This window comes from Carettochelys insculpta, chromosome 1 (genome assembly GCF_033958435.1).
Source record: "Carettochelys insculpta isolate YL-2023 chromosome 1, ASM3395843v1, whole genome shotgun sequence".
NCBI lineage: Eukaryota > Metazoa > Chordata > Testudines > Carettochelyidae > Carettochelys > Carettochelys insculpta.
The window spans coordinates 5,023,665-5,084,612 of NC_134137.1; the positions used below are offsets into that span (position 1 = coordinate 5,023,665).

A 60,948-nucleotide genomic window follows, 5' to 3' on the forward strand; every position below is an offset into this window, starting at 1 on the left:
GGCAATTACAGACCAGCAAGTCTAATGTCAGTACCATGCAAAACCATACTAAAACCATACTAAAACCATACTAAAACCATACTAAAGAATTAGTAACAGAGAGAAAGCTGTGCTATTCTACATACTATCAAAACAAAAAAGCAGTAAAGCAGCACTTTAAAGACTAAGAAAATAACTGATGAGGTGATGAGCTTTCATGGGACAGACCCACTTCTTCAGACCACAGCCAAACCAGAACAGACTCAATATTTAAGGCACAGAGCATCAAAAATAGTAACCAAGGCTGACAAATCAGGAAAAAAATGATCAAGGTGAGCAAATCAGAGAGTAGAGGGGCAGGCGGAGGAGGGGGGTCAAGAATTAGATAAAGCCAAGTATGCAGAAGATCCCCTATAATGACCCATAAAATTTGCATCCCGGTTCAAATCATGTGCTAATTTGTCAAATTTGAATATAAAAGAGAGTTCAGCAGCCTCTCTTTCCAAAGTAGTGTGAAAATCATGTCTTCCTAATCTATAAGAGTTCTTTGAAGGGTCAACAACCATGTGGAAAAGAAGGATCCAGTGAATATAGTGTCCTTGGATTTCCAGAAAGCCTTTGACAAGGTACCTGTAATGGGGCAGGATGGCCACCTGTGACAGAGTCGGGGGGGGTGTGGCAGAGAGTCATGTGTGTCTGACAGGCAGAGCTGCTCACAGCGGCTAAGGATGACCCCCTGGGGCTGTAACCTAGGCTGGCAGGTAACACCTCTGAGCTGAACACAGAGCTGGGTTTTGAATCAGAGGCGGCAGTTGGAAGCTGCAGAGAGAGAGGGAGGGCAGCCAGCCTGTGCTGAGGGGGAAGCTAGACCCCAGCTGGGGCACCCCTTGGGCTCCTCTCCCCAGGATGTATGGGAATGACTGTCTCTGCCTGCTGTACTGACACCTCTGTGCTGAGCTGGGCCTCTGTCGCCTGGAAAACTTCCTGTTCTACCTGCTGAGTGAGAGTCACTCCTGCCTGCAGAAGGGGCGCAGTGCTTGGGGACCCCTGAAGGCTCTCACACAAATTAAGTTGTCCTGGGATAAGAGGGAAAATCCTTTCATGGACTGAGAGCTGGTTACAAGACAGGAAAGAAAGGGTATGAATAAATGGCAACTTTTCAGAGTGGAGAGGGATAACTAGCGGCGTTCCAGGGTCAATCGTAGGACCAATCCTATTCAACTTATTCATAAATGATCTGGAGAAAGGGTGAGGTGGAAAAGTTTGCAGACGATACTAAACTGCTCAGGATATCTTATTGCCCTTGTATGAAACCACCTCTTGAATACTGTGTGCAAATGTGGTCACCGCATCTCAAAAAAGACATAGTGGCATTAGAAAAGGTTCAGAAAAGGGCAACTAAAATGACTAGAGGTTGGAACAGGTCCCCTATGAACAGTCTGTCACCTTGTCATGGTGAGCGGGCTTGTGTGGTTCAGTGAACCTGAGAGCGATGCCAGAGGGAATCTCGTGCTCCCCGCGGGGTCACCCGTGGCGACCAGATCAAGGTGGATGTATCAAACAAAGGATGACCTTAAAAAGTCCTCAGCAGCAGAACAGGCGGAGGATAGCCAGGGCAATGCTCCAACAGCTGTGAAGGCAGAAGAAGGCTGCAGTGGACAGGAGACGCCCGGCTGTCTGGGATTCCATGCCATTGGTCTTGAGTTTTCTATCCATCAAGAGCCGTGTGGGACCACAGAGCAACAGCCCCCCCCACGCTGAAAGAAATCCTGCACAGGAGTCTTCTCTGTGTACTGCTCTCCTAAACTTGAGCCCTACGGCGACTGGCAAATGGTGCTGGGAGCAGGATGGTGAAAGCTGGACGCTTTTAGTCATGGACTAGCATGTAGCTGGTGGATGTATGTATTCGCTGTTTTGTTTCGAGGACTGAGGTGGTAGAATGGTCCGGCTGCTGCATCCACAACTCAGCAGCCCTATTTAGGATCCACTCTGCTCGCCCCACGTGGGGAGGGGCTAGACAAGGTGCCCTAAGCATAGTCCACCTCAATGCCCCTGACTGGAGAACCACTTCCAGTGGATTCACCTCCATGTGGTAGAAATCAAACAGTAGACCCTGGCACATGGAATATTTAGACTCTAATGGACAACCCAGGTGAGCAACCCGAAAGATGCACAGCAATTATCTCCGGCAAGCTGTAATGATTCAAAATGGATATCTCTGCCCCAGCAGAAACATATAGACCAGGAGAAGGACAGCCAAGAGAAGAAGGTGGGGGGTATGGATTTTTTTGGAAAGGAGTCCCAAAGAAAGAAATATGAATTCATGGGGTAGAATTTGCCATCAAGAATCAACTGACAAAGCTGCTATCTGAAGTTCCTCTCAGCATCAACGACCATCTCATGACTCTCGGCTTGAAGCTTGCAAAAACGAACAGGCAACTGTCATCAGTGATTATACACCAACTCTAGACACCGAAGGCCATGCGAAGGAGAAGTTCTCTACCCTACTGGACACAGTGCTGAAAGACACACACAACGCAGGCAAGATTATTCTCTTAGGGGATTTCAATGCCAGGGTCAGAAGAGAATTGGATCTCTGGCAGACTACCACTGGGAAAGAAGGAGTCAGCAACAACTCCAATGGAATGCTCCTTACAAAATGTGCGGAGCACAAGCTAGTCCCCACGAACACCCCGTTCCGCCAGAAAGCAAATTTAAGACCTCAGGGCAACATCCTCTATGGGAGCACTCAGAGACTATGTCATTGTCTGTGCACAGGATTGGGGAGGTGTCCTTCTCCCACATGCAATGGCTAGTGCTGACGACTGCTAGACTGATCACCGCCTTATTCAATCCACAGTGGTGATTACGATTGTCACCAAACGGAGAAGTCAGAGGAAACAGATCCGGCTGAATAGTTCCGTCATTTCGAAATAGGGGCTTTGTAGACAGAGACTCCAGCCCGTTTTGAAATAAGCCATAGCATGTCCACTGGCCCTGTTTTGAAATAAGCTCTGTATTGCGTGTAGATGCTGTATTCCAAAATAGCTATCCCAGAATAAGCTCTTGCAGAATAGCTCATTTCCAATTAAGACTTACTGAAGCAGGAGTGAGGGACAAATATCTCCTCCCAGCATTCCTCTCTAGCATGGCCGGATCTTCTTTGTTCTCCAAGCTAGAGTCTTTGAGCAGTTTCTGGCCCATTTCTTGAGCCTAAAGGAGTCCTAAATCAACTGCATTAATGACACCACTGAGGAGATTCTGCACTCAAAGATTTTGGGGTCGTTAGCAGCACTCCTTAGATTTCCCACTGAAAGACAGCAGAGCTGCGAAACAGCATAGGGGCATTTGTTGTTTTTGTGGGTGATCTTTTTGTATATGGCGCCTCAGTGGAAGACCTGGAGAAAACACTGTGAAAAGCCAATCGGTCAATGACACAGCAAGGAGATCAACAAAGCCGCTTCATGCTGGCCTATATCCTCAGCTATAGTGCCTCCTAGAACGGCCTCTTGGTGAGGACCACTTCCGTGTGGTGGCACTGCCATACCGTGGGTCAGCCACGTGGCTTCACTGCCGTGTGGGGCTGAACCTCAGAGCCTTCAGACCGTGAGTGCCTTCAGCCAGTCCACCTGGTCTGGGCACTTGGGAAATGCCCCAAGGGAGCCATAGGCCTCCAGCCTCAGCACAGGCAGTGACTTTTAGCCGGCACTGTGGAAAGCAGGCGGGTTTCTCAGCTGTCTGGGACTCAGCACAGAAAGTCCTTAGGGGAAGCGCAAACAGCAGCAACTTACAGCAGGGGCCATTTTGGTCAACCCAGAGCCCTCGGACTCCTCCTCAGCCCCAGTCTAGGAGAGTCTGCTGCTTCCAGCAGCTCACCCCTGGCTCCTCCTCAGTGCTTTGTTCTCCAGCTGATCAAACAGGGCTGGCTTCCTGCTGGGGGTCGAGGGGGGGACATCATTTGCATTAGTTGCTAGCTATGAAGTGATCAGGCAACTGGAGAGACGATTATCTTCTTAGTCACATGGACCTGGGGTCCAGGCCTCAGGCTGCAGAGCATACACCTTTTGCTGCCGCCTAGTTAAGGTGCGGCAAATAGGGGAAACTGAGGCACACACATGCTCAAATAGAATTCTGACAGAAAATTTCCACACGGCCACACACGTGATCACCACAGAACTAACAGACCAGCACAACACAAAACCTCAACTAACAACACCTCTCCTAGACACTCTCTGAAAGACGCTAGCAGCAGACTCTTGCAAAGTCAGAGGACCTCATGACCTAGTTGCAATGGATTATCTTTCTAGACTTACACTGAAATGGTACATTTGAAAAGACAGAGTATGTTGCAGAGTTATCAAGAAATCAAAGAGCCCGTTCACTCATGTTGGTATTCCAGAATAACCATTTGTGGTCAACGGACCACAATTCCCTGCAGCTGAAGGTAAGTCTTTCCCAACCAGATATGATTTTGAACAAACTAGCAGCTTGCATTACCCACAAGCCACTGTAGAGCCAGAGACAGCTCTACAAACAGGAAGATCATGGAACTATAGAATCTCAGGGTTGAAAGAGAACTGAGGAGGCCATCGAGCCAACCCTAATTAAACCATCCCAGCAAGGCCTTGGTCAGGCCAGGACATACAAACATCTAGGGAAGGAGCTTCTACCGCCCCTCTAGGTAATGCATTCCAGTGCTTCACCACCCTCCTGGTGAAATACTTTTTCTTAATATACAACGTGCTCCTCTCCCTCTGTAACTTCAGACCATTGCTCCTTGTTCTGCCGTCTGTCACCACTGAGAACAGCCTCTCTCCGTCCTCTTCAGAACCTCCCCACCCTTTCAGGAAGTTAATGGTGCTATTAAATCACCTCTCAATCTTCTCTCCCGCAAATTAAATAAGCCCAAATCCCTCACCTTCTCCTCACAGGTCATGTGCTCCAGACTCCTAAGCATTTTTGTTGCCCTCTGCTGAACCTGCTCCAATCCGTCCACATCCTTTGGGTACTAAGGGGCGTAGAGCTGGACTCAATACTCCAGATGTGGCCTCGCCAGTGCTGAGTAAAGGAGATTCCCTCCCTTGCTCTCCTGAGCGACACATTACCACGGTTAGCAGTTTCCAGCTATCGTGCAGCTCAGCTCCTGATGCAAAGGCAACTCGGGGCATCGGCAGCGCTGGAAATGAATCGAGGTGGATTTGGGAAGAACAATCAGAGCCGATCGGGAGGGGCCTACAAAACCTTTTCCTTCCCATGCCATGCAGGGAAGTGCCTGAGCTGGGGTCTGGCGCCTGTGGTCGTGTCCCAGCGGGTGGATGTAAAACTCCAACCTCCAACCATTGGAAAGACAAAAAATGCAACTTTTTCTCCCACATTGTGTTACGTGGCGGTGCTGCCACCCCTCTGGCTTCCTCCTGGCAGGGTCACTAGGGCAGCAGGAAGGAGTGACCCCACTCAATTGCCGGGGAGACGGCGACTCACAGGCCATAAGACTCACTGGTGAGGTGGGACGGGAGGTACCTCCAACAGCCGGGGGTAAAACACTCTTCTCAGGTCACGCGGACCGTAGCCAACAAGCGGCCAATGGGTGCTCCATGGCTGCCTGTCTTTGCAGGGGTCCCATGTGCGCACACCACCTTCTGTGCAGGGCTGGGGGCGCAGCTGACTGCAGGGCATGACCTGCTCAGTCCCTGGGGCCGGGGCACATGCAGAGTGATGGACACTTCTCCCCACACACGCATGCTAGCAGCCCGGGGTCATGTCTCCCCCTCTGCCAGGGCCGGAGCTGGCCAGAGCCCTGCAGTGCCAGAGCCACGCTGGCGCGAGCTCTCGCCAAGCTGGTGCCATGTAGGGCCTGTGCAAGGGGAGGCGGCAGGGGAACGGGAGCTGGAGGCTTCAGTGCCGCTGTGAGCAGGGCCTAGGAATGCGGGCACCACGGCGCACAGGCAGGCAGGCAGGCCGAGGGGTCCTGTGACTCTCTGCTGGGCCCCCGGGCAGTGTCCTGCCCTCGCACAGAGCCGGGGTGGCTGCCCAAGGAGCCCAGTGGCCATGCAGGCTGGGAAGGAAGGACACCATGAGGACCTGCCGGCGAGGGATTAGCCCCAGGGAGGTTTGCTCAGGGCCTGGGCTGAGGGCAGCCAGCGGCTGCTTCACAGCTGCGCCCCTGGGATGGGGGCACAGGAGCATTCACCGGCATCAGCTGAGCTCGCTTTGAGCCAGGAAATGAGGCCTGGGACTTCTCACACGGCTCAGCCCTCGGTGGCATCCTGTGAGCCAAACCCCTACATAGCAACGGGCCGGCCAGCGCCTCCCCCGGCGCGAACAGCCAGCGCCTCACTGCCACTGACCCTCTCAGGACTGGGCCGCGGCGAAGCTCCATCTGGCCTGTGGCTCCCACAGGGCATTTGGCCCTCTGCTGCTGGCTGGATGCTGAGCTGTGACGGGCGCAGCACCACGAGCCGTGCGGAGTCACTCCTCATTTACACCAGCGTGCGAGAGCAGGAGACGCTTTGTCAAAGGCAGTTAGGAGCTGGTCAGCATTGTGAGGCCAAAGGGATGTAGGGCCCTAGGGATTTAGGCACTGACAACCTAAATGACCTCCCCGTCACTGAGATGTCAGCTCCTAAATCAGTTAGGCATTGCAATCCTGAGCGCAGCAATGCCTCACTGCCTTTCCAAAGCCGAAACTCAGCCTGCTCCCACGCCCTCGCCACAGTCCTTCCTTTCTGGTGCAACAAGGAGATTCAAGGAGCCTCCGCAGCAGCCGCCAGCAGGGGGAAGCAGCCGAGGGCACAAGAGGCAATCTGGAGCTTTCAGCAGCAGCCGCCTAGGAGGGCTAACTCGGGGCTCTGCTGGGCACCCTGCCTTGCCCTGTGCTCACAGCAGCCCCCCTGCACTGGCGTGGTACCTCTCTGGGCAGGCCATGCATGGGGTGGGACAACAACCTCTGCCCTCCTGGGAAACGGGGCCACCCCCAAACAGCTGCTAGGAGGTGGTGGGGAGCCCCATGAGGGCCAGGCTGTAGGCTCGTAGTGGGGTCACGGCCGGCCTGAGCACTGTCTTTCCAGGTGTCCCCGTGATGTGTGGGGTTGGGGGGCTGCGACGCCCCTTCTGAATGGGGGCCGTGGGCTGTGCATGGAGGGGACGGATCAGTCCAGCCACCACGCTGCTGAGTACCGCAGGGCTCCGGCTGCTTCGCTCTCCTCCCATCCCGGCACTTGAACTTGCAGGCCCTGCCCACCGGGCCCCAGTACCAGCACCGCATGGCAGAGTGCCTTGAGCGCAGGCCTGGGGTCAGCACCGTGGGGCGCTCCTGGGGCTCATGCCATGGTGAACATTAGTAACTGACACAGCAAGCCCAGAGTGCCGGGCTCGGATCTGCCAAGCCTGGAGGTGCCAGTGGGCTGAACTCTCCGCCCCAGCACTGCCGGGCACTGACCTGCCAGGCCCCTGGGCAAGCAGCCAGAGCTGAGCAGCAGGGTCTATGTTCGGGCCTAGCTGGGCACTTGTGACTCGCTCCCCAGGCTGCGCTGGTGGGCACCTGGGTGGCGCAGGGAAAGCTGCACCCAGGCGGGTGAGGGACTCAGAGAAGAGGTCTCTCAACGTGGAGCTGCTCTGTTCTGCAAACCCACTCAGGGCCAAGCTGCTGCTGCTCGCCCAAGCCACCTCCGACAGCCCTTGCACCCTGCCTGTCAGTTCAGCCTCCACCAGTCCATGCAGGGCAGCCCCGGCCTGTCTCTGGTCCTGCATCGGCCTCTGCACAGGAGGCGCTCAGCCCAGGGCCAGTGTCCGTTTGCAGCTCCCGGCCCAGAAGGGTTCGAACGGGGGTGCCTGGTTTCCAGGGCAGCAGCTGGGAGGCTGAGCCCCTGAGTCCCCAGCTGGCACACACCGAGGCAGGGTGATCACAGACCGGGACAGCAGGTTCCTGCCAAACTCCGAGAAGCTGCTGCAGCTCTCCCATCCCACTGCAAACTCACGCACACGCTCGCCTCCCGCACCCCAGCCCTGTCCGGCCAGGCACCGCGTGGCCCCCGGCTCTGCACAGACACAGGGTGTGGGTATGACCATCCCTAACTTGAATACGCTTCATGCGAAGCAGGGCAAGTAACCCACCCTGCGAGGGGTAGCAGCGGTGGTGGCTGGGGACCCGGGGCACTTTAAATCTCTGGGTCCTGGGACAGCTGCCCCCTTGGCCCACCCCTGACAGTGGCCTTACTCCCAACCCCGCCCCCGATGCCCCTCTCCACACAGGGGAGTCCGGGTCCTCTGAGCCCCTGGCTCTGGGGAGCAGCAGAGTCAGAGACTGGCAGCGCACGCCGGGAGCATTCAGGGGCATCTGCCCCAGCAGCTTACCCCCAGGGCTAATTCCCAGCTAAGTCCCTCCAGGCCGGGCTCTCCAGCCCGCTCTAAGGCTGGCCCGGCCCGGCCCAGAGAGCCGAGGGAGACGGAAGGGAGATGCAGGGAGGGAAGGAAGGAAGAGACTGGGAAAGGGCCCTGCGCATCCTGGTGGGCGGCCAGAGCCCAGCAGAGTGTGGAAAGGGGACTCGGCCCCTGGAGAAGCAGCAGGTGGCTCACAGGATGGGTCCCCAGGTGGGGAGGAGCAGGGGGAGAATTAGGGACCCACCACTCAGCCAGGGGGAAAGTGGGAGTCAGCCCAGGCATCTGCAAGCTGTGCAGGCAAATCCCTCGGGCTTCGGTGGTTCTCGGGCCCGGCAGGCAGGGCAGGGCTGTGCGGTGCCCACAGGTGCTCTGCCGCCTGGCTGGGGAAAGGGCCTGGCACAGCCACCTCGGGCCATGGCCCTGGCCCGGGCCCTGCTTTCCAGTGCTGGTGCCCCGCCTGCGACACATGTTTTACCCCACAGCAGCCTGAACCCTCCAGCCTCCATCCAGGGGCCAGCGCTGGCGGAAGCAAAGCTGCCGGGAGAGCAGGGGGCTCTTGCATGCAAGCTGAGCCGTTACCCCGCACGGAAACACAGTCCGCGCTGCCCCTTCAGGCACACCCAGCTCCTCGGGCGCTGGCGAGCGCTCAGCGCAGCCAAAGGAAGGGCACGTCCCAGTCTGGGGCCCCCTCGGCAGCGGGCCAGGGCTCTGGCACAAGTGCCTACGCTGCCAGGGGTCCGAGGAGGGCCTGGGGTCTGTGATGACGGCTGGGGAAATGAGGATATGGCAGTTGGGCTCCCCTTCCCCAGGCCACGCCCTGGGCTGGGCCCTGGCTGGAGGGTACTGCAGGAACAGGAGGCCCGGGTGGCTGGCTAGGCTTGCATGGGGGCAGCCCTGCAGTGGAGAAGGGTCTGGGTCCCTGTGGTTGTTCACACCTGGGCAGGAAGTGTTTGCATGGAGAGTTTCTGTCACTTCCCTCGGACGGGGGCAAAGGACAGCGGAGGGAACCAGGCAGGCCATCATTATGCTTCAGAGTTAATGCCTCCAGGTGAGATGCGAAGAGCCGGCCCCACCTCCAAGCTCAGTGTGCCCCCGAAGTGTGTTCCCCTCCGCCCTGGTCCCTTGCAGGGTGAGCTCACTGGCACTTGCAGCTCAGCCAGTCACACTTGGAGCTTCTATGACCCCTTCTCTCCACAGATCCCCCCTTGGAGACAGTGCAACCTCGCGGCTAGCGCGGCTGGGGCAGCCGAGAGCAGAGCCTGACGTCCCTGCCAGCCCATGGTGGGATCAGGCCCCAGGCCTCGAAGTGCCTCTGTTTCCCTTGTTGACTGTGTCAGAGCAGGGGCCATGTCTCTCTGTGTTGTGCCCAGCACCATGGGGTCCTGCTCCAGGTGCTACTGTGCGCTAAGGAACAGCGAGTGATACACCAGCTCCCTGTGCCAAGCTCATGCCCTGCCTGTGGGGGCTGTTAGACCCCAAACTTCTCGTGGTGTGCTGCAGACAGGCCCTGGACACAGGCAGTCCTGGTGCCACTAGAGGGGTCTCAGGCTGTACCAGGCATGCCAGAGCAGCCAGGGCTCATAAACAGGGCAGGTTCATTGTACATGCAAATAGCTTCTCCTGAAAGGCCTTTGCCCACACGAGAGTCCGGGAGCAGAGAGCTGCCCGCCTCAGAAAGGCCCCGGGCGGAAGGCACTGGGGCTGGTGGGTCGGCTGCACCACACCCAGTGGGTAGGCAGTACCCAGGCAGGCGGCGCGGTCTATCAGTGAGATTACGTCAGGAGGACTGCAACGGCCTGGCCATCGGGTCACGTGTCTGGTCAGCTGCTTCCCACATTCTGTGCCTCAGTTTCCCCAGCTAAGCTCATGGGCGCTCATGGGCTTACAAAGCTCATGGCCTGGCCAACATGTGATCGGGGGGCTGTGTTTTACCTGTGGCAGTGCAAACCGGGATGGCCCACCGCCCTGCTCGCTTCAGGCGGGGAGGGCTTGTCCCGGCCCCGTAGAACGCAGCTGGGGTGAACCACAGCGATCTGTGAAATGGGTGCAAGTCCAGGGAATTGCCTTTAAAGCCCGCGGGGGAGCGGGGGCAGGGTCACTCCGGCTTACAGCGCTGCAGATGAGAGCAGGATGGGCCCAAGCTGGCATCTGTCAAACTCACCCCCAGGCAGCAGCCCCAGGCAAGGTCTGCCAGCCCTCAATCGGGGCTGGCTAAAGTCGGGCACTGGCCTGGCGCTGGGCTTGGTGCCAGGACCAATCTCACACTGCACAAATTCCCTCCTCCCACCTGTCGTAGCTCCGGGCAAGTCCGCGGCGATCAGTCAGTCTGAGCCGCAGCGGGGCCCTGGCTGGAGCCTGCCCCCACCCCGTTCCTAGGGCAGCGCCGGTACAGCTGCTGGCTGGTCAGCGAGGGAGAATGAAGCCGACCCTGGGAACCGCTCTCCCGGTTCCCACTCACGCCTTCCTCCCCGTCCGAAGCCATTTGCCTTCAGCTTCCTGCCGTTGGAGCGGCTGTAACTTGCCCCTTACTCCGCACTTCTTCCCGGCGGAGGTACCTGGAGGCTGTAACCACCTCACCGCTTCCCCTTCGCTGTGTTCGATCGTATCGACAGGGCTGTCGCTGCCAGGCAGGTTTTCTAACCTGTCGGCCCCTCTCCGGGCTCTGCTCTGACCCGACCTCTCACCAGGCTACCAACATCCTTCTTCAGCTGCGAGCACCAGAACCACCCGGCAGTGGTGGCCCCAGCGCCAGCTGCCAAGGCGAAATGGGCTCTCTGGGCCTAGTGGGCAGCCCCTGTTTATGCACCGCAGGGTCACCGAGCCCTTTGGGCCACAACACGGCACTGGGAGCTCCAGCTTCTTCAGTCGCTGCCTCCCAGGAGCGGGAGTGGCCCCTGTGTGGGTGGCTGCAGGCCTGGCCCCAGCATTTGTGTGCACACATGTTCCTCACAAAGAAGAGGGGCAAGGCCCTGGATAACACGGGGAGAAAATACCAGAGGCTCGAGGCCTTTACCTGTCCCAGAGAAAGGCAGCACCAGAGCCCAGGGCCGGGAGGAGCAGCCAGACGCTTTCCCACCAGAGCTAAGGGCCAAATTCAACAGGGAAGATGCCCAGCCACTGAATCGAACCTGCTGTCCTGCAATCAGCCTGCAGCTGCCGGGGAGCCCAATGCAGGTTCGCGGGGTCAGGGCAGGAGTACGTGGGTGACTGTCCCTGGGGTGCGATTCACAGCAGTGTTAACTATCCCTTCTGGAGAGGAAGCTGATGTCTGTCTGGATCTGAGCGAGTGTTTTCATATTGTTGAGGGATCTCTGTTCCACACAGCTAAATGCAGTGTCCTGCATGTTGAAAACTAACAGAGCTACCTCTCCTCTGTGCCTCGGATGCTGGGAAGTCAGGCCATGGCTGCCCCAGTTCCCAAGTAGCGCAGGATTTTGGGAAATGAAAGAATAACGTTCGCCCTGGGCACAGTGCACAAGAGATCAGAGGCCCCTGGAGGTACAGACGTGTGAGACTCCACTAAGGCCCAGCCTGGGCGAGCGGTTGTACCATGACCTACAGCTGGTGTAGAGGGCATGTCTGTATGAGCCCACAGTTCTGGCTTCTCCTCCCAGGTCTGCCCTGGGTGATGGGGTGAGTTGGTGCCTCTCTGTGTGCCTCGCCTTCCCCATCTGTGAAATGGGGTGATCTCCCACCTGCAGTCCAGGTTAGGGTGGGGAGTTCCTCTCCCCAGGGCTCTTTGCAGTGGCTGGGAGGCCTGCAGCAAGCACACAATGCAGGCGAGAGTGGGACGGTTTATTTCCTTTCTCATGAAATAGGCCCAGACCGTTACCTCATGGGGGGCTGATTTTCAGATGGGGCCGGGAACCCCTCCGAAAATCAGGTCCCCCATGAGGTGCCCCAGCTCAGCTCCCTGCACCCGAATCCCCAGCCACCTGCGTGGACGTTCTGCCAACCCAGCAGCCGCTGGAAGAACAGTGGCCTCTGCGGGGGCTGGATTAACAGTGCACCACCCCCCTGTCCCAGTGCTGCTCCCCCTAGAAAACTGCTGAGTCCATTGGGGCTGTGGCGCCACCCGATTTTCTGCTGCGTCAGAACTCTGATACAGCAGGAAAAGCGGCAGGCAGGGCCTTATCTCTGCCTCTGTGGCCTCTGCAGATTATCACGCTGTCCCAGCCCTGCGCCCCCGGCCCAGGCGCCTGTTTGCAGGGGATTGTGTGACTCAGCAGACCTGGGAGCCAGCATCTGCAAACTCACGTCAGGCCGAGCGGCCCCCCTGCTCCGGTGAGAGCAGCTGGGAACAGCAAAGCCAGCCTTGCTCCAGCCCAGCCCGCACAGCCAAGGAGCAGGAATGAATGAAATGCCCCCCGGTGCAGACCGAGTGGGGAGCGGGTGCGTGGCTGGAGTGGTCCCAGCCGAGCCTCGGAGGTAGGAGGCGCTGGCTGAGGGGCCTGGGGGCTGCTCGCTCTGGCGCTGAGCTGCCCAGGCAGGAGGCACTGCTCCAGAATGCCAGTCCCCACCCCGCTGAAGTCCCAGAGAGAGGGTCCCCCGGTGCTGGGCAGGATGGGGTCTGGGGCCCAGATGTTGGGCCCAAGCCCAGCTCATGTGAGAACACAGAGTCCCCGGTGGGGGTTCTGGGAGAAAGGGGACCTGCCTGTGATCTGAATGGGGCGTAAGAGCAAGCAGCCCCCAGGGCCTTCCCTGCCTTCCCCCGGCTGGAGGGAGCACGCAGATGGCTGAAATCCGTCTGCCATCGGCTGCCCTGCGACGGGGACAGTTCGGCCCGGCTGTTATGGGGCCTGGGGGCCGGGGCTGGTTAGACAGGCTCTCTTCTGTGCCTCTAGAGGCCTGTGCCCGACTCCAAGCCTCGGCTGTGACAGGACGCGGGTGGAGCTGGGCACAGAGCACCAGCCCGAGCCCTGCCCTTCCCATCAGTCCTAGGGCAGAGCATTGACAGCAATACCCATCATGCAATGGACCGGTCCCCATGGGCAAAGACGGCCCCTACCCAGCCCAGCCCAGCCCAGCCTGCACCCCACCCCCAGTGCCAGGAGGGGAACTTGCAGCTCCTGCTGGAGGGTGTTTATACGTTGTGTCTCCCGGTCTCTGTGCAGGCGACTTCCCAACCCAGCACATCCATGTGCAGGGCTTAGCGTGGGGTGCAGAGACCCTGGGAGCTGCACAAGGGTGTCCGGAGCGCGCCGGCGTGGGCCCTGCGGCTGGGACGTCGCCTGGGCGGGGCGTATCGCAACGAGGGGCTGCAGCACCCCCAGGTTGCTGCCAGGCTGCTGCTCGTGTCCTGCTTCCCAGCCACTGGCTCCATGAATGGAGGCTGGGGGTGTTTCCAGCACCTGAGCCCTGCTCCCAACCCTACAGCCGCAGGCCCCATCCAACCCCTCCTCTCTCCTGGGGCTCAGGTCCCAGCTGCCAGCCCATGGCCAGCCCCCTGGCACTGCTGCCGGGACCCTGTGCCTGGACCCACAGCCAGGGCTCTCTGCTCTGCTCTGCTCCTGGCTCCTGGCTCCTGGCTCCTGGCTCCTGGCTCCTGGCTCCTGGCTCCTGGCTCCTGCCCTGGGCTCCACTCTTGGCCTCTTTGGCCTCCTCCCACACCCCTGTCTGCATCCCCCCTTCCTGGAGACAGCGCCCTGCTCCCAGCCTCGAGGGAGCGGTGGTAGGCAGAACTGCCCCCCCCACAGTCTCCCAGCCCCCCTGTGTTCCCAGGCCGGAGGTGCCTCTGACACCCCTGTTCCGTGCATCCCAGGGGGGCCAACCCGCTACTCGGCAGCCACGCTGCGGAGCCAGTTCGACACCCTGTGATGGGGTTCAGGGGCCCCCTGCACTGCACCCCGTCCGCTGGCAGGAGAGACTCTCACTCAGCAGCCACGCTGCGGAGCCAGTTCGACAGCCCTTTGCAGATACAGCCCAACTTCGGCCGAGCGGCGAACACAGGAGCCAGGCACCTTGCGCAGGGAGCTGGACGCACCTGTTGCCTTCTCAGAAATGCCAACCCCACAGCTCCAGGCCGGCCACACGGCGCAAAGCAGGGCCGGGCAGTCAGCAACGGACGTCAGAGGTTCAGAAGCGAGTCCTGTTCCCGTTCACACCAGTGCCGATCCAGAGTGCCCCCCTGGGCTCTCGCGGCATCACTCTAGATTGGTAGTGACTTCATCACATGGAGCTCTAGCCTGGGTCTCATCCGCCAGCTCAGCAGCCTTCACACATGCCCAGTTAGGAACCTCCAAACCGGGTCAGAGCAGGGGCCCAGACCAGGCCAGTGCTCTGAAGAAATAGCCAGCAGCTCCACAGCAGAAAATGGTTCCTGACCCCCAGGAGTAAGAGGGGCCCTGGAGCATGAGGATTTGAGGTCTAGATTCACAGAGGCTCTTTTATGCTACTGTGCTGAGCGCTGTCACACGCAGACCCCTGACATCCCATGTCAGGCTCCTCACCTGCCTAAGAAAGGGGCTTCAGAGGTTAGACCCAAAGCCCCCTCCCCAGCCTCACCCCTGTGATGGGGTTCAGGGGTCCCCCTGCACTGCTCCCCGTCCGCTGGCAGGAGTGACTCTCACTCAGCAGGTACAACACAAAGTTGATTAGGAAACAGATGCCCAGTTTCTCACAGAAGCGACAGCACAGCAGCCAGAGACAGTCCTTCCAACCCGTCCTGGGGAGAAGACCCCGAGGGGTGCCCCTCTGGGGTGTAGCTTTCCCCCTCCTCAGGCTGGCTGCCTTCCAGCTCTCCCTTTTCCTCGCCTCTAACTGCCGCCCCCGATTCAAAACCCAGCTCAGCTCCTCCCTGCTCTTTGTTCAGGCAGAGGTGTAACCTGCCAGTTGTAGCCCCAGGGTCATCCTTAGCCACTGGGAGCTGCTCTGCTTGCCTCAGACATCCAGCCTGACTCACACATGCACTCCCCCCACTCCATCACAACCCCCAAGCCAGCAATGCAGCTTTTCTAGCCCCTCAGGGTCTCAGCCAGGGGTGCAGGTGCCCGGGGCGCACTCAGAGCTCTGCTGGGGGTACGTCGAGCCCTCAAGAGATGTGCCTTGTTTTATGACAGGCACCAGGAAAGCACCGGCAAAGTCGGGGCAAGCAATCATTTCATAGTGCTCCTGGCTCGCTTGCACTGCTCTGAGAGGGAGCGACGGGATTACCCCTCTGACAGAGTTTTTCTTTTATAATTGGCTGAGAACTAGGACAATGTCTGCCATCGTTTGCTGGTGGGGGCTGGAGTACTGGCAACTTTCAGACGCATCTGGAAGCCAGTTATTTTTGAAGGAAGTAGAATTTGGGGGACCGGACAAATCAGGCTCCTGAAAGGGGCGTCGTAGTCCGCAAAGGCTGAGAGCCCAACTTACATGCTTCTGGAAGTGACTTGCTCAAAGGGGTCTCAGTGGGGCCATTCTTTCCGGAGCAGCTCAGCACGCCCATGCCAAGGGTGCTGGGATCCGAGGGGCACGCTCCCTCTCTCAGACCGTTGGCGGCACGAGGGTGAGCGGTAGTCAGGGGGTGCTGGCCAGGCTGTGCCTAGGAGCGTGTAAGGTGTGAATCCAGCCCTGGGCCTCCTGGCAAAGGAGAATCAGACACCGCCCTTCTCATTTAGTAACGCTGCGCGTTCACATTGCACTGGTGGAAATGGTGCACGGCTGTGGTGAGTGAGACCCTTTGGGCCTAATGCCTGCAGTAGGGAAAAGGGTTCCTGACCCCCGGGAGCAGGGGGCCAGGCTTGGGCCCTGGAGCATGAGCATTTGAAGCCTAGATTTGCAGAGGCACTTAGGTGCCTCAGTGCCGTCCTCCTGTCCCCAACAACCCCAGAGAACCCAGCAAGGGTCCCCGGTCTAATCCCTGGCAAGATGCGGGTGCGCTGGGTCTAATGCAGAGCCCCTGGACACAGTAGGTCCCCTTGCCCTGGTGCAGTGCCAGGGTGGGCCCTGTCTCTGGGTGCAGCCCAGCTCTGCTGGCTCAGGAAGCCCCAAGCAAACAAACAGGGCTGGGCCACGGTGTGTCTCCGGGGGCTGTGAGGCATTTTGTCCCAGCCCCTTTATCAGAGCTGCCAGGGAGGGCGGAACAGCGGGGGTTCGTGTTCGTGCTCTCTGGGCGTGTGGGCCTGCCAAGCTGGGCCGGGGAGATAGGGAGCAGCCAAGCAGACAGGCACCCCACGGCCAAGGCTTCAGGGCGTGGGCCAGGCGCTGGGAGCCGAGAGCTTGGCCAGGGGTGCAAAGCCGGGGGAGGAAGGCACCTGCTCTTCTGTGCACACCGAAACAGCCACATTGCTCCGTCTCACCCAGCGTCCTGCCTTCAGACAGGACCCAGGGCCAGATGCCCCCGAGGGAGTGGACAGGACAGGACAGGACAGGGCAGGGAATCACTGGGGGACCCCTCTCCTGCCATCCACTTCTAGCTACAGACAAACAGAGACCAGGGACACCCTGGCGAATAACCACTGATGGGCTGGCCCTCCACGAACTGGTCGAACTCTTTCTTGAGCTCTCGGAGAGTCCTGGTACTCACAACCTCCTCTGGCCGGGGGCTGCACAGGGTAACCCTGTGCCGTGTGAAGAGAAGCCTCCTCTTGTTTGCTTTGAACCTGCTGCCCATTTGTTCCCCTTGGTGCCCCTAGTTCCTGTGTCATGGGAAGGAGTAAACAAGGTTTCCTTCTGAGGCCCCGTCCTGGTCACTGGCGCAGGAGGAGGTCAGTCGACAGAGGGGAAGTTTTGTGGCTCTTTACACAACTTTGGGGCTCCTCGGTGTGCTCTGTGCTGTGGGTCAGTGTGTGCGCCCAGAGCAGAGCCACTCAGACAAACCGCCAGGAACACAGACCAGGGCTACAGCCCAGCAGCTGCTCTCTTGCAGCTTGTGTGCTCCCAGCTCAGACAGGGCAGAGGGCTCATCCTGGCAGGAACCAGGACGTTCTCCCAACGTGCCACAGCCCGTAGTGCACAGGGCTGCTCCTGAAGCACCCTGGCCCTTGGACTGTACCTTCTCCTGGCAGGGCAGTGGCACGGGAGCAACGAGGGACCCGGTGCAAGTCACAGCAGCTGAGAATCTGGCCTGTGACCGCCGCACAGTGCCTGACCCTGGTGTCCATCTGTCCCCGGTCTGGACAGGGCAGTGCCTCGCACTGGGTCTCCGGGGCCTGGCGGGAAGGACTTTTGGGTGGGCGTCTGGCTCTGCCGCAGGGTCCACCCCTCCCAACAGCACCACAAGGTGTCCAGCAGGCAGGAATCGGCCCCCGCGGAGTTCAAAGGTGGCTTCGTTTATTGAGCCCTCAGCCTCCCGCTGGGCCCAGGTCCAGGCCTTCTTTGGAGCTTGCCAAGGGATCCCCGCTCTGCCTAGTCGGGGCTGGGGCGTTGAAGGGAATCTGGGTAAGGTCTGAGCAAGCCGGGTGTGCCCTTGTGACGGGGCGGTGGGTCCCCAGGCCCCGTGCCCACCCGCGGGCAGACGTGACTCTCGCTCTGCAGGGAGAGCCGCCGGGTTATCGGGCGATGGGGAAGCAGCGTGGAACAGACTTGTCAGCACCGGAACCAGGAGTGTCGGTACCATCCATCTGGGGGAGAGGGACCGGAAGGGGTCCCCGAGCTGGGGCCTCCTCCCACCTCTGTCCTGTTTCCCAGGGAAGAAAGATGTCACCTGCTTGCCCAGGTTACAAAGAGCCTGGAAGGCCATTATCTACCCTTGCAAAGTCGCCACATGGACACTCCCCTCACCACTAGGGAAAATGAGGCACACACTTCGGGTTGCTACAGGACACTAGGAAACACAAGCAGCCAAAGCAAGGGAATAAAACCCTCACACAGCACCAGGGGCCAGTCAGAGCTCCTTTAGGAGCCGCTTCTCATGTGGGCCCCTGGTCACAGGGGGTCAGAGCGGTGGGTGAAAATCAAGCCACGTGTTGGACAGGGGCTTAGGCTGGAGTTCTCCTGCCCAAGGGCCCCAGGCACCCTTTGGGGTGGAGAGAGGCAGGGACACCTCTCTAGCCATGGACTGAGCGAAGCTGCACAGCTCTCCAGCCGTCAGTAACAGCCCGGGCCTGGCCCTGCTCTGTGAGAGGAAGGAAAAGGCTCAGACAGCGGCTCAGGCTTCCTGCTGGGAGAGCCAGGCTCCTGTGCAGGGCGTCGGTGCGTCCGGAGGGGCTGTGTTCTGCTCCCCACGATACCCCAGCAGCTCCACTGGCTGCAGCAGGCCGGGACTGGGAGCTGCCCCGAGTCCTCTGCACTTTGCATTTTAACTGCGGGACTTAGGCTTCCTCCAGTTGCGGAGTGCTCAGCGGGTTTGGGAGCCTGGGAGAGATCAGTATAAGGAATCCTATGGTCACTGATAACCTGGGAGTGTGCACAGGAGAGAGACACCAGGGCACAAAAGGGGCATTTCTGCCCTAATGCAAACCTAAATGCCCGTTACCTTCACGCAATTCACTCCTTGCCCACGCCGTCAGCCAAAGGCAGGAGAAAACACAGCTCCCTGGCAGGTTTGCCATTCCCTCCTGTGAGGGCCGGGGGCCACCATGAGGGTGCAGGTGAGCAAAGGGTTTGATAGAGTCCAATGATTTATGCTTTCAGGGTGAGCCGGCAGAGAGGAAGCCGTGGGAAGAGGAGAGGCGATGCAAAGCCCACGCTGCATCACAGAGCACTCGAACTGGAAGGGACCTCAACGAGTCCGGTCCCCGGCCCTCATGGCAGGACCACGCACCCTGACAGATGCCGGTCCAACCTGCTCCTCAATATCTCCAGCGATGGAGATCCCACAACCTCCCCAGGCAACTTTCGCCTGCGCTTCACCACCCCAGCAGCTGGGACGTTTTCCCTAACGTCCAACCTACTCATCCCTCACTGCGGTCGGAGCCCTTTGCTTCTTGTGCCATCAGCAGAGGCTCAGGACAATAATTTTTTCTGCCTCCTCCTTGTAGCCCCCTTTTAGATACTTGAAAGCTGGGATCACATCTCCTCTCAGCCGTCCCTTTTCCAGATTAAACATGCGGCATAGCGGAGCTGTGTGGTAAAGGGCTCGGGTAGGGGTGTATGATTGTGGGGAGGGGTGTGCGTGTGTGTGTGCACACGTGTGTGTGTTGGGTTGTGTTTAAAAATGCACGCCCGTGACTGCACCCTCTTTCCCAGCTCTCGTTACAAACCTGCCCCTCTGCCCCGTTTGTGAGCGGGGCGTGCGTGAGCCTCAGAGATGGCAAACAGATGCAGGCTTTGGCCAGGGCTCCGGTGGTTTATCTGCCAGGCGCAGCCTCTGCCCCGGCGAGTTATCAGCCCCTGGCCGTGCTCCTCTGTGGCAGGGGCCTCGCGAGTGGCTCCCGGCTCTGGAGGAACAGGGAGGGGTCGCTGTGCGCTGCTGGGCCTGGAGGTGCGGAACTCAGGCCCGGCGTGAGTTGGGCTGGAGTCTGAGCTGGTTTCCAGTCCTGCAGCTCTGCGGGTTGATGGGTGCCAAGGAGGGGCTGCACCACGAGTCGCCAGGTGACGTCAGTGACGAGCCATATCCTGAAGCCCTGGGGCAGCAGAATCCCCCCAGATATGTGCACTCTCCCCTGGCCCTTAAAGTACCTGGACCCACTCACACTCCTGGGCGTGGAACTGGGCCTGGCCCTATCCGTGCGCTTGCTCGGGGGCACACGGCGACCGCGACGACCTGTTTATATTCTGCAGCCCCCCACATTCCCACTCCGCAGGGAGTAAGGCAACTGGCCGGATCCTCCGCTGGTGCAAACGGGAGCTCTGCCAGGGACTCCGCTGCATCCCTGGGTGCTGCCTGAGCCACCGGGGTGCCTCTGTCTCCTGCCAAGGGCCAGGCAGGCAGGGCCGGCACGGAGAGACCTGTACACACACAGTGCAGTACGGGCTGGCCCCCTGCCCCTGGGCCGGATCCTTCCCTGGTGTAAAGTGCTCTGGTCCTCCGCCTGCCTCACAGCTCTGCCACTCTGTGGGGCTAGGGTCTGGGCCTGGGCTCTGGGCTGCCCTGCTGGGCACAAGCGTGCTCATCCCCAAAGGGGCTGAGATGCTGAAGTCCTCTGGGACAGCCCCGCCTGCAGGGCCTCTGGCCCTGGGGACCCAGGCCCACGGGGGCAGGGGTTTGGGAGGGGCAGGCTGCACTGAACAGGGAGCATCCATACTGAAGGCGGATGTCGCACATTGGTTGGGCTGGTCCCGGGCCCCGACTCGGCAGAATCCCCCAGGCAAGGCTGACCCAGGCTGTGACCTGTCCCCTCCCCGGCCAGCACAGACCCCACCCCAGGGCTGACCAATGGCCGTGCTGGCCGAGAGGGGAGGAGCAGAGGCCAGAGGATAAAGGCTGGGCTGGGGGTCGGCCACTCAGCCACTCGTCCGTCCGTCCATCCGTCCCTCCATCCGCTGTCTCTGCAAGCGACCCCTCTCTCGCCACCATGGTGCACTGGACGGCCGAAGAGAAGCAGCTCATCACCAGCCTGTGGAGCCAGGTCAACGTGGAGGAATGCGGCGGCGAAGCCCTGGCCAGGTAGGCTGAGCCCCCGACCTCTGCCCCGCTGCCCCCCAGGGCTCACCCAACACACACGGGCATCTCTCTGCTCCTGCCTCTCCCTAGGCTGCTGATCGTCTACCCCTGGACCCAGCGGTTCTTCTCCTCCTTCGGGAACCTCTCCAGCCCCACCGCCATCCTGGGCAACCCCAAGGTGCGCGCCCACGGCAAGAAGGTGCTGACCTCCTTCGGGGATGCCGTGAAGAACCTGGACAAGGTGAAAGCCACCTACGCCAAGCTGAGCGAGCTGCACTGCAGCAAGCTGCATGTGGACCCCGAGAACTTCAGGGTGAGTCAGGCCCTGGGCTCTTCTGCCCACCCCAGAGGGCAGGGTAGGTCCAAGGGGGGCTCCCTTTGGGGCATGGAGGAGGCCCCGGGTAATGAGCTCTGCAGGGTGCACTGGGCCAAAGGAGGCAGAGGGACAGTGATCTTGTAGAATCCAGCCCAAGGCTCCAGCTGTACATAGCCACCCAAGAGGGCCCCAGGGGCTGACTGGGGCTCAAGAGTGCAGCAGTGCAGGTGGGAATTGGCCAAGGCTCCCTGTGAAGGGGCTGCAGTGTCCGTAGGAGAGGGGGCAGCGTGCTCTGAAGGGGGCAGGCGTGAGATGGGCAAGGCTGTGAGAAGTTTGCTGGGGAAGGGGGTGGAGAGGGCCCTGGGGATGGAAAGGCAGATGGTCAGGTGACATTCCCCCAGTACTGGGGGGTACAAGGCTGAGACACATACCCCTGAGGTCCCACCCCAGCCCTACTGTGAGCACTGAGGATTCTCCCAGGCCCGGGCTGCCCTGGCCAGGCTGGTGTGCTGGGCAGCACGTGTCTGGGTGAGTGAGAAGTGGGCGGGTCAGAGCTGTGCTGACTGGGGGCGTTTTCTTCCTTCTCCCCGCAGCTCCTGGGTGACATCCTGGTCATTGTGCTGGCCACCCACTTCGGGAAGGAGTTCACTCCCGCCTGCCAGGCCGCCTGGCAGAAGCTGGCCGGCGTGGTGGCCCACGCGCTGGCCCACCAGTACCACTGAGCCCCGCAGGGACCTGCTTGACGGAGAGCTCCCGCATGGGATTGCCCTCTGGGTACCGCGGGCTGGAACAGCCCAATAAAAGCTGGTGTCTGCAGTTCCCTGTGTCTCTGTGCATGGTGTAGGAGCCGGGGAAGAGAGGGAGGCGGGGGCGGGGGGATGTTATAAGCAGGAAAGGGGTTAGTTCAGTGGCTGGTTTCTCTTTCGGGTTGTCTAAGGATCACCCCTGCTGCAGGTCCTGTGTGTGAGCCCTGAGGCTGTTACACTGAACATCTCCAGCTAGGTATAAAATTCTGTGCTGGGAGGCTGCGAATCTCTGCCCCCCCCGCTGTTCTTTCCCTCCCTTGGCTGGGGGGCAGGAGAAACAGGATGGCCAACATTGCTCTCAGCAGCTGATAATGCAGTAGCTCGGTGCGAAGGCAATGGCTGTAATTAACTCTCATGCTTCAGGGTTTCAGCCTGGCTCCTGCAAGGGTCAGGAAGGATTCTGGCCTTGCCCGCACCCCGCATGCTCACTTGGCCGGCTCAGTTATGGGGGAGGGTTTGCCTCGGTCTGGAGCATCCGAGATCAGCCCCAGCTGGATGGGTGCTACCCCCCCGAATCCTTTCCAGAGGACGACTCTGGTTCCTGAGCTCAGGGGCCAGCTGCTGCTAGATGGGGGTAGGAAGGAATTGGCACCAAGGTCATTTTGGTAGAGACTTTCAGGGCAGCAGGGAGCTGGCTGCCTTTGCAGCCTGGGGCAGGGTTCAGCTGCGGGCATAGCTCACCTGAGTGTCCCTGTGCTTAGAGAGCATAGTGGGGGCTTCCTGGGACCCTCCTGACCAGCTTTGATCCAGCGAGCTCCCTGGGCTTGGCACAGAGGAGCAGGTGGGACTCTCGGTGCAGGTCAGACGGGGCAGTCTAATGGTCCCCTCTGAGCTTAAACCCCGGGACGCAGGGAACCAGCTGCCTCCTGCACAGTGTGTAAGACCGATGGGGGGACTGAACCTGGGCCCTCTGGAGCTTACTGCGGTGAGGGGCCTCTCAGCTGAGGCTGTGGTAGAGACTCGGTCCTCCTCTCTGGAAGTGCTCTCCGGGGCCTCCCCTGGGCCAGTGAGCCACACCCAGGAGGTGTGTGGGTGTCACAAGTGTAACGTGCCACAGCTGTCTGTGTCGCCAGGCTCGGCGTGTTGGGCCCTGCCCTGCGCAGGGGGCAGAGCGGTGGGCTGCCCCGGGGCCAGCACCTTTCTTCAGGGGTATGTGGCACCCCACAGCTTTTGGGTGCTAAACACAATGGATAGTCCCCGATCGAGACTGAAGCCATTCGCTGCCCCAGAGAGCAACAGACTGGTTAGTACCCACAGGCCCCTCTGCTGGAAATGCATGGACGCCCGCATGGGGCTGTAATACAGGAGGTTTCGCCAGGCACTGCTGAGAGCCAAATCAGGGCAAATTACTAACAATAAAGCTACTTCCAGCCCAAGCCTGGGGGCTCCCCACATAAGGCACCAAACCAAACTACGCAAAGCATCTTCACCATCCTGCGGCCACCAAGAAATCACACAAGCAGTTCCCTCAGCTCCTCCAGCTTCCCTTGTGTGGCCAGTCCCCTCCTTACATGAATGAGAGGTTATGAGAACCACTCTCACCAAATCCACACTGGTTCTTCCTGTCCTGAAGGACCAGCTACATCCCCAGGTTAAAGTATACCCCAGATCTTACCCAAAAGAGCACGCCAAGCCAGTCCTTCCACATCTAAAGGTTTATTAATAAAAAGAAAAAGAAAGAAAGAAAGAAAGAAATAATAGGGTGAGAGTAAAATTGTTGAAGCAACCGAATGACGTGTCAATCACAAAGTTCTTGATACAAGTTACAGCAGATGTAATGGGCTAACTTAAAAGTATCTGGAGTACATCCTGTGTTGGGACCTGTCGGCCGTCCTTCCAGGCTCAGTTCATAGCAGAGATGTTCCGGAAGTGATGAGCTGCATTGAAGAGCAAAGACTAACGATGGAGAGTTGAAGACGAAAGCCTCAGGGTCCCATTTATACCCTGGTCCATATGGAGGGAAATCCACTGTTCCTCCCTGTGCAAAAGCATGTCCCAAAAAGCACGTCAGACGAGCAGGTCACCTGGCCATGTCCTTCTGGGGCACTCTGCCCTTCCGAGTCGCAGACTCCACCTCCACAGCCAGGCTCCTGAGAGAGGGGTTGGAGTCCAGTGCTGCTTCGCCTGGCGCCACACCTCCTCTTGTGCTCCCCCAGAAACGACAACTTCCTCTGCAAGCACAGAGCCAATACTTATAACTCCACAAACAGAAACGACGCCGAGTGTTGTGTCCAGTTCTGGGCGCCACATTTCAAGAAAGATGTGGAGAAATTGGAGCATCATGGAATACTTGGACTGGAAGGGACCTCGAGAGGCCATCAAGTCCAGCCCCCAGCCCCGATGGCAGGACCAAGTACTGTCTAAACCATCCCTGACAGACATCTATCTAACCTGTTCTTAAATATCTCCACAGAGATGGAGATTCCACAACCTCCCTTGGCAATTTATTCCACTGTTTGACCACCCTGACAGTTAGGAACTTTTTCCAAATGTCCAACCTAAACCTCCCTTGCTGCAGTTTAAGCCCGTTGTCTCTTGTTCTACCCTCAGAGGCCAAAAGGAACAAGTTTTCTCCCTCCTCCTTATGACACCCTTTTAGATACCTGAAAACTTCTATCATGTCCTCCCTCAATCTTCTCTTTTCCAAACTAAACAAGCCCAATTCTTTCAGCCTTTCTTCATAGGTCACATTCTCTAGCCCTTTGATCATTCTTGCTGCTCTTTTCTGGACCCTTTCCAATTTCCCCATATCTTTCTAGAACTGCAGTGCCCAGAACTGGACACAATACTTCAGCTGAGGCCTAACCAGCATAGAGTAGGGTGGAAGGTCCAGAGAAGAGCAACAAGGATGATTAAGAGTCTAGAGAACATGAGCTCTGAGGGAAGACTGAAAGAACTGGGCTTGTTTAGTTTAGAAAAGGGGAGACAGAGGGATATGATAGCGGTTTTCAAGTACCTCAAAGAGGGTTACAAGGAAGAAAAATTGCTCCCCTTGGCCTCTGGGTGAACTCTCAGCAGATGCTGCCTAAGGGCAAGAGCAGGTGGAACAGATGCCTCCAGAGCTGGCCTGGCCACACACTTCTCTGGGGCCTGGGAGGTGTGGGTGGGGTTCAGCTTCGGGTCCCTGGGAAGGGGCAGGGACTCTGGCTGAAGGGGTGGGGCCAGGTCTAGCTTCCCCAGCCAGCCCTTAGCATGGCTGAGACAATGCCCCTGGGCTCCAGCAGACATTTCAAGGGCCTAGGCTGCTGCGGTGCCCATGGTAGTAATGCAGAGACCTGGACCCCGAGGCAACTGCCTCCTCTGCTGCCCTCCTCTTCCTGCCCCCATGAGGGAAGCTGCTTCACTGGAGATTTTTCCAGGGAGGCTGGAGCCATCTGCCTGGGACGCAGCCCGGCCAAGGTCATGGTTGGGGTTAGTCCAACTGACCCAGGGGCTGGCTCAGCCTGTGGCTGTCGGAGTCTCTGACCCCACGGGGCTCTCGTACTGCAGCCCCCAGCCCACACAAAGCTCAGACCAAGGGACCTCTGCCAGCCTCCTGCCCACCCCTGACACCGGTCAGCCTTCGGGGGACTCTCCACCCGCCCCACACGCACCCTTCCCCCAGGCCTGGGCCAGGCGGAGGGCGTGCCAGCTCTGGCCCCCTAGACACCAACAGCAGCATTAAGCAGCTGTTACACCTACAGCCCCTGTGCCGTGCTGAGGGTGTGAGGTCCCCACACAGCTGGCATTGCGGTGTGTGGCCCACGAGCCGGTACACCACAGCCCTGAGACAAAGAACCGAGCAAACATAGTGCTGGAAGAGGCCTTGAGAGGGCTTCTCGTGCAGTCCCTGGTGCTGTGACAAGACCAAGGAAAGCTTAGTGCTTCCCTGGCCAGCGTGTGTCCAGCCCCGTCTCACAACCCTCCGGTGACCAGGATGCGCCAACTTCCCTGGGGCCCTGTGCCAGAGCTGCACCGGCCTAAGAGCTGGAACGTGCTCCTAACCTCTGACCTTAATGTAAAACCAAAACCACCTGGTTTAAAAATAAACACCAGGAAAGGAAAAGCTCTAGAAGTCAAAAGAGAGCAGAGGCTGAAGCCCAGCCTCAGAGTAGGGGCTGCCCTGGTTTTTGTCCCCGGTGTTGCATTTACGATTACCTGCCCTAAGGCAGGTGGTATATGTGTGCGTTTGGTGCCGGGAGCTCCTGGCCCTCAGGGACCATGTATGGGCTTTGTAGACCAGGATGGTGAACTGGAGGAGCAAAGGGAGGCAGATAGGTACATAGGTGACACTTTCCAGGACACAGTACAGGTTTAACCTCTCCACTCCAGCACCCTCAGGACCTGAATGGTGCTGAAGAAGAGAACTGTCAGGGCCATTGGAGACCAATATTGTCTAGCCTGTTATCAGCACCTCCACTGCGTGCTGGGCTCTTAGAAGACGTTTGGGGGTAAATTACAGCTAACTAACAGCACAGAACCCTGAGAGCCAGGACTGGTATCTGAAAGCCAACATTATGAGACCACAGGAAATTTGGCCAACTCCAGGATAATTGGACATCAGGATAACTAAAGTCTTACCTGACGAGAAAGTGCCAGACTAGACAGCTTCAGCCTGCAGAATGGTCCCACCCCTGGTCAAACAGCTTCTCTGCTGCTGAGAAGAGTGAAAAGCTCAGGAAGGAGAACATTCAGCTGGAACAGAGGAAAATGATACTGTAGTTGGGATTCTTCTTCCAGGTGATGCTGTGGTATCCTCTTGCACTGAAGATACCTCCCTGGGGGAGGGAACTCCAGCCATTTGGAAAAGGCAGTTGTTAATTATGGGGGATTCAATCATTAGAAACATAGACAGCTGTGTGTGTGATGTCCGGGAGAACCATATGATGACTCGCCTGCCTGGTATGAGGCTTGTTTATCTCTCAAGACATCTAGACAGACTTACTGGTAGTGCTGGGAAGGGGCTGGTGGTTGTGGTACATGTACGTACCAATGAAGTAGGGAATGACAGAACAGAGGTTCTGGAGGCCAATTTTAGGCTGCTAGTGAAGAGATTGAAATTCAGGATCTCTATGATGGTGCTCTCTGAAATGTTACTATTTCCATGGGCAGGGCCAGGTAGGCAGGTAGCACTTCAGAGTCTTAATGCACGGATGAGATGATGGCATAAAGAGGAGAGGTTTAGATTTAATAGGAGCTGGGGGAATTTTGGGGGAACAGGAAACCTCTGCAGGAAGGATGGACTCCACCTAAACCAAAACAGAACCGGAGTATTGGGACTTACCATTAAAAAGGTCATAGAGCATAAGAACATAAGAATGGCCATACTGGGTCAGACCAAAGGTCCATCCAGCCCAGCATCCCATCTGCCGACAGTGGCCAATGCCAGGTGCCCCAGAGAAGGAGAACAGAACACAATGATCAAGTGATTTATCTCCTGCCATCCATCTCCTGCCCTTGTTCTGAAGGCTAGGGCACCATACTTTATCCCTGGCTAATAGCCATTTATGGACCTAACCTGCAAACATTTATCAAGCTCTTTTTTAAACCCTAATAGAGTCCTGGCCTTCACAGCTTCCTCCGGCAAGGAGTTCCACAGGTTGACTGTGCGCTGTGTGAAGAAAAATTTCCTTTTATTTGTTTTGAACCTACTACCCATCAATTTCATTTGGTGTCCCCTAGTTCTTGTATTATGGGAAAAGGTAAATCATTTTTCTATATTCACTTTCTCCACACCACTCATGATTTTATATACCTCTATCATATCGCCCCTCAATCGCCTCTTTTCCAAACTGAAAAGTCCCAGTATCTCTAGCCTCTCCCCATATGGGACCCGTTCCAAGCCCCTAATCATCTTAGTCGCCCTTTTCTGAACCTTGTCTAATGCCAATATATTTTTTTTGAGGTGAGGAGACCACATCTGCACGCAGTACTCAAGATGTGGGCGTACCATAGTTTTATATAGGGGAAGTATGATATCTTTTGTCTTATTATCGATCCCTTTTTTAATAATTCCTAACATCCTATTTGCTTTACGAACTGCCGCTGCACACTGCGTGGATGCCTTCAGAGAACTATCCACTATAACTCCAAGATCCCTTTCCTGATCTGTCGTAGCTAAATTTGACCCCATCATGTAGTACGTGTAATTTGGGTTATTTTTTCCAACGTGCATTACCTGACACTTACCCACATTAAATTTCATTTGCCATTTTGCTGCCCAATCACTCAGTTTGCTGAGATCTTTTTGTAGTTCTTCACAATCTGTTTTGGTTTTGACTGTCCTGAACAACTTGGTGTCATCTGCAAACTTTGCCACCTTACTGCTTACCTCATTTTCTAGATCATTGATGAACAAGTTGAACAGGATCGGTCCCAGGACTGACCCCTGGGGAAAACCACTAGTTACCCTCCTCCATTGTGAAAATTTACCATTTATTCCAACCCTTTGTTTTCTGTCTTTTAACCAATTCCTGATCCATGAAAGGATCTTTCCTCCTATCCCATGACCACCTAATTTACATAAAAGCCTTTGGTGTGAGACCGTGTCAAAGGCTTTCTGGAAATCTAGGTATATTATGTCCACTGGGTGCCCCTTGTCCGCATGTTTATTAACCCCTTCAAAGAATTCTAATAGATTAGTTAGACACAACTTCCCTCCGCAGAAACCATGCTGACTTTTGCCCAACAATTTGTGCTCTTCTACGTGCCTTGCAATTTTTTTCTTTACTAGTGTTTCTACTAATTTGCCTAGTACTGATGTTAGACTTATCGGTCTATAATTGCCAGGGTCTCCTCTAGAGCCTTTTTTAAATATTGGCGTTATATTGGCCGTCTTCCAGTCATGTGGTACCAAAGTGGATTTAAAGGATAGGTTACAAACCACTGTTAATAACTCCGCAATTTCAGTTTTTAAACTAGGGGCTGGGGGAAAGCCAAAGGGTATGGAGGAGCACATGGGTCAGGCAGAGACATACATCCCTTTGGGGATGGTCCATTAATACAGAGTCTCTATGTTCTAGCAAACAGAAAAAGATGGAAGATGATAAAACAAAGGGAGACCCTAGTATTCGGCGTAATGGACGGTTCGAATAGGAGAGGCCGACCCCACAGAGAATGGGTAGATGATGTAGTGGATTGGTGTGGAGCTCGTCTGCAGAAACGAAGCCGCTCTGCTCTGGACAGGGAAAGATGGAAGGAAATAGTGAGAGAGGCATCAGACACCACCGGGCGCTGAGCCCACAGTTGTTGGTGATGAAAATCTGATGAGAAACTAAGTTCGGTTGCCTCATGTAACGGCAGACAGCTAAAAGTGACACTTTTGGAAGAGCTTATATACAAAACCTACAAGTTTAAATAACCAGAGGAGTGAACTAGAGCGCCTTGTATTAAAGGAGGGTATCGTTAGAATAGGGATCACAGAAACTTGGTGGAATGAGGATAATCAGTGGGACAATCATACAATACCTTGGAGGGACAGAACGGGTTGGTCTGGTGGCAGAGTGGCACTACATAGAATCAAATGAAGTAAAAGCCCTACATGTACTAAATGGTACCACCGAACGGCGGTGGATGGTAATTCCCTGCTCTAACAGTAAGGAGAGGGAAGTCCGAAGGTACTCCTGGCCCATGGACCAGGAGGGTGACAGTGAGTGTGAAATTCTCCGGGACATTAGAGAGACTATAAAATATAAAACCCCTAGGTAATAAGGGGGATTTCAACTCTCCCCACCTGGACGGGTACACGGCCATGTCACCGGGGGATGGGAAGCAGCGATAACGAATCTCGATACCTGAGATGACTGCTCCTTGCGACAGCTGGTCATGGCACCCACAGGGCAGAGGCCGTTCCAGTCCCACCCGGTGTGCAGGACTCAGTCCAGGAGCCCACTAGGTTTGGGCAAAACACCCCCTAGCCCAGGCCAGGGCTGTTGGATGCCAGGTCGGGGACGGGCACGGAGAAGAGAAGGGTCACTGAACAGACACTAAACGGGACAGTGTCAAAAGTGCCTGAAGAGCAGCAGCCCCCAACCTCCAGAAATTACAACGACCCTGTCCCCCTGCCCCAGCGTGAATGGCTCAGCAGCAGGACACCTGCCAAGCAAACTCCCTCCCCGAGCCTTCGGTGGGGGGACCAGCTTGGGCCCCACAGAGGGGAACATGGGTGGAGCTGGCTGGGCCAGGCAGACTGGGGCAGCCCAAGGAAGGACCTGCAGGAGTGGGAGAAATGGAGAGGGAGAGGAAAGGCGCCAAGCGAAGGCCAGGAGGGGGTTACACATCAGGGCGGAAGAACAGGAGGGGAGAAGCAAGTGCTGGCGAAAGCAGAAACGTGGGCCAAGGAAGGGAACAAGGAGCAGCAGAGCTGGCCAGGGCAGGGCATGGGGTGGGCACAGGCAGGAGGGGGCAGGGCAGGGGGAGCAGGGCAGAGGGGTGGGCACAGATGGGAGGGGGCTGGGCAGAGGGGTGGGCACAGATGGGAGGGGGCTGGGCAGAGAGGTGGGCACAGGCAGGAGGGGCCTGGGCAGAGGGGTGGGCACAGACGAGAGGGGGATGGGCAGAGGGGTGGGCACAGACGAGAGGGGGCTGGGCAGAGGGGTGGGCACAGGCAGGAGGGGGCTGGGCAGAGGGATGGACACAGATCAGAGAGGGCTGGGCAGAGGGGTGGGCACAGACGGGAGGGGGCTGGGCAGAGGGGTGGGCACAGATCGGAGGGGGCTGGGAAGAGGGGTGGGCACAGACGGGAGGGGGCTGGGCAGAGGGGTGGGCACAGATGGGAGGGGGCTGGGCAGAGGGGTGAACACAGGCAGGAGGGGGAAGGGCAGAGGGGTGGGCACAGGCAGGAGGGGGAAGGGCAGAGGGGTGGGCACAGGCAGGAGGGGGCTGGGCAGAGGGGTGGGCACAGGCAGGAGGGGGAAGGGCAGAGGGGTGGGCACAGGCAGGAGGGGGAAGGGCAGAGGGATGGGCACAGATCAGAGGGGGCAGGGCAGAGGGGTGGACACAGGCAGGAGGGGGCAGGGCAGAGGGGTGGGCACAGACGGGAGGGGGCTGGGCAGAGGGGTGGGCACAGGCAGGAGGGGGCTGGGCAGAGGGGTGGGCACAGACGGGAGGGGGCTGGGCAGAGGGGTGGGCACAGATCGGAGGGGGCTGGGAAGAGGGGTGGGCACAGACGGGAGGGGGCAGGGCAGAGGGGTGGGCACAGACGGGAGGGGGCTGGGCAGAGGGGTGGACACAGGCAGGGAGGGGCCTGGGCAGAGGGGTGGGCACAGACGGGAGGGGGCTGGGCAGAGGGATGGACACAGACGGGAGGGGGCAGGGAAGAGGGGTGGACACAGGCAGGAGGGGGAAGGGCAGAGGGGTGGACACAGGCAGGAGGGGGAAGGGCAGAGGGAGCAGGGCAGAGGGGTGGGCACAGATGGGAGGGGGCTGGGCAGAGGGGTGGGCACAGACGGGAGGGGGCAGGGCAGAGGGGTGGGCACAGACGGGAGGGGGCTGGGCAGAGGGGTGGACACAGGCAGGGAGGGGGAAGGGCAGAGGGATGGACACAGGCAGGAGGGGGCTGGGCAGAGGGGTGGGCACAGACGGGAGGGGCCTGGGCAGAGGGGTGGGCACAGACGGGAGGGGGCTGGGCAGAGGGATGGACACAGACGGGAGGGGGCAGGGAAGAGGGGTGGACACAGGCAGGAGGGGGCAGGGCAGAGGGGTGGACACAGGCAGGAGGGGGAAGGGCAGAGGGGTGGGCACAGACGAGAGGGGGCTGGGCAGAGGGGTGGGCACAGGCAGGGATGGGGAAGGGCAGAGGGGTGGGCACAGACGGGAGGGGGCTGGGCAGAGGGATGGACACAGGCAGGAGGGGGAAGGGCAGAGGGGTGGGCACAGACGAGAGGGGGCTGGGCAGAGGGATGGACACAGACGGGAGGGGGCAGGGCAGAGGGGTGGACACAGGCAGGAGGGGGAAGGGCAGAGGGGTGGGCACAGACGGGAGGGGGCTGGGCAGAGGGATGGACACAGACGGGAGGGGGCAGGGAAGAGGGGTGGACACAGGCAGGAGGGGGAAGGGCAGAGGGGTGGGCACAGACGGGAGGGGGCAGGGCAGAGGGGTGGACACAGGCAGGAGGGGGAAGGGCAGAGGGGTGGGCACAGACGAGAGGGGGCTGGGCAGAGGGGTGGGCACAGGCAGGGATGGGGAAGGGCAGAGGGGTGGGCACAGACGGGAGGGGGCTGGGCAGAGGGGTGGGCACAGACGGGAGGGGGCTGGGCAGAGGGATGGACACAGGCAGGAGGGGGAAGGGCAGAGGGGTGGGCACAGACGAGAGGGGGCTGGGCAGAGGGGTGGGCACAGGCAGGGAGGGGGAAGGGCAGAGGGATGGACACAGGCAGGAGGGGGCTGGGCAGAGGGGTGGGTACAGACGGGAGGGGCCTGGGCAGAGGGGTGGGCACAGACGGGAGGGGGCTGGGCAGAGGGGTGGACACAGACGGGAGGGGGCAGGGCAGAGGGGTGGGCACAGACGGGAGGGGGCAGGGCAGAGGGGTGGACACAGGCAGGAGGGGGCTGGGCAGAGGGGTGGGCACAGACGGGAGGGGGCTGGGCAGAGGGGTGGGCACAGACGGGAGGGGGCTGGGAAGAGGGGTGGGCACAGATCGGAGGGGGCTTGGCAGAGGGGTGGGCACAGACGAGAGGGGGAAGGGCAGAGGGATGGACACAGGCAGGAGGGGGAAGGGCAGAGGGATGGACACAGGCAGGAGGGGGCTGGGCAGAGGGATGGACACAGGCGGGAGGGGGCTGGGCAGAGGGGTGGGCACAGACGGGAGGGGGCTGGGCAGAGGGGTGGGCAGAGGCAGGAGGGGGGAGGGCAGAGGGGTGGACACAGGCAGGAGGGGGAAGGGCAGAGGGGTGGGCACAGATCGGAGGGGGCTGGGCAGAGGGGTGGACACAGTCAGGGAGCCCGGTGGAGGCCTGTGCCGGAAGGGAGCTGAGGCCGTCCAGGCCTGCTGGGGGTGTGCTGCAGGCAGGGGCTGGCTGAGCCCAGGCTGCTCCCGCAGGTCCCTGACAGTCTGGTGCCCCAGAGGCGAAGCCAGGAGCAGGCCACGGGGCTGGCGGCGGGAAACTCTCGCGGGACGTTCCCCGTCCATGCTGGGCAGGGTGCAGGGAAGGGGCCGGAGGCAGATGGACAGGGGCTGGCGGCGGGAAACTCTCGCGGGACGTTCCCTGTCCATGCTGGCCAGGGTGCAGGGAAGGGGCCGGAGGCGGATGGACAGGGGCTGGCGGCGGGAAACTCTCGCGGGACGTTCCCCGTCCATGCTGGGCAGTGTGCAGGGAAGGGGCCGGAGGCGGATGGACAGGGGCTGGCGGCGGGAAACTCTCGCGGGACGTTCCCTGTCCATGCTGGGCAGGGTGCAGGGAAGGGCCGGAGGCGGATGGACAGGGGCTGGCGGCGGGAAACTCTCGCGGGACGTTCCCCGTCCATGCTGGGCAGGGTGCAGGGAAGGGGCCGGAGGCGGATGGACAGGGGCTGGCGGCGGGAAACTCTCGCGGGACGTTCCCCGTCCATGCTGGGCAGGGTGCAGGGAAGGGGCCGGAGGCGGATGGACAGGGGCTGGCGGCGGGAAACTCTCGCGGGACGTTCCCCGTCCATGCTGGGCAGGGTGCAGGGAAGGGGCCGCAGGCGGATGGACAGGGGCTGGCGGTGGGAAACTCTCGCGGGACGTTCCCTGTCCATGCTGGGCAGGGTGCAGGGAAGGCGCCGGAGGCGGATGGACAGGGGCTGGCGGCGGGAAACTCTCGCGGGACGTTCCCCGTCCATGCTGGGCAGGGTGCAGGGAAGGGGCCGCAGGCGGATGGACAGGGGCTGGCGGCGGGAAACTCTCGCGGGACGTTCCCCGTCCATGCTGGGCAGGGTGCAGGGAAGGGGCCGGAGGCGGATGGACAGGGGCTGGCGGCGGGAAACTCTCGTGGGACGTTCCCCGTTCATGTTGGGCAGGGTGCAGGGAAGGGGCCGGAGGCGGATGGACAGGGGCTGGCGGCGGGAAACTCTCGCGGGACGTTCCCCGTCCATGCTGGGCAGGGTGCAGGGAAGGGGCCAGAGGCGGATGGACAGGGGCTGGCGGCGGGGGCGTGTTTTTGTCTTCTCCACTCCAGCCCCTGGCTGGCTTCCTCGTGGCTGCACCACTGCCCCCTCAGGGAGTTGATCCCATTGGCGGCCTGGCCGAGGGGTCCTGGCCCTGACCTGGCTGCGGGAACCGGGCCCTGTTCCAACCCCAGCTGTCACAGTGGCAGGGCAGCCGCCCCCTGCGATCTGCCCCACTCCCCTGCCCTGAATGTACAGGAAAGTCGAGGCTCCCACCGTGGGGCTCAGGCGCTCTGTGGGCAGAAAACGGCCTCGCTCATGTCCTGTTTTCAAGGGCTGGTGGAAAAGAGGCTTCCTGCAGAACCTCCAAAGGTTACTCATCCAGGGGGCCTTATGAGGGGCTATTCTGGCCTCTCACAGCTAAACACACACACACAAATACACACATGGAAATGAACCCAAGCATACACAAAGACACACACCCAAACACACACATACAGAAATACACACACAGAAATGGACCCAAATGGTCACACGCACCTAGAAATACACACAAATACTCACAGATGCAGAAACACACCTAAACACACACTCATACAGAAATACACCCAAATTCAAACACAGAAACACACACACTCAGAAATACACACATGGAAATACACCCAAACATAGACAGAAACACACACACACAGAAATACACACATGCAGGAATACACACAAATGCACACACAGGAACACAGAGAAATACACACACAGAAATGCACTCAGACATGCACCCAGAAACACTAGCACACAGAAATACATACAAATGCAGACACAAACACATACAGAGAAATACACACACAGAAATACAACCAAATGCACACACAGAAACACACACACATAGATATACACCCAAACACACACACAAAAACACACATACAGAAATACATGCAAATACAAACCCAGGAACACACACAGAGAAATACACCTAAATGCACACACAGAAACACACACACACAGATACAGAAATACACCCAAGTGCACACAGAGAATCACACACAGATACAGAAACACAACCAACGGCACACACACACATACGTAACTGAGAGACTTCCCTCTCCCTTGCCTGTGGTCCCAGCGCCTCTGGGGTTACACACACGTAAGCATCCACACAAACACACACCAAGAAACACACGCGCACGCACACACACACACACACACACACACACACGTTTCAAGAGACACCTTCTGATCACACCTCACAAGTGTCATGGCCCAAGCCGCCCAGCAGCTGCAGGTTCACGGGGCTGCTTGCATGTGTCAGGGCACTCGTGCCCACAAAGGCTACGTCTACACGTGCAGCCGACATCGAAGTAGCTTATTTCCATGTGGCGACATCGAAATAGTCTATTTCGATGAATAACGTCTACACGTCCTCCAGGGCTGGCAACGTCGACGTTCAACTTCGACGTTGCGCGGCACCACATCGAAATAGGCACTGCGAGGGAACGTCTACACACTACAGTAGCACACATCGAAATAAGGGTGCCAGGCACAGCTGCAGACAGGGTCACAGGGCGGACTCAACAGCAAGCCGCTCCCTTAAAGGGCCCCTCCCAGACACAGCTGCACTAAACAACACAAAATACACAGAGCCGACAACTGGTTGCAGACCCTGTGCCTGCAGCATGGATCCCCAGCTGCTGCAGCAGCAGCCAGAAGCCCTGGGCTAAGGGCTGCTGCACACGGTGACCATAGAGCCCCACAGGGGCTGGAGAGAGCGTCTCTCAACCCCCCAGCTGATGGCCGCCATGGAGGACCCCGCTATTTCGATGTTGCGGGACGCGCAACGACTACACGGTCCCTACTTCGACGTTGAACGTCGAAGTAGGGCGCTATTCCAATCCCCTCATGGGGTTAGCGGCTTCGACGTCTCTCCGCCTAACGTCGAAGTTAACTTTGAAATAGCGCCCGGCACATGTAGCCGTGACGGGCGCTATTTCGAAGTTAGTGCCGCTACTTCGAGGTAGCGTGCACGTGTAGACACGGCTAAGGGGTGGTGCTCGCAGGCTCTGCTGTGGACACGGCCGTGCTCCGTCCCGGACTGCACCGGCGAGGGCAACCTCAGAAAGCTGGTACAATGCGTCACCCCCACAAACGCCCGGGAACACTCACTTCCTCCCCGGGGTTCGGATCCCCCCTTCCCGTCCCACTCGCCCGGCAGAGCCCCCTGCTCAGGATGGGCTAAGGCGCATTCATCAGATCCCACACGCCCGCTGGGTGTGGCTCACAGGCCCGACTGGTGGCACCTCGACCACTGACAGCAAGAAGACGCGTGTCTCCTCTGCAGCCTGAACTAAGAGCCCCCTGGCTTTCAGCTCCCACAGTCAAGTCTGCCTGTGGGCATCACGCCAGCCCCTGCTGTCCCCGCGAGGCAGCTTCGTATCCCTGGAGGGTGCCTGCTCTGTTTACTCCGACCCAGCCATGCGGTAATTGGGCGACAAGCCAGAGGTACCGGCCCAGCAGCAGGTTCTGAGCGTACAGGGACACGCTGAAATAAAGGACACACGATGAACAGAGCCGCTGTGTCCCCAGAGAGCCCGGCCCCTGCCTGCCCATAGCCACGCTGCTTTCCCAGAGCCTGGGCCAAAGAGCAGCCTGCAGGAATTCCTGCTGCAATGGGCGCCTGGCCTCTCTCTTGGGTGAGCAACAGCCTTTCCCTGGGCGGAGGGAGCTCAGAGCAGACGCAGCCCACCGCTGTGCACCTCACCGGCACCAGAGTCCAACACAACCCCGCCTGCCCAGTGCCCTCGCCCCATGTTTCCAGGTAATGCCTTTGTCCTGCTCACACAGCTCTATGGTGGGGCGGAGATGGCCTCCCACTGTGTGGCCCCTAGACTGCACCGTTCCATGGACCCAGGGGACCAGGCACTGGGACCACAACAGCTGCAGCACTGGGGAGAGGGGTAGCTCAGCAGCTTGAGCATTGCCCCCGCCCAAACCCAGGGTTGTGAGCTCAGTCCTTGTGGAGGCCGTTTAGGGATGGGGCAAACAGATGACAGGGATGGTGCTTGGCCCTGCCAAGAGGGCAGGGGACTGGACTAGGCGACCTCCCAAGGTCCCTCCCAGCTCCAGGAGATGTGTATCCCCAATTAATCTCATTGGCTGGGCCAAAGAGGCAGGGGTCTGTTTCCAGCTCTGCTACCGACGTTCTAGGGAGTCTTGGCCATGTCCTGTCATGTCTGTGAACAGTGGCAGAGAGGGGCCTTCCTGCCTCCCACCCTGCACGTGTATTTCAAGTGCAAAGCCAGGCTCCTCCTCAAGTCTGCCTGGTGCCTAGTGCCGCAGCACCCACCCAAGAGCTGCCCAGCCATGACCTGTCATTGGGCAAAGCAAACTTTTACATCCTGCGTCAGCCTTGTGCCTTCCCACCAGGGTAGAGGGGGCCGCCATGGGGCTTAGGTTTTGGGCAGGAGCTCCCTGGGTGTTAGCCGATGGCCAAGGTTGTTTGGTGAGGTGCCAGCTATGCCCGTTTCACACCATCCGTGACTTTAACCGCTAGGACTCACTGTCCCTTCACGGCGGACAGCCCAGGCCAGGCTGACGGATGCCCCAAGGTCCTAAACACCCGTGACTTTAACTACTAGAGCTCAGAGCCCCTTCGCAGTGGGCAGTCAACACTGACTGACAGGAGCCCCAATGGCAGCACTAAGAGCCTTTCCACACCCGTGACTTTAACCGCTAGGATGCACTGTCCCTTCGCAGTGGGCAGTCAGGATTGACTGACAGGCGCCCCAAGAGTTTGCCCTGTGGAGGTGGCACAACTCAACGCTAGGCTCTTAGTACTCTCACCTAATGGCCAGGCTTTATAGCCAAAAACGGCTGAGGTTCTTTAATTGTGTTGGCTGCTTTACAGTAACCCAGGGAAACAAGACAGGCTTATGCACAAACGGTTACCAAAATTTATTAAACTGCATTCTAATCATGTGGTTACAAAATTGCTAGTGCCTACTTATTCAAATGTATAGATGTTACACACACAAACAAGTTACAAACTGAAGCCACGATCCCAAAGAAAGAAACCAAAGTATAGAGCTCTATTTCAAAATATGTGTACACTAAAGATAGGAGATCAGGTGTGGGTGCTTCTTACCCTCCTTGCATCTCTCGATTCCAGCGGTGTCAAGCCAGGATCGGTCACTCAATTCCGCGGAGAGACGAATAAGGGACAAGGCTTAGGGACCCCTTTAGCTGCAGAAGCCTTGGGAGGCTGTCACTTATCTGACCAGCAGATAGATAGTGAAAAGCACTCAAAAATCATGGTGCTGTAGGTCCCATACTTATACCTCTGTACTCCTTTATTCTCTTTCTCCTTTCTTATGCCAAATTGGGGCTGGTCTGTCTGGGTGACGCCAGCTCTCGCAAGAGTAGTTTACACTTGCAAGGGAGAGAAACAATAAGTTTCGACTACTGGACATTCCTTTTATTAGGGTAAATATTTTCCCACCTGGGATGTTAGTGTGTGTGCATCAAGTTATTAGTAGGGGCTAAGAGCCATGTCTGTCACAGCTTCTCCGTCTGCTGTGAGCCTAATCGTTGTATATGTTCCCAGAGGCACATTGTAGCAGCACCTGTGCTTCTCACAGCTTCAAAGGCTGTGCTGGAATTTACGTTAAGTGCCCTGTTGTTTTGGCTCCCTTGTTTTCCCAGCAATGCTGGTCTGAGAGGGGGCTGGCTGTCTGGCTACACTGGGTGTGGTTGCTGCCTGGTCGCAGCCAGGAGAATGGAAGGAGAGGATCTGAGCTCACCCGCTGTGTGAACCCTGGGCACTTTGCCCCAGAGACCACACCCCTCTCCTCCCCCAGCTGCCCTGGCAGCCTTGGCTCTGGGCCTGGCCAATGTGCATGTGGGTGAAGACGAGGAGGAGCCACAGGCAGGGTATAAAGTCCCCCAAGGGCACCCCAGAACAGCTACGGGTTCCTCACACAGCAGGTACACTGAGCAATCCCCCCTGTCGCCACCATGGTGCACTGGACAGCTGAGGAGAAGCAGGCCGTCACCAGCCTGTGGAGCAAGGTCAATGTGGAGGAATGTGGCGGTGAAGCCCTGGGCAGGTAGGACAACCCCCAACACCTGCCGCGCCGGCCTCCTGAGCCAGAGAAGCTGCTGCTTCTGCGCTCACCTTGGGGATCTCTCTGCTCCTGTCTTTCCCTAGGCTGCTGGTCGTCTACCCCTGGACCCAGAGGTTCTTCAGCTCCTTCGGGAACCTCTCCAGCCCCAATGCCGTCATGAACAACCCCAAGGTGCGCGCCCACGGCAAGAAGGTGCTGACCTCCTTCGGGAACGCCGTGAAGGACATGGACCACATCAAGCAAACCTTCGCCGATCTGAGCGAGCTGCACTGCGACAAGCTGCATGTGGATCCTGAGAACTTCAAGGTGAGAACAGCTCTGGTCTCCCCCCACTGCCCAGTTCGGAGTGGGGAAACCTAGAAAGATGAGGACTTGGCTGGTGGGGTGGGATATCTGTGCTGCCTCCCCATGCTGCCAGGGCTCTGGCCATTTCCCTGCTTACGGCATCTCCTGTGGGCTGAGTCACTGCCCAAGGCTCAAGGGACGGGGTGAGGAGACCACAAGGGGAGTAGGAAACGAGGGGCCAGGAGACAGCAGATGGAGCCATGGCCTGCAGGTGGAGAAGTCCCAGTATGTGGAAGGGTTTGGGGTGCAGGCACGAGGTGAAGGGAAAGGCAGAGAGGGACAGTGAGGAGGTGGGTAAAGTGAGGGCGAGGGGAGAAAGCAGAAGGAAAAGTGAAAGCGGCTGTGGGCAGAGGGGGCTGGAGGAAAGAGATGTCAGCAGAGAGCCCGTCAACCTGGAGGAGGCAGACAGAGGCAGGAGACACGCTGGAGGAAAGAAAAATGGGCTTTGGGGAAGAGAAAACCCCAGCCTGCAGGTGAGTGCCAGGAGCATTCTGGGCGGAAGCACATTTTCAGACACCCCAATCTACCGCTGAACAAATCCCCACCCTCTGGAGTCCTACTCTGGTGCAGCTGGGGCCTGGTTGGGATTGTGCTGCGGGATGGGGGAAGCTGAGCCTCCTAGCTCGGCAGGTGCCCTGGGGGAAAAGCCTCCTGGCCCACAGGAGAATGGAGCAGGACCAGGTCAGAGACACACAGGCTCTTCTGAGCAGGGGAGGGCAGAGAGGTGACAGCTGGAGTCCCAGGGTGCTGCTGTTCATAACACCGGTGAGGGGTGAGGCCAGAGGGATGCAGTGGGATCAGGCCAACCGTCCATAGTCCCCAGATATGGCCCCAGAGCCCTGCACAGCCAGGTTGCTGGTTCATGTGCCTCGTGGGGCTCGCCCAGGAGAGAGGTGAGGGAATTTCTGTTGGGGGATGGGAGGGAGCACTGGCTAGCTGGTGGGTCCCCGTGGCTGAGACCTGCCCCTGCTGGAGCGTTCCCTGGGGAAGAGCACTAGGTGTTCGGAGCTGTGCTGACCGGGGGCTTTTCTTCCTTCTCTCCAGCTCCTGGGGCACATGTTGCTCGTTGTGCTGGCCCTCCACTTTGGCAAGGAATTCACTCCCGCCTGCCAGGCCACCTGGCAAAAGCTGGTCAATGCAGTGGCTCATGCTCTGGCTCTCAGGTACCACTGAATCAGCAGGAAGGACCCACCAGCGGAAGAGCCCCAGCTGCCTTCCAGGGGCCTCAGCACCCATGGGACACCCCTCCCGGGAGTGGTAGCCTGTAGCCACCCAATAAAAACCTTCTGCTGAAGCCCCCAGCGTCCCTGCATCTGTGTGTGCGGGCGGGCAGGGGGGACCAGGGCTTGGTAGAGTGGCCAGGGGTCAGCTGCCTGGCAGAGGTGGCTTTGTTCTCGTCTCAGGGCAGGAATGGGCAGTTCCTGGCACTCTGCAAGCTTCACAAACCAGGAGGGCCAGGAAACGCTGTGCCAGGCATGCGCCCTGCTAGGGAGCAGCCTCGTGGGGTACTGGGGAAGGTGAATGGACCCCACACATACCCTTGTTCACACTCTAGCACGGGGATAAGGTAGAACTGCCCCTGGGAAGAGACGTTTTATCAGCCCAGGCCCTGTGCTTGTGGCTTCTCTCCCAGCAGTTCGCTGACTCATCCCGGCTCAGGCCAGGCCTGGGTGTGGGCAGGTTCCAGATAAACCCTTTGCATGGAGCTATCAGGAACCGGCCAGACTGGAGTTCGTATGTCCCCTGCCAACACCCTTTGGCTCTTGTGTGGCCCGATCCTGCCAGCTGTTGTCCATGTGAATAACTGGATGTCACAAAGCACCTGCCAGCCAGAGCCGGGAGCCCTCAGCCCTGGAGAGTGAGGTCCTGTGCGTGCAGAAGGGTTTGCCGGACACGCCCCCATAGGTTGTGACTTGGATGCAAAGGGGAAAACATAACCCAGCTCTACACACGGCATCATGGGGCCTCAGTTCGCTGTTGGCACTTGACAGAGAGAGAGCAGGAGCTCAGCGATACCGTGGGTGGTTCTCTGAAGACGGCCACTCGCGGTGCAGCACCAGCCCAAAGAGCAGACAGAGTGCGGGACTGGTTACGGAGGGGGTCAGGAATCAGACACAAATATGAGTCATCCTCTGTAGAAGTCCAGGGTAGGCCCACGCCTTGAGCACCCAGCGCAGACGTAGTCGTCTCAGCTCAGAGAAGGTAGATGGGAGCTGGGGACAGGTTCAGACAAAGGCAGCAGAAATGATGAGGCGCGTGGAGCAGGAGAGAGGCCTGAGATTAAGATTTTTCAGTGCAGAAAAGGGGCGGCTGGGGGGAGTGATAGAGGTCTACGGAGTCAGGGCTGGTCTGCACGGTCTCTAACACCGGAACGAGGGACAGAGAGGTAGCTGTGCCCGCCTGGAGTCCAACAAAACAGCAGCCGTGCAGCACTTCACAGACTAACAAACGGGGGTCGCCAACTGACGTGCAAAGGCTGCGAGTTTAAAACACACAAAAGGAAGTGTTTCCTTACCCAGCGCATAGGAGGCCTGTGGGCTGCCCGGCCAGCGGAGGTCGTGAGGGCCAGGATACAGCAGCGAACTAGATAAATCCATGGAGTTTATCTCCATCAATACATATCAACCCGGACGGGCCAGAGTGGTGTCCCCAGCCTCTGTTTGCCAGAAGCTGGAAGAGGTGATGGGGAGGGATCACTGGATGTTTCCCTGTTCTGTTCACTCCCTGTGGGGCACCTGGCCTTGGCCACTGCCTGAAGACAGGACCCTGGGCTAGGGGAATCGCTGGAGCGACCATCTAATGTTCTTAAGTAATTGGCCAGGCAGTAGGACAGCATTTGCCTTCTGGCTGCACAGGGCCAGCTGCATTCTGCTAAATGACCCTTCCAGTGACATCCTCTCCTGCCAAAGGCCAAAGGCAGCAGTGACGCCTGCCCGCCTCCTCCCGAACACAGTGGCCAGGGAAAGGAGCATTTGCCGCTGTTTGCCCCCTGCACACGGAAAGCATGCCCAGGTTCCAGGCCCCAGCAGGGGGCAGGTCTTACCTCCACTTCCCTGCAGCCCCTAGTCACACTCAGACCCCCAGAAGCGCTGGCCCCCAAGGACACCGATGTGAGCAAGGGTGGTGAGCGAAGGCAAACGGCGGCTGGGCCTTGGTCGCCCACAGGCCAGGGAACTGCACTGCTGGGACTGGGGGTCCGGAGGTGCTCTGAAGCCTGTTAACACCCTGGGGGGGCCATGCGCGCGTCAGTCAGGTTGGCTGTACCCCCAGGCACCAGGGCCGAAGCGTGGCTGCAGCCCAGGCTGTGCGGCCAGGTGGGACGGTTCTCACAGACCCGCTAGCCGTCCACACGCGCCGCGTACCACCGCGCACCGTCCGGCTCCCAAGGACGGGCCCAGCATGATGGAAGTGCCTCCTGAAGCTGGCATTGGCCCCGCTGCAAAGGACAGGCCCCGGGCCAGCACACAGGAGCTGAGAACAGAGGGGCCAGCACTGGGGCAGGGGGACTCCTGGTGAAAGGAGACCAGGATGAGCCCGAGGCTGATGGGGTTGGGCCCTGGGCTGGGGTACCATTGCAAGAGGCCTGAGTCCCATCTCATTGCCCTGCCAGAATGACGGCTCCCAGAGCCACTGGCCCACACAGCCCCTGGGCCAATGAGCTTCGGGGGGTCCCAAACTTGGGGCAGTTCTATGAGAGCCCAAGGTTCACACGATGCAGCTGCAGACAGCTGCCCTGGCGGACGGGTGGGCAGGGCCGGGGGACAGGCCCCGGCAAAGGGGTGAGCAGAGAAGGGGAACAGGCCCCGGCAGGGAGGAGAGAAGGGCAGGGGGACAGGCCCCGGCAGAGGGGTGGGCAGGGCCAGGGGACAGGCCCCGGCGCGGGGGGGTAGGGCTGGGGAACAGGCCCTGGGAGAGGGTGGAGCAGGGAAGGGGGACAGGCCCCAGGAGAGGGGTGGGCAGGGCCGTGGGACACGCCCCGGCAGTGGGGTGAGCAGGGCCGGGGGACAGGCCCCGGCGGAGGGGTGGGCAGGGCCGGGGGACAGGCCCCGGCAGAGGGGGGGTGTGATGGGGTTCAGGGGTCCCCCTGCACTGCACCCCGTCCGCTGGCAGGAGTGACACTCACTCAGCAGGTACAACACAAGGTTTATTAGGCAACAGAAGCCCAGTTTCTCACAGAAGCGACAGTACAGCAGCCAGAGACAGTCCTTCCAACCTGTCCTGGGGACACGACCCCGAGGGGTGCCCCTCTGGGGTGTAGCTTTCCCCCTCCTCAGCCTGGCTGCCTTCCAGCTCTCCCTTTTCCTCGCCTCTAACTGCCGCCCCCAAGTCAAAACCCAGCTCAGCTCCTCCCTGCTCTTTGTTCAGGCAGAGGTGTTACTTGCCAGTTGTAGCCCCAGGGTCATCCTTAGCCACTAGGAGCTGCTCTGCTTGCCTCAGACAACCACCCTGACTCACACATGCACTCCCCCCACTCCATTACATCTCTCCCCCCTTCCAGACCGAACTGAGCGGGGTCACTTAGCCAGTGACCTGGGGAAGTTCGGGGCCCTCCCTGCGTGACAGGGCATCGGCTATGGTGTTGTTGTTCCCCTTCACATGGACCACCTCCATGTCGTAGTCCTGCAGGAGCAGACTCCACCGCAGGAGCTTGGCGTTGGCCCCTTTCATGTGATGCAGCCAGGTCAGGGGTGAGTGATCGGTGTACACGGTGAAACGCCGTCCAAACAGGTACGGCTGCAGCTTCCCCAACGCCCACACCATGGCCAGACATTCCTTCTCTATGGCCGCGTAGCTCTGCCCCCTGGGCAGCAGCTTCTTACTCAGGTACACGATGGGGTGTTTCTCCCCTTTGTCATTCACTTGCATTAGCACCACCCCCAGCCCCACGTCTGAGGCATCGGTGAACACCAGGAAGGGCTTGTTGAAGTCTGGATTTGCCAGCACTGGGGCCCTGACCAGATCCTCCTTCAGTGTGCAGAGGGCCTCTTGGCACTGCTCGGTCCAGACCACCTAGTCAGGCTTTCCTGTTTTACATAGCTCCGTGAGGGGGGCTGCGATGGAGCTAAAGTGGGGCACAAACCTCCGGTAGTACCCCGCCATCCCAATGAAGGCCTGGACCTGTTTCTTAGCCTGGGGTGTTGGCCAATCTCTGACAGCCTTCACTTTAGCTGGCTCTGGCTTTAAGCAGCCGCTGCCCACCTTGTGGCCCAGGTAGGTCACCTCAGCCATCCCCACCTTGCACTTCCCTGCCCTGATATTCAGACCAGCCTTCTGGAGTCGGTCCAGCACCTGCTTGAGTTGGGACACATGGTCCTCCCACGTCTGGCTGAAGATGCAAATGTCGTCCATGTAAGCCAGGGCAAAGCTCTCCATCCCTTTCAGTAGCTGGTCCACCAGATGCTGGAAGGTAGTGGGTGCCCCCTTGAGGCCAAAGGGCAGGACCAGGAACTCGTAGAGCCCCACAGTGGTGATGAAAGCCGACTTGAGCCGGGCATCTTGGTCTAATGGCACTTGCCAGTACCCCTGCATCGTGTGAGTCCCCTGGCTTCCGGTCCACGAGCCACACCCTCAGGTCAGGTGAGCACATCTCGTAGAATCGCTCCATGACCGCCAGCTCGATCAGGTCCTCGACGGACTGGACTCCCATTCCGAACGCCCACTTCTGGTAGTATTGCTTCAGGCGGGCGGTTGTATCTACGTGGGTTTCCTCTGGCCTCTTCTGTGCCTCCTGGAACTTCTTTTTGTACATCTCCGGAGTCAGCCTGAACTTATGCAACAGGGCCTGTTTGAACCGTTCATAGTCCCCAGGCTGCAGCCCCACCAGCTGGCTGAGCACCGCTGCGGCCTTCTGGCCCAGCAAGGGGGTGAGGTGCCGGAGCCACTCATCTGGGGGAACCTCATGCAACTCACAGGCTCGCTCAAAGGCGGTAAGGAACTCGTCCATGTCCCCTGGGTCCTGACACTGGGCCAGCACACGCGTCTCCAAGTGACTGGCCACCCCGATCCGTCTGGCCCTCTCCCCGCTTACCACAGCTGGGGCCTCTTGGCGTCTCGCCTCTGCCATGGTTCGCTCATGCTCCCGCTCTCGCTCTCTCTCCTCACGCTCTCGCTCTCTCTCCTTCCATTCTTGTTCTTTCTCCTCCCGCTCTCGTTCTGTTTCCTCCTGCTGTCTCTCTTGTAGCTGGCGCTCGTGCTCACGCTCTCTTTCCCGTTCCTGGCGCTCGTGTTCCCTCTGCCGTTCCTGGGCTTCCAGTTCCTTTAATTTCACCTCGAGTTCCAGCCGTCGCAGATCTGCAGCGGGGGACTCTGCCCGCGATGGACCACCGCTAGCTGAGCACGACCTGGCGGGCACCGCGTCTGTCTGACGGCGTCGAGCCCCTGCTTCTGTCGGAGAATCCGAAACGCTTCCCGAGGCTGACCGGCCACTTTCTGCCGGGACAGGCTCTGCCCCCCCAGATCGGTCATTCTCTTCCAGCTGGGCAATCAGCTGAGCCTTGGTTGCCTTCCCCACGGTCAGGCCCCTCTCTCTGCACAGCCCCGCTAGCTCTGCCTTCAGGAGTCGGGTATAATCCATCTCCCCGCTATCTCGCGGGGTATCCACTCACCAGCAGCAGCTGCAGGAATGGCTCTGTTCCCCCTCTGGCTCTTGTGAGACTCCTTCCCTCTTTTGTGCTCAGTCAGCCACTGCTGGGAGCTCATCCGTGGGTGCAGTGCATCCCACTTCTGACACCAGTGTGATGGGGTTCAGGGGTCCCCCTGCACTGCACCCCGTCCGCTGGCAGGAGTGACTCTCACTCAGCAGGTACAACACAAAGTTTATTAGGAAACAGAAGCCCAGTTTCTCACAGAAGCGACAGTACAGCAGCCAGAGACAGTCCTTCCAACCCGTCCTGGGGAGAAGACCCCGAGGGGTGCCCCTCTGGGGTGTAGCTTTCCCCCTCCTCAGGCTGGCTGCCTTCCAGCTCTCCCTTTTCCTCGCCTCTAACTGCCAACCCCGATTCAAAACCCAGCTCAGCTCCTCCCTGCTCTTTGTTCAGGCAGAGGTGTCACCTGCCAGTTGTAGCCCCAGGGTCATCCTTAGCCACTGGGAGCTGCTGCTTGCCTCAGACATCCAGCCTGACTCACACAGGCACCCCCCCCACTCCATCACAGGGGGCAAGGCCGGGGGACAGGCCCCGGCAGAGGAGGGGGCAGGGCCGGGGTACAGGCCCCAGCAGAGGGGTGGGCAGGGCCAGGGGACAGGCCCTGGAGGAGGGGTGGGCAGGGCCGGGGGACAGGCCCCGGCAGAGGAGGGGGCAGGGCTGGGGGACAGGCCCCGGCAGAAGGGAGGCAGGGCCGGGGTCAGGCCCCGGCAGAGGAGGGGGCAGGACCGGGGGACAGGCCCCGGCGGAGGGGTGAGCAGGGCAGGGGGACAGGCCCCAGGAGAGGGGTGGACAGCGCAGGGGACAGGCCCCGGCAGGCGGGGGGCAGGCCCGGGGGACAGGCCCCGGCAGAGGAGGGAGCAGGGCCGGGGGACAGGCCCCGGGAGGGGGGTGAGCAGGGCAGGGGGACAGTCCCCGGCGGAGGGTTGAGCAGGGCAAGGGCATAGGCCCCAGCGGAGGGGTGGGCAGGACCGGGGGACAGGCCCCGGTGTAGGGGTGAGCAGGGCAGGGAGACAGACCCCGGCAGAGGGGGGGCAGGGCAGGGGGACAGGCCCCGGCGGAGGGGAGAACAGGGCCGGGGGACAGGCCCCGGTGTAGGGGTGAGCAGGGCAGGGAGACAGACCCCGGCAGAGGGGGGAGCAGGGCCGGGGGACAGGCCCCAGCGGAGGGGTGGGCAGGGCAGGGGGACAGACCCCGGCAGAGGGGGGGCAGGGCCGGGGGACAGGCCCCGGCAGAGGGGGGGCAGGGCTGGGGGACAGGCCCCGGCAGAGGGGGGGTAGGGCTGGGGGACAGGCTGTGATGGAGTGGGGGATACCTGTGTGTGTGTGTGTGGCTCACAGAGGGTGTGGGGCTCCTGCTGAGGGTAACCTTGATGACCAGGTAACAACTTTGTACTGCAGACAAAGGAGGAGGTGGAGCCTGAGGGGTTTGAATTGGAACTGGGAGTTGGAAGCAGTGAGTCTGGGCTGGGAGAGAGAGACAAAGGAGGGGGCCAGGCCCCGGCTCTGGGGGCCCCTCGGGGCCTCCTCTCCCCAACATGGATGGGACTGGCTGTCTCTGCCTGCTGTACTGACTCCTCTGTACGATGCTGTGTCCTGTCGGCTAATAAACCTGCTGTTTTCCTGCTGAGTGAGAGACTCTCCTGCCTGCGGACAGGGTGCAGAGCTTGGGGGACCCCAGAACCCCATCACACAGGCCCCGGCAGAGGCGGGGGGCAGGGCCGGGGGACAGGACCCGGCAGAAGGGGGGCAGGGCCGAGGGACAGGCCCCGGCGGAGGGGTGGGCAGGGCCGAGGGACAGGCCCTGGCGGGGGGGGGGGGCAGGGCCGGGGTCAGGCCCCAGCAGAGCGGGGGGCAGGGCCGGGGGACAGGCCCCGGTGGAGGGGTGGGCAGGGCCGGGGTACAGGACCCGGCGGAGGGGTGCGCAGGGCCGGGGGACAGGCCCCGGTGGAGGGGTGGGCAGGGCCGGGGTACAGGCCCCAGCAGGGGGGGCAGGGCCGGGGGACAGGCCCCGGCAGAGGAGAGGGCACGGCCGGGGGACAGGCCCCAGGAGAGGGGTGGGCAGGGCAGGGGGACAGGCCCCAGGAGAGGAGTGGGCAGGACCAGGGTACAGGCCCCGGCAGGGCGGGGCAGGGCAGGGGGACAGGCCCCGGCATGGGGGTGAGCAGGGCCGGGGGACAGGCCCCGGCAGGGGGGTGAGCAGGGCTGGGGGACAGGCCCCGGCACATAGGGGGGCAGGGCCGGGGGACAGGCCCCGGCACATGGGGGGCAGGGCCGGGGGACAGGCCCCGGCAGATAGGGGGGCAGGGCCGGGGGACAGGCCCCGGCATATAGGGGGGCAGGGCCGTGGGACAGGCCCCGGCAGCGGGGTGAGCAGGGCTGGGGGACAGGCCCCGGCACATAGGGGGGCAGGGCCGGGGGACAGGCCCCGGCAGATAGGGGGGCAGGGCCGTGGGACAGGCCCCGGCAGCGGGGTGAGCAGGGCCGGGGGACAGGCCCCGGCACATAGGGGGGCAGGGCCGGGGGACAGGCCCCGGCAGATAGGGGGGCAGGGCCGGGGGACAGGCCCCGGCAGCGGGGTGAGCAGGGCCGGGGGACAGGCCCCGGCACATAGGGGGGCAGGGCCGGGGGACAGGCCCCGGCAGATAGGGGGGCTGGGCCGGGGGACAGGCCCCGGCACATAGGGGGGCAGGGCTGGGGGACAGGCCCCGGCACATAGGGGGGCAGGGCCGTGGGACAGGCCCCGGCAGCGGGGTGAGCAGGGCCGGGGGACAGGCCCCGGCACATAGGGGGGCAGGGCCGGGGGACAGGCCCCGGCACATAGGGGGGCAGGGCCGTGGGACAGGCCCCGGCAGCGGGGTGAGCAGGGCCGGGGGACAGGCCCCGGCACATAGGGGGGCAGGGCCGGGGGACAGGCCCCGGCAGATAGGGGGGCAGGGCCGGGGGACAGGCCCCGGCACATAGGGGGGCAGGGCCGGGGGACAGGCCCCAGGAGTTTAGCGGGCAGGACCAGGGTACAGGCCCCAGTAGAAGGGGGGCAGGGCAGGGGGACAGGCCCCGGAACATAGGGGGGCAGGGCCGGGGGACAGGCCCCGGCACATAGGGGGGCAGGGCCGTGGGACAGGCCCCGGCAGCGGGGTGAGCAGGGCCGGGGGACAGGCCCCAGCACATAGGGGGGCACTGCCGTGGGACAGGCCCCGGCAGAGGACCGCATTGGCAGAGGGTGGCTGCCTGGGGCAGAGTGGAGCCTGGCTCTATGGCCTGTGCCTTGGTCATTTCAGCCCGCGGGAGGAGTCTGTAGCCAGGGAAGCGTTATCTATCGCGGGCGGGTGAAGTCTCCCTCTGCGCTGAGCCTGGCTGGCTGCAGCACCCGCCTCTCCCGGTTCAGGGTCTCTCAGGGCCTGGGCGTTGACCCTCCGGGGGGGCGAGTGCCGGGGTCCCGACAGACAAATGCAGGGCAGTGTATTCCCCAAGGACCCTGTTGAGACTGGTCCCCCCACCTTGCACACGCTTGTGCAAGCAAGAGCTGCAGGGGAGCAGGCTTTGCGGGTGCCTCTGTCTCTGTGCGACGCAGGCTGTGCCAGGAGCTGCGCCTGGGTCCCAGCTCCTCCTGCCCCCAGGAGGATTATGGGCACTCAGCGCCAGTGACAGGCCCCCCTCAAGGCTCTAGGCGCTGGTCAGTCCTGTATGAAGGGCGAAATGGGACCACACTGGTGCCTATCCCACTGGCCAGCCCCTGGCTGGGGTCTGAGACCCCCCTGGAGAGCGGTGGGATGCTGGTAGAAACTGCAGGGATCGGTGCTGAGCTCTTCCCTCCTGCTGCCCTGGGGCCCCCTCTTGGTAGCTCACACCCTGCCCGCACTGTCCCCTCCCCGGCCAGCACAGACCCCACCCCAGGGCCAGCCAATGGCCAAGTCGGCCGACGAGGGGCAGAGCGGAGGCCAGAGGATAAAGGCTGGGCTGGGGGTCGGCCACTCAGCCACTCGTCCGTCCGTCCATCCGTCCCTCCATCCGCTGTCTCTGCAAGCGACCCCTCTCTCGCCACCATGGTGCACTGGACGGCCGAAGAGAAGCAGCTCATCACCAGCCTGTGGGGCCAGGTCAACGTGGAGGAATGCGGCGGCGAAGCCCTGGCCAGGTAGGCTGAGCCCCTGACCTCTGCCCCGCTGCCCCCCAGGGCTCACCCAACACACACGGGCATCTCTCTGCTCCTGTCTCTCCCTAGGCTGCTGATCGTCTACCCCTGGACCCAGCGGTTCTTCTCCTCCTTCGGGAACCTCTCCAGCCCCACCGCCATCCTGGGCAACCCCAAGGTGCGCGCCCACGGCAAGAAGGTGCTGACCTCCTTCGGGGACGCCGTGAAGAACCTGGACAACGTGAAAGCCACCTACACCAAGCTGAGCGAGCTGCACTGCAGCAAGCTGCATGTGGACCCCGAGAACTTCAGGGTGAGTCGGGCCCTGGCCTGACCCTCTGCCCCACACCTGGGCTGTCTCAGGTCCCCGCACTCCGGGAGGGGGGGTGAAGAATCCTGCTCAGAGACCTGCCTGGCATGGGGGCTTTGAGTGCCCCATTCCCTGATGATGCCCGAAGGCAGAATGAAGCCTGGGCCCAGGGGAGCCGGGGGCTGCAGTGAGGAGGGTGGGGGCAGATGTCATGGTGGAACTGCTACTGCCCAGAGGGTGCTTCTCCGATCCCCCTCTGCCCCTTAGTGAGCCAGAGCTGATCTCCGTGGGGACCCAGCCCTGTGTGGAGCAAGGCAGCCTGCCTGGGAAATGGCCCTGTGGCCAGCCCCTGGAACTCAGGGCAAGGCTTGCCAGGCTTCCAGGAGAAAGGAAACAGGACAGTTTCCGTCTGGGGCTTGGAAAAAGCCCAGGCATTTGCAACCAGCCCCTCCTGTGCTGACCCCCGGTCCAGCCCCCGTTTTGCACTGTTGGGGTGGCAGTGACTTCGGACTGGCACCAGGCACTGGTCCCCCGAAGCGCTGCGCAGGCAGGGGGCCAGTGGGGTTTGTAGGGGAAGCGGGGGGCTACTGGAGGAGGGCAGGGAGCAGGTCTGTTGGGAGAATCCCCGGCAGCGGGGAAGGCCCAGTGGGGTTAGAGGCCTGGGACGGCGGGGGGGAGGTAAGAAAGGGAGGAATGAGCCTTGTGCATAGAGCTGGGCTTTGCAGGGACCTCCCTGGGGCTCACCTGGGGCCTAGACACGGCGGGCAGGTGCCTCTGGGAGGGGCAGTTCAGGGACTGGAAAAGGGCTCGTGAAAGCCCACACTTGCCTGTACTAGGAGGCATTCGACGGGTTCTCGTAGCCCAGAGCTACTCCCAGATCACCCTTGGTGTGCGCGGAGAGAGATGGGGAGAAAGGCCTGGGGAGGGGCTTGGACCTCGATAACAGGGGTGCAAAACTCAAGGGTGTTTTCTTCCTTCTCCCCGCAGCTCCTGGGTGACATCCTGGTCATTGTGCTGGCCACCCACTTCGGGAAGGAGTTCACTCCCGCCTGCCAGGCCGCCTGGCAGAAGCTGGCCGGCGTGGTGGCCCACGCGCTGGCCCACGAGTACCACTGAGCCCCGCAGGGTTGGAGAGAGCCTGTCGCGCCCCGGCCAGCAGGCTGTAACCGAGGAATAAAGCCTTTCCCTGGAGCCTGCTCTGCCTGCCTGTGTCTGTCAGGGCACCGGGACCCAGGAGGGATGCGGGAGGTCTGGGGGTGTCAGCTTCCTGGTCGGCTTCTTGTTTTGTATGGGACGGAGCAGCCAGAATTCTCTGCCCCTTGGAAATAACCCTCCAGGACCCGCAGCACTGGGGGCTTGCCCAGGTCTCTGCCAGCCTCAGCCCGCCAGCCCTCGTCCGCCGTGCCAAAGCGCGGCACCCCTTGGGGCAGGCAGACCACACAGCCCCCTGAGCGTCGCAGCGAGGACAGACACAAACCCAGCTCCCCCAGCCCTGGGCTGCTCACTTGGAAGCTGCTCCTCGCACTCAACCCCGCCCACCCCAGGTCTCGGCTGACAGGGGTGCAGCACCCTCTGAAGCCAGGCCAAGGGTCTGTGGGCCCTGTAGTGCCCCCCACCCCCCGCCGCAAGGCAGGGATCACCTCTTTCCAGGTCTAGCCACTCCTGAAGGGCAGGCACCATGACCCCCTGATGTGCCGAACCCTAGAAACCATGGGGGCTCCAGGATAGCCGCCAGCCCAGGGGTGGCCTCTCTGTGCTCTGTAGTCCACGCATCCAACCAGGGAGCTTTGCAGGGCCTGCAACAGTCACGTCCAGGAGTTTCCCCCCCGGGACATGGGGGTCGGGGTTCCTGTTCTCTCAGAGCTTTGAGGGGTTTTGTTTGGAAAACTCCCTTCCAGAAGTGCCCAGGGCAGGGGTATAACAGAGGTGCCAAGGGGCCAGGAGCTGGCTGTCCTGGTGCATGTGGGCAGGGGGAAGGGGTCAGGACAGCCCAGGGTGGGGAAAAGGCCAGCCTTAGCGAGCACTCTGTCTGGTGCTGGAGAGTGTTTGGGGTGTTACCGGGGTCCTTGCTCTCAGCGCCAGGGGAGAGCTGCTCCGAATGGAGTGGGTCCCTCTGACATTGGCCCAGCTGGCGGCTGCATGGTTCTGGGCTCCACTCCTGGGCAGGGCTGCTGACTTTCCAGGCTAGGTAAGATAGCCTGCTCCTCTCCTGCTCACCCCTTGGGAACACACCCTTGGGGCCCGTGACGAAGCGGGGTGCCTGCGAGGATTTCGTTCCCCTGGTTCGGTTGCATGTGTTTCCTCCTGTCCTGTAACAGCCTGGGGCCGGGGTGGTTTGAATTGGAACTGGGATGTGGAATGGGCAGGTCTCATCTGGCTGGAGAAGGAGGAAGGGGGGACAGGCCCCAGCTTGGGGACCCCCTGAGGGCCCCTCTCCCCAAAATGGATTGCACTGGTGGTTTCTGGTTCCTGTGCTGACAAACCTCTCCTATGCTGTGTCCCTGTCGCCTGATAACCCATCAATTCTCCCTGCTGAAGGAGAGTCACGTCTGCCTGCGGGTGGGGGCAGGGCTGGGGACCTCCTGCTCCATGACAGCCACCTTCCCTGAGGTGACAGGCGAGGAGGGGAGGAGACCCCCGGGTGGTCTGTGTGAAGCTCAGGGTGACTCTGGCTGAGGGACTGGGAAGCTGGGAGAGGGGAACATGGACACAGCCACATTAACTCCAACAATGGTCCACCCAACCCAGCATCCGGTCCGAACAGGGACCAGTGCCAGACGCGTCAGAGGGAAAGACCAGAACCTCGCATGAAGGAAGTAAGCCGGCCCCTCTCCCCAGAGCCTGGGGCTGCTCCCCGGCCCTCAGGAGCCACTGACGGACCTGACCTCCCCCAACACGTGCGATTCCTTCTAGCACCCGGGCCTTGCTCTGGCCCACCCAGCATCCCTGGGCCACAAGTTCCAAAGAGTGCTTCTTTTTGTGTGTATAAAGCCACTGCCTCTTAATTTCAATGGCCGACCCTTGGGCCTGAGGTTACGTAAAGCAGGAAATAACACTCCCCGACAGGTTTCCTCTACTGCGTTCGTATGCCTGCATAGCTGTCACATTTCCAAGCTGAAGAGTCTCACTGCTTTTTATTTCTCCTGACAGGGCAGCTGTCCCAGGACTCTCGAAAGCTCTCCTGCCCATCACTCTATTTTTCCCAGCTCTGCTCAGCCTCAGCTGAGATGAAAAAGCTGTCATGTAGCACTTAAAAGACTAACAAAGTAATTTAGTAGGTGATGAGCTTTTGTGGGACCCATGAAAGGTCATCACCTAATGAGTTATTTTGTTAGTCTTCCAAGTGCTACAGGACTGCTTTTTTGTTTTGATAGAACACAGACTAACTGCGCTATCTCTCTGTGACCACTCAGCTGAGATGCTGTGACTACAACAGCTTGCAGCATTCACGACGTCGGGGAACCCAGAATGTGCAGTGGGACGATCATCTTCTGGTCATCTTATCTATCCGTTTCCACCTGGGTCCTCACGTTCTCTTTGCCTTTCGCCTGTCGCTGCACACGGACTCTCGTTGTTTCTCTCAGGAAATGGTCAAAGTGCTACGACACAGGACGTGAGCCACATGCAGTCGGTGTGGGGGTTACACAGGCTGCCCCCTTCTAGACCAATACACCAGTGGTGTCTATTATTATCCCACCAATTTCTGTGAGACCAACAATGTCAGAGGGCTTAGGCACTTCAGCCTCCCGGGAGGCTCCTGCCAAGGCAAGGGGCCCTCACCGAGGACGAGTCACTGCCAGGCACTATTTCTGTGAGATGGGGATGGGCACGTGCCACAGAATGGAAATTCTGTCACCTTGTGATTCACAAGTATCCGACCGTCTCACCAGACATTGTCATGGGCAAAGGATGGGACACATGGGTACAATGTGGGAGTCCAAAGGAAATGACGTACGTCGAGAAGAAAAGATTTTTACTGTATTTAACTGAACAAGGTTGGCCTGAAAAGAAACAAGGAGCTGCAAAGATTGGCTTGGCAATGACTTTGCTGGCAATCTCCTCAGAACGGCCCCTCCAGGGAGAACTGCGCTGGGTGGGGCAATGGCATTTTCAGAGAGGAAACCGTTCATGAGAAGTGTCTCACCACCCACATGAACAGCCTCTCCAATGCCAGGTGACTACACCACTTCCTGGCTTCCCCTGCTCCTGACAGGCTCTCTGTCCAAGCAAGAGCCTAGTGCAATTTGTGGCACAGACGTTTGTTTGCAAAGCCTTTCTCTCCGTCATCTTACTCTGCAAAGCTGCTTCTGTCAGGTGAGGTGGAGTTAGCCCCTGCAAAGCACAGTCAAGCATGCGACTGAGTGGCCTGTCTCTGTCTGTCATGTGACACCCATTGAGTGCCACAGCTCATCAATCCCAAATTCTCAGGGAATGCTCTGGCCATCCCTGGACTTAGGCTGTGGGATTTGGTGGCCACCAGAAAAAGGGAGAAGGGCAACTCCAGGAGGAGCCCTGGGTCTGCGATGAGTAACTCTGGAAGCTTCGCCCACCTGTGGAATTAACTCTGGAACCAAGCCCTGGCGGGCGGAAGCCACACACACCTCCCAGGATAACAACCGCCCTGCCTCAGATCAGGGATCCACAGCAATTTGTGGCCACCCGTTTGGATGACATCTCTGGCGGGGAAATGGCCTGAATTCCCCTGGAGGGGGTGACACACAAAGAGCTTGTGGGGTGGATAGAGAGGATGCCCAGAGCCCCTGGGGTGAGCACTGGGGCTCAATATTCAGATGCAAAAAAGTGTGTGTGACACCCCCCCCCCCCCACACACACACACTGCAACCTGCATCTCCCTTGGAAATCATTGGCTACTGAGACAGGGCTGCTCTTCCCTCATGATAAGCACTGACCCAAAAACTGACTGACTTTGATTTCCTTTTACATCTGAGACAAGACTCAACTTACAAAAGGAGATACAGAGTCTATTTCAGGTAACTGGCCATTCACAGGTTGCATTGTTATGGTACGTCACTGGAGGAAAGTTATCAAAGTCTTCTGGAAAGCTTTGCCATTCTTCTAGCAAACTACTGAATACTTCTCCAGAAACACACGTTCCATACAACTCCCGATTTACATTAAATCTCTGGACAATACCCGGAAGATTGCCTTACGAATCTCTTTGGTTTTCACACTGTAAATGACTGGGTTTAGCACAGGGGTGACAAAGAGATAGACGTAGGAGGCAAGGATTTGCACCAAGTGAGGGAAATTTTTCCCAAACCTGTGCATAAGAGTGACAGCAATTATTGGGACATAGAAGAGTAAGACGGCACAGATGTGGGAGGCACAGGTGTTCAGGGCTGTGAGACGCTGTTCCTGGGATGCAATTTTTAAAACAGTCATTAAAATCTTGATGTAAGAGAGGATGATGAAGAGTGAATCTAAGCCGCAAGTGGCGAGAATAGAAAATAATCCATAAATGTTATTGACGGTAGTATCTGCACACGCCAGCCTCATCAGGTCCGAGTGCAAGCAGTAGGCGTGGGACAGGATGTTGGTTTTGCAGACTGGCAGCCGTTTAATGAGAAAGGGAAAAGGGAAGATTATGCTGCTACTTTTCATGACAACTGCCAGTGCGATTGTCAGGATCCTAGAATTACTCAAGATGGCTGCATAGCGCAGCGGGTTACAGATGGCAACAAAGCGGTCGAACGACATGGCCACTAAAATCCCCGACTCCATAAAAGAGAAGGTGTGAATGAAGAACATCTGGGCCAGGCAGGCATCGAACGCGATGACTGTGAAATGGAAGCAGAAGGTGCCCAGCACCGTGGGCAGGGTTGACAGACACACACCAAGGTCGTTGACTGACAACATGCAAAGGAACCAATACATGGGCCGATGGAGGCGCCGGTCTGCCCAGATAATGAAGAGAACAAGGCAGTTCCCGACAATGGCAGTGATGTATATTACCACAAATGGGACAGCGATCCAGTGGTAAACAGCTTCCTGGCCCGGGAACCCCGTCAGCTGGAGCGTTGCGGGCTGGAAGCTGGTGCTATTGAAATCTGTCATGATGAGCAGTCGCTGTCCCGGGCAGCACCGAACACCCTGGGCAAATGCAAAATGAACCTGTGAGTTCCCCTGCGAGCAGGCGACAGGGAAGAGACCTGCAGTGCTACAGTGACTTGAGCAACCACAATTCACACCAGCCCTCTCTTGGAGCCTGGGGCTGCTCTCCCCAGGGAAATCAATCCAAACCTGAAGATCTAGTTTCTTAGAATGAATTTTGTATATTAGTTCATTGAAAGGACAGCAAGAGATTCTGCTCCCAGGAGTTCGGCTGCCCACAGCTCAGGAACTTTCTTTAGGAAGGAGGATGCGAAACTCCCCTCAAGCAAGTCACATTCATACCAGGGGGAAATTGGACCTGGTTACCAGCAATGAAATTTAACCCTTGGCACAACTTGCTCGGAGCAGCTGTGAGTTCCCCATCCCTGGCAAGTGAGATGCTGTGCCAAAGATCAGCTCCAGCAGGACCAGTGATTAATGCAGGGCAGGTCTCTGGCTGGTTTCACTCAGGAGCTCAGAGTAGCTGATCCAAGGGGTCCTGCTGGGCTGAACTCCATGGCTACGTCTACACGTGCACGCTACATCGAAATAGCTTATTTCGATGTAGCGACATTGAAATAGTCTATTTCGATGAATAACGTCTACACGTCCTCCAGGGCTGGCAACGCCGACGTTCAACTTCGACTTTGGGTAGCACCACATCGAAATAGGCGCTGCGAGGGAACGTCTACACGCCAAAGTAGCACACATCGAAATAAGGGTGCCAGGAACAGCTGCAGACAGGGTCACAGGGCGGACTCAACAGCAAGCCGCTCCCTTAAAGGGCCCCTCCCAGACACAGCTGCACTAAACAACACAAGATCCACAGAGCCGACAGCTGGTTGCAGACCCTGTGCATGCAGCATGGATCCCCAGCTGCAGCAGCAGCAGCCAGAAGCCCTGGGCTAAGGGCTGCTGCACACGGGACCACAGAGCCCTGCAGGGGCTGGAGAGAGAGCGTCTCTCAACCCCTCAGCTGATGGCCGCCATGGCGGACCCCACTATTTCCATGTTGCGGGACGCGGATCGTCTACACAGTCCCTACTTCAACGTTCAACGTCGAAGTAGGGCGCTATTCCCATCCCCTCATGGGGTTAGCAGCTTCGACGTCTCGCTGCCTTATGTCGATTTCAACTTCGAAATAGCACCCAACACGTGTAGCCGTGACGGGCGCTATTTCGAAGTTGGCGCCGCTACTTCGAAGTCGCGTGCACATGTAGACGCGGCCCATATGTCTGGCAGCTAGAGAAGGATGCAGGCATCTCCCCTCCATCACTGGTCACTCACTGCCATCTCCTCCTCCTTCCACACTCCAGACCAGTGAGATGGCTGGATACCCGCAGCCAGGTCTAAGTGTGGCACAGGGTGAAGTTTGACACCCCCTTACCCCTCAGTGCTTCTGAGCCTGCACCCAGCTTTTCAGGGGTGGGAAAGTGCATGGCAGGGGTGCAGCCAACAGCACCATGGGTGTGACTGAGCTCTGCACTGCACCGTGCAATCCCCAGCCCTCGCACGCTTGGTGCGCACGGGGATGCACAGATTTGTCATCGCCAAAGTGAGCGCCCAGCCGCCGGTGTCCATCAGCCCTGCACAAAGGGTTAAGATGCCAGGCCCAGCCGGGAGAACTCGGGGTACAGGTGTGCAGTGTGGGGAGGTCAGTGGATGCACTGGGGGTCAGGCTGAGCAGGGGTTGGCCCTACGGCTGCATCCGCACTAGGAGCTGGGGGTGATTTCCTGCTCCTGGCTGCACACCCTGGTGAGGTCCCATCCCACCAGAGCATGGGAGCAGGGCAGAGCTGGTCTGTGCTGAGTACAAACCCCTGTGGCCGGGGGCCGTGAACCAGCTGCGGCTCAGCCCTGTCTCTGTTCCCAGGCTGGAGTCGTCCCAGGAGCGCTCGGGTCTCACTCGCCCCGGCTTGGAGATGTGAGTGAGTCTGTGGGTGTGTTTGTTATTGTCCGTGGGAGTGTTCACATCAGTGAATATGACAATGAGCCTGTGTCTTTGTGCATGTGCGTGTGCGTGTGCGTGTGTGTGTGTGGGGGGCGGGGGCACACGCTGAAACGTGCTCAGTCGGGAAGGGGGAAGCAGAGCTGGGTTAGTGGGCGGAGGTACTGGGCTGGGGGTCAGCAGAGATGAGCAGCGAGAACGATTAACAAGCAGTTCTGTAGCAACTGAAACTAACAAATTTCTGAGCTTTCGTGGCTAAGACCCACTTCCCCAGAGCTCTATAGGATCTGCCATCCCTGCCAGGGCCCAGGGCCCCAGAACCACCCTCCTGTGCACCGGCCGTCCCGCCAGTGCAGAGAAACACTGGCCAGTGGCAATGGGAGAAATCCCTGCTCCTTCGGCAGAGCCGTGGGGCTGTGAACTCCCATGCACAGTGCAGGAGATCTGGGTCTTTCAGAGTCAGGTAAAAGAACCCACACCTGCCCCTTCGCAGTCAGGCTGGCTGCTGGCCGGGAGCGGTGAGGGCTTTGCTGAGCAGGCTGGACCCTGAGCTGTCCTCCTGTCCAGAGGAGACTTGCCTGGAATCAGCGAACCAGCCAGGGGCAGAAGTTCAGAAGCACATCAACCCTTGAAGTCAGCTCAGAGGCGTCGGGCACTCAACCCCCTGCTCTTGTTGCCCGGGACTCGCCGAGGAGGATGTGCCAATGATCTTCACCTTTGAGGACATGCGCCACAGAGTGCCCAGCTGGGGGAGTATTTATATTCTCTCCCTACAGCAGCACCTGGGAGGTCAGAGAGCCCCTGGGGACACAGGCCGAGGCTGAGGTGTGAATAGGGACTAATCAGGCAAGGAAGCCACATACAGCAGCAGGTGCTAATTTCCCACATTAAGATAAGTAAGAAAAAAGTGCCACCAAGGCGTAACAACCAACTTTAAGAAACAGTGGGACATGTTTCAAAAGTGGAAGTTAAATCCAGGTGAGGAAAATGGGAAGGGGGGTAAGCTCTGGAAAAATATAATAAGGAAAGTTGAAAAGGAATTTGCAAAGGAGTCAGAAATTCAAAAAATAATGGCACAAAAATTAAGTGCATCAGAAACAGGAAGCCTGCTAACCAACTCCTGGGGTCACTGGACAGTCAGGATGCTAAGGGGGCACTCATGAACGATAAGGTCATTACAGAATGAATTGTAAATGAATTCGTGCACATCAATATTCCCATTTGAGGATGTTAAGATTTCCCAGCCTGGGTCATTCCTTTTAGCTGACACATCTGAGGAACTGTCCCCAACAGAATTTCATTAGAGGAGGTTTCAGAAGCAAATGATACACTAAACACTAACAAATCAGCAGGTTGTGATGGCATTCAGCCAAAAGTTCTGAAAGAACTCAACTGTGAACTACTAACGGTAGTTTGCAACTTACACTTCAAATGTTCTTCTGTACCAAATGAAGGGAGTATAACTGATGTAATACCAGTTTTCAAAAATGGTTGTAGACGTGATCCTGACCATTACAGACCAGTAAGTCTAACTTCAGTACCAGGCAATTGATTTAAACTACAGTAAAGAATAGGATTGTCAGACACATAGACAAAAATAATTTGTTGGAAATAAATCCTCACTAATCTACTGAAATTCTTTGAGGGGGTAAACAAGCCTGTGTTTAAGGGAGACTGGTGGATGTAGTGTACTTAGATTTCCAGAAAGCCTTTGACAGGGTCCCTCACCAAAGGATCTTAAGCAAAGAATGTTTTCATGGGGAAAAAGGGGAGGCCCTTTCTTGGACTGATAACTGCTTTAAAGAAAACAAAGGGTAGGAATAAACGGTGAGCGTCAGAACAGAGCGAGGTAACTAGTGGTGTGCCCCTGGACTCTGCATTGGCAACAGTCCTATTCAACATATTCCAAAATGATCTGGAGAAAGGGGTGAAGAGTGAGGAGGTGTCACATGCCTGGAGTTTTGTATTTGGTCTAAAAAGCATTTTAATGCCCAGTGTGGCTATTGGCCCCAAATATTGTGCTGGGGGGTGGGTTCATGTGAGGTGTCAAATGGAAGCTGATGATGCCCGGAAGCTATGTTTGTTACTTGGGTGTCTGAACCATGTGTGCAGGTAAAGCTATAGATTTTTAGCTCTGCAACTGTGTGAGAAACGTTTTGTTGCTGAGGTTCACAATGGGAGGTGGGGCTCCACCCCAGCCAGGACAACAGATTTAGCAAAAGCGCAAACAGCCAACACCCATTTTCAACACCCCATTTTCCCACTGGGACTGCAAGGAATGGAAACTCAGCACAGAGACCCACCTGCTGAGGTGGTGGCCAAGACCTTTGGAGAAGAATGGAATTTTCCCTC

The 60,948-nt window shown here is 59.1% G+C and overlaps 4 protein-coding genes across 5 annotated transcripts; 3 read left to right on the plus strand and 1 right to left on the minus strand.

Moving 5' to 3' along the window:
• The first annotated feature begins 19,792 nt into the window (after positions 1-19,792).
• Positions 19,793-21,952, plus strand: LOC142022364 (hemoglobin subunit epsilon). 2 transcript variants are annotated; one of them, XM_075012247.1, is made up of 4 exons: positions 19,793-19,815; positions 20,579-20,830; positions 20,918-21,140; positions 21,737-21,952. In XM_075012247.1, the coding sequence occupies exons 2-4, from the start codon at positions 20,739-20,741 to the stop codon at positions 21,863-21,865; spliced, it is 444 nt and encodes a 147-aa protein (XP_074868348.1). In that variant the 5' UTR covers positions 19,793-19,815; positions 20,579-20,738; the 3' UTR covers positions 21,866-21,952. The 2 variants fall into 2 exon arrangements, with proteins under 2 accessions (XP_074868348.1, XP_074868262.1); XM_075012161.1 differs by lacking the exon at positions 19,793-19,815 and having other exon boundaries at positions 20,454-20,830.
• Positions 21,953-38,930: 16,978 nt separating this feature from the next.
• LOC142022469 (hemoglobin subunit epsilon-like) lies at positions 38,931-40,746 on the plus strand. The gene is made up of 3 exons (XM_075012372.1): positions 38,931-39,089; positions 39,191-39,413; positions 40,497-40,746. The coding sequence occupies exons 1-3, from the start codon at positions 38,998-39,000 to the stop codon at positions 40,623-40,625; spliced, it is 444 nt and encodes a 147-aa protein (XP_074868473.1). The 5' UTR covers positions 38,931-38,997; the 3' UTR covers positions 40,626-40,746.
• Positions 40,747-50,099: 9,353 nt separating this feature from the next.
• On the plus strand, positions 50,100-51,701 carry LOC142022523 (hemoglobin subunit beta). The gene is made up of 3 exons (XM_075012497.1): positions 50,100-50,230; positions 50,318-50,540; positions 51,525-51,701. The coding sequence occupies exons 1-3, from the start codon at positions 50,139-50,141 to the stop codon at positions 51,651-51,653; spliced, it is 444 nt and encodes a 147-aa protein (XP_074868598.1). The 5' UTR covers positions 50,100-50,138; the 3' UTR covers positions 51,654-51,701.
• Positions 51,702-55,667: 3,966 nt separating this feature from the next.
• Positions 55,668-56,612, minus strand: LOC142002408 (olfactory receptor 51I1-like). The gene has a single exon (XM_074978511.1). It carries the CDS (start codon positions 56,610-56,612, stop codon positions 55,668-55,670), a length of 945 nt encoding a protein of 314 aa, XP_074834612.1.
• Between the last annotated feature and the right edge of the window lie 4,336 nt (positions 56,613-60,948).

Bases quoted from the DNA above. Each gene is read 5' to 3' on its own strand.
- LOC142022364 (XM_075012161.1), top strand. From the start codon at position 20,478: ATGTCGCACATTGGTTGGGCTGGTCCCGGGCCCCGACTCGGCAGAATC. The intron at 20,831-20,917 runs GTAGGCTGAGCC...GCCTCTCCCTAG, and splicing joins GGCGGCGAAGCCCTGGCCAG to GCTGCTGATCGTCTACCCCT. The intron at 21,141-21,736 runs GTGAGTCAGGCC...TTCTCCCCGCAG, and splicing joins TGGACCCCGAGAACTTCAGG to CTCCTGGGTGACATCCTGGT.
- LOC142022469 (XM_075012372.1), top strand. From the start codon at position 38,998: ATGGTGCACTGGACAGCTGAGGAGAAGCAGGCCGTCACCAGCCTGTGG. The intron at 39,090-39,190 runs GTAGGACAACCC...GTCTTTCCCTAG, and splicing joins GGCGGTGAAGCCCTGGGCAG to GCTGCTGGTCGTCTACCCCT. The intron at 39,414-40,496 runs GTGAGAACAGCT...CCTTCTCTCCAG, and splicing joins TGGATCCTGAGAACTTCAAG to CTCCTGGGGCACATGTTGCT.
- LOC142022523 (XM_075012497.1), top strand. From the start codon at position 50,139: ATGGTGCACTGGACGGCCGAAGAGAAGCAGCTCATCACCAGCCTGTGG. The intron at 50,231-50,317 runs GTAGGCTGAGCC...GTCTCTCCCTAG, and splicing joins GGCGGCGAAGCCCTGGCCAG to GCTGCTGATCGTCTACCCCT. The intron at 50,541-51,524 runs GTGAGTCGGGCC...TTCTCCCCGCAG, and splicing joins TGGACCCCGAGAACTTCAGG to CTCCTGGGTGACATCCTGGT.
- LOC142002408 (XM_074978511.1), bottom strand. From the start codon at position 56,612: ATGACAGATTTCAATAGCACCAGCTTCCAGCCCGCAACGCTCCAGCTG.